This window comes from Nicotiana tabacum, chromosome 13 (genome assembly GCF_000715075.1).
Source record: "Nicotiana tabacum cultivar K326 chromosome 13, ASM71507v2, whole genome shotgun sequence".
NCBI lineage: Eukaryota > Viridiplantae > Streptophyta > Magnoliopsida > Solanales > Solanaceae > Nicotiana > Nicotiana tabacum.
Genome location: NC_134092.1, coordinates 128,094,908 through 128,166,996, shown reverse-complemented (window position 1 = coordinate 128,166,996; position 72,089 = coordinate 128,094,908). Strand labels below are relative to the sequence as shown.

General features: G+C 35.4%; 3 protein-coding genes across 3 annotated transcripts; 2 read left to right on the top strand and 1 right to left on the bottom strand.

The window, feature by feature from the left end:
* Nucleotides 1–16,800: 16,800 nt before the first annotated feature.
* LOC142168355 (uncharacterized) lies at nucleotides 16,801–18,084 on the bottom strand. The gene has a single exon (XM_075229033.1). The coding sequence runs from the start codon at nucleotides 18,082–18,084 to the stop codon at nucleotides 16,801–16,803; it is 1,284 nt and encodes a 427-aa protein (XP_075085134.1).
* A 17,373-nt stretch (nucleotides 18,085–35,457) lies between these two features.
* Nucleotides 35,458–38,917, top strand: LOC107782437 (cyclin-D4-1-like). Its single transcript, XM_016603321.2, has 6 exons — nucleotides 35,458–36,121; nucleotides 36,557–36,643; nucleotides 36,776–36,874; nucleotides 36,985–37,186; nucleotides 37,317–37,447; nucleotides 37,934–38,917. Exons 1-6 carry the CDS (start codon nucleotides 35,804–35,806, stop codon nucleotides 38,165–38,167), a joined length of 1,071 nt encoding a protein of 356 aa, XP_016458807.1. The 5' UTR covers nucleotides 35,458–35,803; the 3' UTR covers nucleotides 38,168–38,917.
* Nucleotides 38,918–50,866: 11,949 nt separating this feature from the next.
* On the top strand, nucleotides 50,867–52,031 carry LOC107782435 (uncharacterized). The gene is made up of 3 exons (XM_075229032.1): nucleotides 50,867–50,923; nucleotides 51,346–51,375; nucleotides 51,630–52,031. The coding sequence occupies exons 1-3, from the start codon at nucleotides 50,867–50,869 to the stop codon at nucleotides 52,029–52,031; spliced, it is 489 nt and encodes a 162-aa protein (XP_075085133.1).
* Nucleotides 52,032–72,089: the final 20,058 nt, after the last annotated feature.

Below are 72,089 nucleotides of genomic sequence, written 5' to 3'. Positions count from 1 at the left end.
GTTCTGTTAAATGGTTATAACTTGAGTTAGGGACCTCCAAATTAAATTTCGGACATACGCCCAAGTCCCAAATCACGATACGGAGCTACCGAAACTGTCAAAATACTGATCCGGGTTCGTTTGCTAAAAATATTGATCAAAGTCAACTCAGTTGAGTTTTAAAGCTATATTTCATATTTTAATCCATTTTTCACATGAAAACTTTCTGAAAATTTTTACGGACTGCGCACGCAAGTCGAGAAATAATAAATGGTACTTTTTGAGGTCTTAGAATACAAAATTATTTATTAAATTCAAAGATGGCATTTTGGGTCATCACATAAATAATGTATATGAACGAACAAAGTTAAACCGATTTTTACAGTTTTATTTTGAATTAAGGAGTAATCAAAATATCAAGGTATATTTTTTCTACTTCTAATGATAAATTCAAATAAAATTACTATGTTGTCAATTCAAACGAGAGAAATGAGTTTGAATATAATGATAAACAAGTAAACAAATAACGATAAAGTCTACAAGGAATAAGTAAGAACTATTTGTTACTAAAATTGATAATATTAGTTTGTGCTCCTTCTATATTCAATGATATTTTAGGTTCTAAAACTTTGTGTCTTTTGCTTTGTAAATATATACGACTTTTAAATCTCTAGATGTTACTGACATTAGTGCTAAAAATATCTCAAAATTCATAATTATATTAGTTAATAATCAAAAACACAAAAGGGATATTCCATTTTTAAAAGAAAAACACAACACTGTTTTTGATCCTTGATTTAAAGAAATACTTGAGGAAAAATTAAGTATGTATTGTATATTAAGATGAAGCAAGGAAAAATATATAATTATATTCTGACAAATAACACTTGTATATGATTATATAACAATTAACGATTGAAAAATGTCATTTTTCGAAGTTAAATTTTTAATTATTCTTCACTTTCACGCACCTAAAGGAGAGAATATATATATCCACGCTCTTTAACACATCGACATCCAGAGTTTATCAATTATCAAATAGTCAACTTCAGAGGGTAGCTAAGACTACAAATTGTTTAGAATTTTTTTTTAACATACGCTCCATATTTTTTGCTAAGTAGCATAGTCCTTTTAGAATCCATTAATAATAAGTAATTTCATTACAATCTTAACCTCCTACTTCTATATATAAAAAAATATATATGTATATATATATTGTTATAAAATATAAGATGACCTTTTGGGTCATCACAATTATGTGCCTGGATATAAAAAGAAAGCTCACTCCAAAACAAAAAAGAGTTAATAAAAATTATAGCGATTGAATAATATCTTTTGCGATAATAATTTAATATTTTGTTAGATTTAATTTTATAACTCAAACACAAATTTTAATATTTATGTAACTTTATAATTTTATATTCATTGAGATAAGGTACACGCGCAACGCGCGTATCCTAAAACTAGTTTAATTAAATGAACCAAAATAATACTTCTGAATCCATTTTTGGTACTTGTGAATAGATGATACTTGCTTTTATTTATTCTTCAACTGTAAATTCAATTATTATTATTATATATATTAACCCAAGGTCGTTGTTGGAATCATAAACTTCAAATTTTAAATCTACTAAAATTCTCGGGATGGGTGTGTATATAAAAAAGGGAGCCTCATCCCATTCCTTTGCAGCATTTTACGGACTTATGTTCAAAGTGTCACATGTACAAGTATGGAGGAATAACATAATGTGATAGTAAAAACTAAAAAATAAAAATAAAATTGTACCTGATGGTGCACATAAACAATAATCCCCCCTTTAATTTGATTCCTCTTAACAAAATAACTGACAACTATTCCTAATTTATAGATATCAAGGATTTTTAGAAACTACTAAACAACTTGGTCTTACCAAAAACATAGAGAATATACCGATAATATGCCAATGTAGATTTGCCACAGCACTGTAAATATAATTTGGCGAATTGATGATAAAATATAAAACTCGAAGGATTGGGTATCCTAAATTAGTGATGAATTTTAGCCTAAATGAGGCAATTAACACGAGATCGGTGTTGACGTGGTTATAGATTGATTGAAGAAAGTCGTACGAATTGCTCGAGGTGAAGCATTTGGTATTTCGGCACAAGTACTGTGAGTAGTAATCTTACTGCAATTTGTGTTTTCATAATGTCACGACCCAAAATCTAACTAGTCGTGATGGCACCTAACTCAACCCGCTAGGTAAGCCAATTATCAACTATCCAATTCCAATAACAATTATTAAAGAAAATATAAGAAACCAATACATTTTCCCAAGAACTGGTAGTACAAATCATGAGCTTCTAAGAATAGAATTTACAAAACTGGTATAAAATAATACATTATCTGTTCGAAATGTACATGAACAGATTGTTATAAATCTAAGGCTACCATGAACAAGAGGCAGCTACAACCGGAACGCAGGTACTTCTTCAGATCCAGCTCCCAACGAACACAACAACATCAGCAGCCAACATCTGCACGCAAGGTGCAGAAGTGTAGTATGAGTACAACCGACCCTATGTACTCAATAAGTAACAAACCTAACCTTAGGTTGAAAGTAATGCCGAGATTTTACCAAGGTCGGGTCCCAAACCAATAGTCCATAATAACATAAAGTAAATAATACAAGAAGTAACTCAGAGATAAAATGCTCAGCTAAATCATGATTTCTAAAAATAGTTCTTCCTTTCAAGTACATCAGTGAAAACCCAAATCGTTTACCGAAGTTGCCAAAAAATAAATATGAATAAGTTTAAAAATAATTATTTTCCCAAAATCCTTTCAATAATAAATGAGATGTTTCATTTTCTTTCCAGATAACCCGTGTAAAATAAATGCATCACTATGTCCATCTGTCAACATGTGCGAGAAATCATGAATGATGTGATACTGTACAGCATGAGAAAAATACATCTATATGCCTGTATGTCATGTGTGTATGTCAATGCGATACAACTCAGTGATAAAATTATATGCATACTCTCAGAGTATCATTTCACTCAGTCTTCCCAGTTACTCAGTCCTCTCAGTCACTCAGTCCTCCCAATGGCTCGGCACTAGCACTCGGCACTCGTACTCAGTAGGTACCTGCGCTCACTGGAGATGTGTACAGACTTCGGAGGGGCTCCTTCAACCCAAGCGCTATATCAAGCCAATCGTGGCATATAAAAATGAAACATGTTGCGGCGCGCAGCTCGATCCCATAATTATCCTCACAATTAGGCCCTCGGCCTCACTCAGTTATCAATTTCTCCAGTGTCTCGGGCTCAAGATGTCATGAAAATCATCCCAAAAATGATAATATGATGTATCAATAAATAGCAAAAGAGACTGAGATATGATATGATATGAAATGAATGAATATTACTGAGTATGAAATTACAATTTGAACATATAATTCAACCACAGAAATGACCCTAGTGGGTACCAATAATAACAGCATATATCTAAGCATGATTTTTAATACGAGTCTCAACTCAATTTTCTCTAACACGTAGAGAATGTATGGATATCAACAGATTATTCAACTACACAGTTCCATGAAATTTGACCAAGTCACAATTCCTACGGTGCACGCCCACACGCCCGTCACCTAGCATATGCGTTACCTCCAAAACCAATCATATAACACGTAATCCGGGGTTTCATACCCCCAGCTCTAAGATTAGAAGAGTTACTTACCTCGAACAAGACGAATCCAATGCCGAGCAAGCTAAACAATGCTCCAGAAATTCCATTATGCGTGTATCAACTTTCATACGGCTCGAATCTAGTCATAATTAATTTGATTCAGTCCACACAAATATATAAATTAATTCCATATCAAAATGCTAATATTTTTTCACAAAATCCGTAATTACACTCCAAAAATCGCATTTGGGGCCCACGTCTAGAAACCAGATAAAAGTTACAAAATCCGAACAACCATTCCGATACGAGTTCAACCATACCAATTTTATCAGATTCCGATAACAACTCAACCTCCAAATCTTAAATTTTCATTTTTGGAATATTTTGCAAAAATCTTAATTTCTTCCATTTAAATTCGAAATAAATGATTAATATAACCATATAATCATGAAGTATAATCACTTTCGGATATAGAACACTTACCCCAATTCATATGGTGAAATTTTCCTCAAAAATCACTCAATCCGAGCTCCATAGCTCCAAATATATTAAAAATGGCTGAAACCTCGAAATATAGCTACTGCCCAGGTATTTACTCTTCACGATCGCGAAAAATGCTTCGCGATCGCAAAGCACAAAAATTTCCAGCCCAAAATTTGCCCTTCGCGATCGCGGAAAACCACTCGCGATCGCGAAGAACAAACTCCCCAACTCTTCCAGACAGCCTCTAGTATAATGGTCATAACCTTTTGTACAAAACTCCAAATGACAAATGGTTTGACTTTCTAAAAACTAGACATCAAGGACTATAACTGTAATTTGTTGCTCACCTCCCAATTCCTTATAGATTGCGAGATATAAGCTTCCAAAGTCAGCCCGGTGCAACAAAGATTTCCAAACTCTTCCCAGACAGCCTATAGTGTATCTACCATAACGTTTTGTACACAACTCCAAATGACAAATGGTTTACCTTTCTGAAAACTAGACACAGGGCTACAACTTTTGTTTTTTGGATCATCTTCAAATTTCTTATAAATTGCGAGATATAATCTTCCAAATTCGAGTGAGTGCAGCAGGATTTTCCTCTACGCGATCGCGATTCACAGTGCCCAAACAACAAAATTGCTCTTCGCGATCGCGACCATTTGTCCGTTATCGCGATGCATCTGTGGCCAAAAACCAGCAACTAAGAATGGCCTAGAAATGATCTGAAACCACCACGAAACTCACCCGAGCCCTTCGGAACCTCAACCAAATATACCAACAAGTCCTAAAACATCATACGAACTTAGTCAAAGCCTCAAATCACATCAAACAATGCTAAAACCACGAATCATGCCCCAATTCAAGCTTAATGAAACTAAGAAATTCCAACTTCTAAATTCGATGCTGAAACCTGTCGAATAAAGTCCGATTGACCTCAAATTTTGCACACAAGTCATAAATGACATAACGGACCTATTCCAATTTCCAGAATTGAATTCCGACCCCGATATCAAAAAGTCAACCCCCGGTCAAACTTCCCAAAAATTTAACTTTCGCCATTTCAAGCCTAATTCTTCTACCAACCTCCAAATAATTTTTCGGACACGCTCCTAAGTCCAAAATTACCATACAGAGCTATTGGAATCATCAAAATTCAAATTCGAGGTCATTTACACATAAGTCCACATCCGATCAACTTTTCTAACTTAAAATTTTCAATTGTGAGACTAAGTATTTCATTTCACTCCGAATTCCCTCCGGACCCAAACCAACTAACCGGGTAAGTTTTAAAATGAGTGTAAAGCATAAATTGAGCAGTAAATGGGGGAATGGGGCTGTAATACTCAAAATGACCGGTAGGGTCGTTACATTCTCCCCATTAAACATACGTTCGTCCTCGAACGTGCCAAGAGTTGTTCTTAACCTTCAAATCTCTATGCCACCTTACCATGCACATACCCGGGGGTGATCTCACGTCATCCTATTCTATATAGGCCTGAACAAGCTGTATCCAGCCATAACCATAATCCCAGATATAATCGCATAACATACTACACAACTCGCATACTCATAACACCATTTCTAATCACAATAACTACTCAAAACCAATCAAGTACTAGTATAAAACCCTGCATTCAACAAAACCTCATTCCAAAACCTTCGTACACTGCCAATGATAAAAGAAACAATCAAAAACTCATAACCACTCATCAGATCAACTAGCCATGGAGCTCTCTCGCCCCAACCAGAACCATAATCCTCTCGAATATAACATAATCAAGCCTGATAGTACCCATTCTAGGTCTAATGACCTTATATTATTAAACACAACTATCCCATAGACACGCCACATCAATATAACTCCAGTCACCACTGCGCAATCCGTGTACCCAAATATGGGAGATGTCTCAAGGAAGAGAACCATATTGCAAGTTCAACAAGCACCACCACAACCACAATGTTACAACCAACTCCTCAAATTTCGTGAAGAGGATAACCGTAGGCGCATGTGCACAATTGTAGAGGAAGGAAATTAATGAATCAGATAAATTATCATAGAAATAAAATTCCCACACACGGCACGGACAACTCACATGCCAATAATATGAATCGCCCGGCATAGTCACAGACCTCTAGTTCCAGCATATCATACAAGAGCAATTAAACAAGTACAGTTGTATATGATAATGAAATAAGATTCTCATTCTCCTGGACTGGTATAATAAAACGCCATAGTGTAAGCATGTGCAAAACTTGCTATCACACTTCAAATATGCAATTTAACCCAGAAATAGTAACTACCCCATTTATTCAGGGAATTAGCCTCTTTGTAACCTCAAGTGTAATCTAGATAGTTCTCAACAAAGGAAAGAACACGAGAAATGTTATAACTTTACGCTTAACAGTCAACTCTAGGCACATCATAGCCTAAGCATTCTTTCGAGTATAAATACCTGCCTCAATGCCCGCACATTGTCTCAAACCTCACATATATGCACACTTATAGCATGTAGCTATCACAAATAATTAACGCAACTAGCGCCTCCACTGAGTTTTAAATAAAATACTCACCTCAAACAGGCCACAAACCGAAACAATATGCTTCTGAGAACTCCCAGTCTCCAAATTCATCGAACACATGAATCACCATAACTGATCCTAACTACAACACTAAAATAACTAACACATCTTACATTTACGATAATCCCATGACGAATACTTTCATAATTCTTCCGTGCCACATAGCAATAATTTGAATATCAGCAGTCTATCAACTAGGTGAGTACTGCAATACCGATGAACATCCGTAAGTCAAAACACAATGCGCCTTCTGAAATGCGCACCCTTCTCAGGAATTACCGAGCAGTCATAACATTCATCGAAATATCTGAAACTGACCATGCTGTCCAACTTCTCTTCAAGACTGAACTGTCTCCTTGTACATGTAAATCCTAATCCCGCACAACACAATATATCTATTATGCCATCATATGACAAGCACAAGAATCTCATTATTAACTCTGAGTCACCAGCAAATTACATACCCGGTTATTTACACAACACGTTTCCCACACCAGTAGAAAATATCTGGTTCAAACCATGGTAAAAACCATCAAGAACACTTTGAAATCCATCTGCACATAACCAAGCTATTAGAACTAAATTTCTCTAAATCGACCAAACCACGTAGGTCACCAAAACCCAAGAATATTGCCACCAAAACATCTTTAGAGTCTCACCACATCATAATTACCCCTATAAATACCACAACTGAAATACCCACTCTGAAAATACCTTATTTGAGTCTAAGGCCGTTTCATTCACCTTCCTAATACCGAAATATAAAATCCATAATGATATACAAAAATGCCACAAGTCTCGACACCATCCAACTTAAATCTCAAATTTTAGCCATAAACAAATCTGCCAAAAATTCTCAATTGTTACATTTTAATTTCGAATCCATTAGAACATTCTCGAGAGTCACCCCCTTTGTTCAAATCCACATTACACCGCCCAAATGGGCCAAAAGATACGTGCCCCATTAGCACAACACTCAAAGAAGTAACTCTACTTTAATACCACCTATCAAATTCATACTTCGTGCGCACTACATCATTCACAAAATACAACTCACTCATTCCACGATTTTTATATACTCATAAAGTGCAATATAACCCGTATCTAGAAATTTTCTTACTCGAGTCATTCTCGAACTCCGCCTTTGCAAGTCATCACTGATTCCCAAGTATACTTCAGACCAAAACAAAAATATTTGACACATAACCATGAATTGAATTGTCAATTGCGGGCTCCCCCACTTGGCTCAAAGTCATTAATTAAAACACTCAATAATTCGCAGTACCCATATTCTATTACTGCCATAATACCGTGGTCAGTTCAATGAAAATTCTTCTCAAGCTCATACCACGCCAACCATAAAAATACCTCAATCGTCCGCTAAGCTCGCATCCATTCCCTTAACACTCAAGTTAACTTTCTCAACCAGATTCAAATTCAAGTCTCAACACATATGCCCCGCTGGCCGAAAAGAAACTCTCTATTCACAACATAAGGAACACACCTACGTAGATTACTTCGCAGGAGATAACCCACCTGCTTAGTCTCAAATTGGCATCTTGTTATATCCTTTCGCAAGCACAATTACTATGAAATCACTTAATCTTTCTGAGTCCAAACTCATTAACCATACACGAGAATTTAATTTTCCCCAAAATTTAGCAACGTGAAAGATCTTTCAAAACATTCACACTCGAGACTGTACGTCACATCAAAATGAAAATCAAGCACCCAAAGGCCTTCCTTTACACTTCAAGGAAACACTTCTCGCCACATTCACATCGTCTTAACACATCCCGCAGTTACATCATACTCATCACAAAGCCATTTCACCGCTCATCGAGCCACAAATTCCACTCGTATGGATATTATCGGACATATGAGTCCAAATATACAAGTTACAACTGAAGCTACCGAGCTTAAGCTGCAGTTCAACCATGGCCTCAAGTCCTCCAGACTGGCCCATTACCAAAATACAGAATACACATCTCGCACATCATCCCTGAAATCACAAGCCGACGATACGCAGCTGATACCGAGTGCTCACATGCGCACACGAATGCGTGGAAGGAATTCAAAGAGTTATATTTCAAGCTGAATCAATTTCGCACGATAAGGAAAGAAAGATGGAAAATTATCCTAAATGCCCTGTAGCCTCTCGAAGATAAGTATGGACGTCATCATACCGATCCGCAAGACTCTACTAGACACTTGCTCATAACTTGTAGAACCTATGAACCTAGAGCTCCGATACCACCTTGTCACGACCCAAAATCCAACTAGTCGTGATGACACCTAACCCAACCCGCTAGGTAAGCGAATTATCAACTATCCAATTCCAATAACAATTATTAAAGAAAATATATGAAACCAATACATTTTCCCAAGAACTGGCAGTACAAATCATAAGCTTTTAATAATAGAATTTACAAAACTGGTATGAAATAATACACCATCTGTTCGAAATGTACATGAACAGATTGTTATAAATCTAAGACTACCATGAACAAGAGGCATCTACAACCGAAACGCAGGTACATCTTCAGATCCAGCTCCCAACAAATACAGCAACATCAGCAACCAACATCTGCACGCAAGGTGCAGATGTGTAGTATGAGTACAACCGACCCCATGTACTCAATAAGTAAAAAAACCTAACCTTAGGTTGAAAGTAGTGACGAGCTTTTACTAAGGTCGGGTCCAAAACCAATAGTCCACAACAATCCATAACAACGTAAAGCAAATAATACAAGAAGTAACTCACACATAAAATGCTCAGCTAAATCATGATTTCTAAAAATAGTTCTTTCTTTCAAGTACATCAGTGAAAACCCAAATCGTTTATCGAAGTTGCCAAAACACAATATGAATAAGTTTGAAAACAATTATTTTCCCAAAATCCTTTCAATAATAAATGAGATGTTTTATTTTCTTTTCACATAACCCGTGTAAAACAAATGCATCACTATGTCCATCTGTCAACATGTGCGAGAAATTATGAATGATGTGATATTGTACAGCATGAGAAAAATACATCTCTATGCATATATGTCGTGTGTGCATGTCAATGCGATGCATATCAGTGATAAAATCATATGCATATTCTCAGAGTATCATTTCACTCAGTCCTCCAAGTCACTCAGTCCTCCAAGTCACTCAGTCCTCACAGTTACTCAGTCCTCCCAATCGCTCGGCACTCACACTCAGTAGGTACATGCGCTCACTGGGGGTATGTACAGACTCTGGAGGGGCTCCTTTAGTCCAAGTGCTATATCAAGCCAATCATGGCATATAACAATGAAACATGTTGCGGCGTGCAGCCCGATCTCATAAAATATCCTCACAATTAGGCCCTCGGCCTCACTCAGTCATCAATCTCTCTAGTCTCTCGGGCTCAAGATGTCATGAAAATTAGCCCAAAAATGATAATATGATGTATCAATAAATAGCAATAGAGACTGAAATATGATATGAAATGAATGAATATGACTAGGTGTGAAATTACAATTTGAACATATAGTTCAACCACAGAAATGATCCCAGTGCATACCAATAATAACAGCATATGTCTAAGCATGATTTTTAATACGAGTCTCAACTCAATTTTCTCTAACACGTAGAGAATGTACGGATATCAACAGATTATTCAACATCACAGCTCCATAGAATTTGACCAAGTCACAATTCCTACGGTGCACGCCCGTACGCCCATCACCTAGCATGTGCACACCTCCAAAACCAATCACATAACATGTAATCCGGGGATTCATACACTCAGCTCCAAGATTAGAAGAGTTACTTACCTCGAATAAGATGAATTCAATGCCGAGCAAGCTAAACAATGCTCCAGAAATTCCATTCTGCGTGTATAAACTTCCATACGGCTCGAATCTAGTGATAATTAATTTGATTCAGCCCACACAATTATAGAAATTAATTCCATATCAAAATGCTAATATTTTCCCATAAAATCCGAAATTACACTCCAAATATCGCCTGTGGGGCCCACATATCGGAACCCAACAATACAAAATCCGAACACCCATTCCGATACGAGTTCAACCATACTAATTTTATCAAATTCCGATAACAACTCGACCTCCAAATCTTAAATTTTCGTTTTTGAAAGATTTTGCAAAAATCTTGATTTCTTCCATTTAAATCCGAAATAAATGATTAATATAATCATAGAATCATGAAGTATAATCACTTTCGGATATAGAACATTTACCCCAATCCATATGGTGAAAATCGCCTAAACGATCACTTCAATCCGAGCTTCATAGCTCCAAAAATATTAAAAATGGTTGAAACCTCAAAATATAGATACTACCCAGGAATTTACTTTTCGAGATTGCGAAGCACAAAAATTTCCAGCCCAAAATTTGCCCTTCGTGATCGCGGAAAACCACTCGCGATCATGAAGAACAAACTCCCCAACGCTTCCAGACAACCTCTAGTATAATGGTCATAGCGTTTTGTACAAAATTCCAAATGACAAATGGTTTGACTTTCAAACAACTAGACATCAAGGGCTATAACTTTCATTTGTTGCTCATCTCCCAATTCCTTATAGATTGCGAAATATAAGCTTCCAAAGTCAGCCTTGTGCAACTGAGATTTCCAAACTCTTCCCAAACATCCTATAGTGTATCCACCATACTCTTTGTACACAACTCCAAATGATAAATGGTTTATCTTTCTGAAAACTAGACACAAAGGCTATAACTTTTATTTTTGAATTATCTCCAAATTCTATATAGATTGCGAGATATAATCTTCCAAATTCGGGTGAGTGCAGCAGGATTTTCCTCTACGCGATCACAAAAAGGCTTCCGGGATCGCGATTCGCAGTGCCCAAACAACAAAATTGCTCTTCGCGATCGCGACCATTTGTCCGCGATCGCGATGCATACCTTTGTGGCCAAAAGCCAGCAACTAAGAATAGCGTAGAAATGGTCTGAAACCACCCCGAAACTCACCCGAGCCCCTCGGGACCTCAACCAAATATACCAACAAGTCCTAAAATATCATACGAACTTAGTCGAAGCCTCAAATCACATCAAACAACACTAAAACCATGAATCGTGCCCCAATTCAAGTTTAATGAAACTAAGAAATTCCAACTTCTACATTCGATGCCGAAACTTATCGAATCAACTCCGATTGACCTCAAATTTTGCACACAAGTCATAAATGACATAACGGACCTATTCCAATTTTCAGAATCGGATTTCGACCCCAATATCAAAAAGTCAACCTCCGATCAAACTTCCCAAAAATTTAACTTTCGCCATTTCAAGCCTAATTCCTCTACCGACCTCTAAATAATTTTCCAGACACGCTCCTAAGTCCAAAATCACCATACAGAGCTATTGAAATCATCAAAACTCAAATTCGAAGTCGTTTACATATAAATCCACATTTGATCAACTTTTCTAACTTATTATTTTTTAATTATGAGACTAAGTGTCTCATTTCACTCTGAATTCCCTCCGGACTCGAACCAACTAACCCGGTAAGTCTTAAAATGACTGTAAAGTATAAATTGAGTAGTAAATGGGGGAACGAGGTTGTAATACTCAAAACAACCGGTCGGGTCGTTACACATAACTAGCATGACTTACACATAATTTTTAATGTGAATATGTTACCGATTATTTTGAGTTGTATGTGGGACAAGTCTTTTACTCGATATGATACCGAAATAGTTATTTGAGATGATTACCATTATTTTAAATATTTTCGTTATCACTAGATATATTTTACCGTTACTTGAATTTACTGTTATCGAAACGAAATTTCATGATTTGATAAGAACTGATATGCCCTACATTATTTTAAATATTTTTCTACGAGTATATATGGATTACATAGACAAGTATAAATGGGTGTAGACTTTGAAGGATCCCGTATCTAACGGCAGGTTCGTTAGACCTAGTGCACCTTGAAATTTTCAATTACCGTTACAGCCATCGCTAGTGAGAAGGTAAAACTAGCATACCGTTACTAATTTTCCTCGAGTAGGGACTACCGTTATATTTGACTTCTTGCGAAGAAGTCCACAGTTATACTGATTACGTGATCCGTTCATTGAAACCTCCAAAACATGAATATTGATATTATGCAGTATTTACCGAGTTTATTACTGAATTGTCAATTAATTTATATTACATGAAAAACATGATGAGGCTCATTATTGTTTATTGTTTCTGAAAGGGCATTCTTAAAATATTTTCTGTTTAATATATATACTAGCATATTTTCTGACTTGTCCCCAATAAAAACGGTTGTGATTAAGTGTTATTACTCACTGAGCTAGCGACTCATTCAATGCTAATTATTTTATAGAGACAGCAGTTGACGCGGGCGAGAATTTTGTTAATTAGAGCGCACAGGTTGATAGTTCTTGGTGAGCCTCGCAGTTGTTCGCGTGGACGGAGATTTTATTTATTGTTGTGGTCTTTTTCTTGAACTCTTAGAGTCACTCCATAGTCATTATTTTAGTGTCATGAGTATTCTTTTGTTATTATAGACTAATGTTGAGTATCGCTCTTTATTATCAAAGTTGGAGATAAATTAGTATTTCTAGTTGTTAGTGGGTTAATGGTAGATATTTGTTTGGGTTAATTGATAAAGTTATTGTTGTTTGAATTGATATTAGGATGTTTGGTTGTTGATTTGAGACAGTAAAATTTTTGGGATAGTCCAAAAACAAGAGAAACTCTGTCCGATTTTCTGTAAAATACGGATGAGGCTTACTTGGGGGCACTTGCTCCAAAGTGTCGGTCATGATCCTAAATTGGGTCGTGATAACTTCTCTAATTAATGCACCGAAATTAAGTTAAGTATAATGTATTATATAAAGACTAAAATAAAAATATATATAAAACAAAGGAAAAAAAACAGAATCAACTCTTATTGTGGAATAGCAAAGCTACCCCACATGTTAGGGAAACTTTAATGTCGATATTAATGGCATTGTTTTAAAAGGCTTTTTCGGGGCTCGCCCCATCAAAAACGTTCCGGGGCGATGGTGTGGAGCGAAAGTCTCAAGAGGTGTATGCCCAACAATTCGGGGTATATTCTCGGGAGTTCGGAGCGTACGCCCGGGCGTTTGAGGCGCATTTTTTTAGTGAGCAGTAAGCCCTAGAGACTTTTTCAAATTAAAACAAAATTTGTTGAATAAGTCCTTTATATAATACCCAAATTCTCAAAAGTCAGTTTGTTAATTACTCAAAAGGTTTAAAAAGGAACTCAAAAGTATTAAATTTTAAAGTCAAGACCTTTTTTTATTGATTGAATCCCTAACTCATTGTCTTTCCCAATTCTTTATCTTGTCCGCTAGTCTGCTAATATCTCCCAAAAGCAAAGAATATTTTTTTTAAAACAAATACAAAGAGAACTCCATTCTCCTTCGTAGCCGCAAGTTCAAAGTTCAAATTGCAGGTTAATCATCCTTTTTGTTCATCCATGTGGAAAACTTTATTCTTTTAGACTCAAGTTACTTATGCTTGTAAGTAGCGTATAATAGATTATTTTGACTAGTTTTTTGTGGGGATGGAGCGCGTACGCGCGCGCGCACACACACACATATATATTTCACATATAGTTTTCTTCAAATTTTATGCAATTTTACTAGTTTATAAATATTTACTGTCATTATATTATTTTATAAAATATTATAAATTAAATACCTATGGGGCTTACGGCTCATGCCTTGGGGCTTACGCCTCGCTGAGGCATATGTAAAATGTTTCGCGTTACACTCACGCCTTTTAAAACACTGATTAATCGCATACTCAAAATTTTTAGATCATAAGTGTTCACCTACTTCTAATCTAAAGTTGCCACTGGTGCTCAGTCATCTATTTATATTATTACCAGCTTTCTCTATTAATAAATAGAACTTGAATACAAAGCTAATGGGTACTTGAGCGATAGGTTCGTGAGTTCAAAATAACCTAATGTTTTCATGTCGAACTTTATATATGTGCGAGCAAAAAATAAATGTAGATACAATTAAATAGACATATCAAGATCCATTCTCTTAAGTGTGTTAGGGGGCCGGGCCGGGCCAGAGGAATAGCAGACCAGCCGGTCTCGGTACCGATCCGGCTACCGATTTTAAAATACCGATCTTACCGGTACCGGGCTTAGCCAGTGTAAAAATGAACCAGAACGGTACCGAGCCGAGTTGTTTTTGTTGGTATTTTGTATAACAATCGTAATTTATATTAAGATAAACTAAAAATATAAAACACTAAAAACTAACTTATAAAAAGAATGTTTGAATAAAAACTTCAAAGGCTTTAAAATCCTTATATTTAAAATTTTATGAATAATAACTTCAAAAGCTTTAAAAGCTTTATATTTGAATATTTCGTTAAGAATTTAAGATAATACAATGAACAACAACATTAAACAACAAGAATAACAACAACAACAACAACAACCCAGTGAAATGCCACAAGTAGAGTCTGGGGAGGGTAGAATTTACGCAGCCTTACCCTACCCTGGGAGGGCAGAGAGACTGTTTCCGATAGACTCTCGGCTAAAGAAGATGGAAGAAATGTTGATAGCAATTCATAGCAAGACAATATATTAGGAAAATAAATTGAAGATAACAATAAAGAATATGAAAGAAGTACCTATAGCAAGTAATAGCAAGACAATCTATTTAGAGAAATAAAATCCGAGGTCTAATAGGAATAGAGAATATAAAAGGAGCAGTGATAGAAAACTAAGAAAGTACTGGTGACAAGTAATAACAGAACAAGATATGCGAAAAGAGCAAACTCAGTATAAAAGGGTATCATGCTAACACTAACACTAACGAACTACTGAAGATAAAGGGAAGCACGCGACTATCTACTAACCTTCTATCCAAATTCTCAACTTTTACACCCTCCTATCTGGGGTCATGACCTCGGTTAGCTCAAGCTGTGTCATGTCCTGCCTGATCACCACTCCCCAAGACTTCTTTGGCCTACTTCTACCTTTCGTCTTACCCCCCTAAGTCCAACCTCTCACACCTCCTAACTGCGGCATCTGTACTTCTCCTCTTAACATGCCCGAACCATATCAGCCTCACCTCTCGCATCTTTTCCTCCACAGGGGCCACTCCCATCTTGTCCCGAATAACTTCATTTTTAATTCTATCTAACCTAGTATGCCCACACATCCATCTCAACATCCTCATTTCAGCTACTTTTATCTGCTGGACGTGGGAGTTCTTGACTGGCCAGCACTATGTCCCATACAATATAGTCGGTCTAACCACTACCTTGTAGAACTTACCATTAAGTCTTAACAACACATTCTTAATACACAAGACATCGGAAGCAAGCCTCCATTTCATCTACCCTGCCCCGATATGATGTGTGACATCCTCATCAATCTCCCCATCATTCTGAATTATAGACCCCAGATACTTGAAACTCTCTACTGGGGATGACTTGCGTATCAAGCCTCACATCCTCATCCGCTTCCTGGGTAGCACCCTGAACTTACATTCTAAGTATTTTGTCTTGATCCTTCTCAACTTGAAACCCTTAGACTCTTGGGTATGTCTCCAGACCTCCAACCTCTCGTTAATAAAAATGGGCTAAGTGTTGATCCCTGATGCAACCCCATCTCAACCAGGAAGTACTCAGAGTCTCCTCCTGCTATCCTAACGCGTGCCTTAAATCCATCATACATGTCCTGTATGACCCTAATATACACTACAGACACTCTCTTAGCCTCCAAATATCTCCATAGGACTTCTCTCGGGACTTTGTCATAAGCTTTTTCTAGGTCAATGAACACCATATGAAAATCCTTCTTCACCGCCCTATACTGCTCCACCAATCTCCTCAGAATGTGGATGACTACAGTAGTCAACCGTCCTGGCATGAAACCAAACTGGTTATCGGAAATGGACACACTCTTCTTCATCCTCCCTTCAATCACCCTCTCCCAAACTTTTATCGTATGGCTTAATAACTTGATACCCCTATAGTTGTTGTAGTTATGGATATCCCTCTTGTTCTTGTACAATGGAATCATCGTACTCCGCCTTCACTCATCAAGCATCTTTTTCATCCTAAAAATGATGATAAACAACCTAGAGAGCCATTCCAGGCCCGCCTCTCCCACGCTCTTCCTAAATTCCACAGGAATCTTGTCTGGCCCGATCGCTCTGCCCCTACACATCCTGCACATATCCCCTTCAACCTCCCCCACTCGTATGAGCTACAGTACTCAAACTCGCGATGACGCTCCGAGTACTCCAACTCATCCAGGACAATGCTCATATCCCCCTCCTCATCCAAGAGTTTATGGAAGTAAGACAACCATCTCTGTCTAATTTGTGCCCCCTCCAACAAAAATCTATCATCCTCGTCTTTTATGCACCTTACTTGGTCCAGATCTCGGGCCTTCCTCTCTCTAACCTTCGTCATCATGTACAACTTCTTGTCCCCACCTTTATCCCCAATTTCCTCATATAAACAACCAAACGTCGTGGTCTTAGCTGCCGTAGCCGCTAACTTAGCCTCCTTCCTAGACTTCTTATACCCCTCCCTGTTATCTTTCTCATGCTCCTCGTCTATGCTCTCCACAAGATTCAAATACACCACTTTCTTAGCTTCCACTTTCTCTTGAACCTCTTCGTTCCACCACCAGTCCCCTTTGTGGCCATCAGAAAAACCCTTCGAGACCTCTAACACCTCTCTCGCCGCCTTTCTAATACAATTCGTTGTTGTAGTCCACATACAACTCACGTCCCCGCAACTCCTCCAGGCTCTTATAGCCAGCAACCTCTCCCCCAACTCCTGGTCTTTGTCCTTAGTTAATGCACCCCACCTGATCCTGGATTGACCAGGTATAGCCCTCTTCCTCCTCTTCCAGTTGATCTCTAAGTCCATAACCAAAATCCTATGCTGGGTCGTAAGATTCTCACTCGGGATTACCTTGCAGTCCCTGCATAAACCTCCATCACATTTTCTGAGAAGAAAATAATCATTTTGGGTCTTGGCCACCATACTCTGAAAGGTTATCAGGTGTTCTGCCTTCTTCGGGAAACACGAGTTAACAATCACCAGATCAAAAGCTTTAGCGTACTCCAGCAATGAAGTACCTCCTCCGTTTCTATCTCTAAGACCGAAGCAACCATGTGCACCGTCATATCCCTCAGACAACCTCCCAATGTGGCCGTTAAAATCTCCTTCTACAATAACCTTCTCGGTGGACGGTATACCCCGCACCAACCCATTCAAATCCTCCCAAAAGCGCATTTTAACCTCCTCGTCCAAACCCACCAGAGGCGCATAAGCATTAACTACGTTCAAAGTATGCCCTCCCACAACTATCTTAATGGCCATCAACCTGTCATTCACCCTCTTAACCTTAACCACTAACTCCCTTAGATCCCTATCAACCAAGATGCCTACCTCGTTCTTCCCTCTCACCCTCCCCGAATACCACAACTTATGGAGAATCTTGCTAACTCTATAGACTTTCTGTCACGACCCAAAATTTCTCACCGACGGGACCGTGATGGCGCCTAACATTTCACTTGCTAGGCAAGCCAACATTAGAGAATCATTAAATAAATTCCTTATTTCCATTCAGTAAATAACAATAATTAACTAAGGTGAAATATAATAAGTGCGGAATATTATAAAATTGTATTAATTACTACCACCCGGATCTGGAGTCACAATTCACGAGCATTCTAGAATTTACTACAAGTAATAGTCTGAAAGAAATACAATTGTCTGAATGAAAGAAAACAGTAGGACATAAAAGATAGACGGGGACATCAAGGTCTGTGAACGCCGACAGATCTACCTTGAGTCTCCGGACAGCGGACCAATAGCAAAATCTCGATCAACCTAAGCTGGTACCAAAATCTTCACAGAAAGTGCAGAGTGCAGCATCAGTACAATCGACCCCATATACTGGTAAGTGTCGAGACTAACCTCGGCGAAATAGTGACGAGGCTAGGACAAAACACCCACATATAACCTGAACAATATAATCATGCTAGTGGCAACAACAGTAAATAAAGGAATAATGTAGAAATAATGGGAAGGGGACATACAGTGGGGGAATACAATATAAAGAGTGAGAATAATGAAAAGACAGAATTAAACCGAAAATCCTTAAACGAATTGAGCAAATAAAACAACAAAGGAAAATTACACGGCATCACCCTTCGTGCTTTTACTATCAACCTCACCGAATAAATAAATAGAACGGCACGGCATCACCCTTCGTGCTTTTACTCTCAGCCTCGCCAAATAAATAAATAGAACGACACGGTATCACCCTTCGTGCTTTTACTCTCAACTTCACTAAATAAATAAATAGAACGGCACGGCATCACCCTTCGTGCATTAAACCTCTCATAATATACACGGCATCACCCTTCGTGCTTTTACACTCGTCCTCACAATATAAATAATGCATGCACGGCATCACCTTTCGTGCTTTACACTCCACCTTATAAATCAAAGAATCAATAACAACGGATAGATATGAGTATCACAAAGAAACCAATATTTTACCCATAATCACTAGCACAATGTAACCTCAACCTTGAATCAATATTCGAAAGTTACCAAACCTCAGTGAAACCAGATATAAGTCACCCAACATTTCAAATAACCCGCTAAGCATGGATAGTAGAATTTAAGGCTACAAAATAGACAAGAATAGAATTTCACTCGCATGCTATGACTTGACAACGACGCATAGATGCTCGTCACCTCACCTATACATCGTATTTAACAACCAAACACGTAGCAAATGAACACATAATACTTATTCCCTCAAGCCAGAGTTAGACACAATACTCACCTCGCTCTGAAGGCCACTTAATTCTCAATCAAAACTTTTCCTTTGGAATTCACCTCCAAACCACTCGTATCTATTCAAAAATGACTCAATAATATCAAATATTTCTAAAGAAATCCATTATATTGCATAAATTAAATTTTTCAAATTTTCCTCCAAAAAGTCGAAAAATCGACCCCGGGCCCGCTTGGTCATAATCCGAGGTTCAGACCAAAATCCATTTATCCATTCACCTCTGAGCCCGAATATGTAATTAGTTTTGGAATCCGACCTCAAATTGAGGTCTAAATCCCCAAATTTCCGAAATTCCTAGTTTCTACCCTAACCCCTAATTCTATCATGAAAACTCTAGATTTTAGGTTGATAATTCAAGAAATGTAATAGGTAATTGGAAGAAAATGGTTTAGAATCACTTACCAACACTTTGGGGAAGAAATGACTCTTGAAAAATCGCCTCACACCGTTTGGTTTTTGAGAAAAATGAATTTTTGGCTAAATCCCGTGTTTGGATTCTGTTAAGTGTTGGGCGACAGTGTTCATCACGTTCGCGAGAGCACTGTCGCGTTTGCGAAGAGTATAGGCTGCCAAGACTTGGCGTTCGCGAGACAGCACTCGCGTTCGCGTAGGCTACCCTTCCATGGTCTTCGCGTTCGCGAGACAGTGTTCGCATTCGCAAGACAGTGTTCGCGTTCGCGATGAAGAAAAGGCTAACTCCCCCTCCCCAGTGCCTAATACTACGCGTTCGCGATGGGCTTATCGCGTTCGCGAAGGGTAACGCCTCCATCGCTTCACGTTCGCGACCAAGCCTTTGCGTTCGCGAAGAAGAAATCCCTGCCTCATCAGTTTACTCTTCGCGTTCGAAAGAGGACCTTCGTGAACGCGAAGAAGGACATGCCAGGACCCAGACTCTGCAGAAAAAACCAGATTTCCAAAGTCCAAAACATCTCGTGGCCTATCCGAAACTTACCCGAACCCTCGGGGATCCAAACCAAACATGCACACAAGTCTAAAAATATCATACGGACCTGCTCGCGCGATCAAATCGCCAAAATAATACCTAGAACTCCGATTTTAGCACCAAATCAAATAAAATTTTCAAGAACACTTTAAAATTTTTATTTTCTCAACTGGACGTCCGAATCACGCCAAATCAACTCCGTTTCTCACCAAATTTTACAGACAAGTCTTAAATATCATAATGAACCTGTACCGGGCTCCAGAACCAAAATACGGACCCGATACTAACAATGCCAAACATCAATCTATTCTTAAAACAAATAATTTCCAAACTTTTAATTTTTCATCAAAATATCATAACTCAAGCTAGGGACTTTCGAATTCGATTCTGGGCATACGCCCAAGTCCCATAATTCGATACGGACCCACCGAAACCATCAAAATACGGATCCAGACCCGTTTACCAAAATTGTTGACCGAAGTCAACTAAAATCAAGTTTTAAGGAAAATTTTTTTATTTTTATTAGGTTTCAACATAAAATCTTTCCGAAAATATGCCCGGACTGTGCACACAAATCGAGGAGGATAAAAATGAGATTTTAAGGCTTATGAGCGAAGATTTGAGTTCTAAAACATAAGATGACCTTTTGGGTCATCACACTTTCCCGTTTAAGTCCCTATATTCCATGACCCCACTCTCAACCTATAAGGTCACTTACCCCCTGCCACCCCTACACTCTACACCTCGTTTCCCCGAGGACATGTACTCACTCTATCATAGCTCGTCACGGCCACTAGCCCAGCAAAGAAGTTACAAAAAGAACAGACTAAAAGAATAGACTAAAAAAATAACCTAAGGATACGCAAGGTGCTAACAAGGAATACAGCTAGGCATACACGAATTAAGTATTAGTTAACACTAAGGTCTTTGATATAAAACAGGAAAAACTAACTAAATACAATGTAGAGCACGCAACTGTAGATATAAAAGAGCACGCAACTGTAGATATAAAAGATATAGGCAAGCAAAATAAACAGATACCACAAATACCAAAGATGGAACGAAAGAACTTGGAGCGGGTTTTCCTGAAGTATGCTAGATCTGCTCAAGAATGTTGATCGTCCTGTTGCGTCCCACCAAAAATCTGTTCGAAAGTCGCCGGAATGAATGAAACTCGCCGGAAGTCTGTACACACTCCCGGAAGTAGCCTGTCCTCGCCGGGAACTCACTGCACCTGTCCAAAGAAAACATACACACCCACACACACAGAGAAAGGGAGAGGGAGAAAAAGAAAGAAATAGAGAGGGGACAAAGATACACTACAGGGATCGCCAAAAATATTTCCAAGCAAGATGAGTCGCCATAGATACACCACACGGGTCGCCGGAACTTGCAGCAATCACTGAAAAACACACTCGTCCCGACTGGTCGTCGCACCCACTCGACGGAGAAAGAAAACAGGAAGAAAAGCGACGCCGCCGCCGAGACCAGAAGACGCCGGAAAAAACAAAATGAAAGAGAGAAGAAAGGAGAGAGAGAGATAGATAGATAGAGAAAGTGAGAGCGGATGAAAAGATAAAAGGGGGGACTTACCTGTGACGGCACTTGCGGCAGCGACGACGACGGTGAGGCATCAGGTGCTGGGGTGATGCGGGGAGGGTTACCATTGGGGGGTCAGAGAGTTAGAGATTTAGAAAGTTAGAGAGAGACAAAGTCGAGATTTTTCCTTCAAGATTTTTTAGACGAAAGGAAATTATAAAGACATGAAAGTTAGAGAGAGAGTAGGCCACATTTGACTCTTTTAAGGATAATACAATGAAGATGAAAAAAAATTTAGCTTATAATTTGTAAGTTCTTTTTTTAATTTAAACTTGCAAATTAAAGTTTATATTTTATAACAATTAAATTAAAGAGAAAAGAGTAAATTCAAATTTGAATTATTAAATATAGTCTTCAAAATTCAAAGGTTTTGCATTGACCTAGTAAGTTCTTCATAGTCAATATGAACTTTTTGGCCATCTTCTGGAGTATTAAATTCAGATGGGTTACCATTATGTTGTATATTTCCAAGTTCCTCGTCTTCTGGTTTATCAACATCTTTACGTACTCGATTTCTTCGCTTCAATCTAATCCAATCTCTGAAACATACTAGACCTTCCAAAGCATTGCTTCCCAATGAGTGGCGGGTGTCACCTAGTTGTTGTCTTGCTTGACTAATGCGCTCTCTTGTGCAACGGTTGAGATTGGTACATTTAGCATGTGCCGAAAGAACAAAAAATTACTTTTCATTTTCATGCCACTATGCCAATGGTGAAAACTCCTTTGTGCGAGGCTCGGTTTGGTTTTGCAAGTAAAATTGAAGTTCATTAATGTTCCTGCTACTGGTTTGAGTGGAAGAAAATGTAGACCAAATATTATAACCATGAATGCCTTCATCTTCATCCATAGTAGCGGATGTTCAGGTAGAATTAGTACAATGAAAAATGGGATTAACATTTCCTACATCATTAACAGCATTGTCAATTAAATTTACATAATAATTATATAGTTGTTGTAAATAATCATTTTGCTTGTTCATAGAAGAATATATATCTCGGATTTCAGTTGGTCCATTCTCCATATAAGTGTATAAAGCATTGTTAATTGGTGACAATTAGACATCTTAATAGATAAATTTAAAACAACACAAATAAAGTAAATAGGAGGAATTAGAAAAAAATATTTTTTGAATTTTGCTTGTATTTTTTCAACAACATTCTTATATTTTTCTTTTTCTTTTTTAAATCAGAAAGTAGAAGAGAAATTTCAGCTATATGTACTGAAACCATAGTAACAGTGGGGTAATAAGCTCCAGAAAATACAATAGTAGCTATATAAAATTTATGTAAACATTTAACATTATTAATGGCCTCCCAAGTATTTGTTAGCATACGGTTTGGATCATACAATGCGCATTAGCAACTTCAATTATAGGCAATCTATATTTGTAGCAACATCTTAAAAATAAGTATGTATAATTTCAGCTAGTAACTATTTCATCTGGCATGAATCTGGGGTTAAGGTTAAGTTCGGTACACTTAGACTTAAATTCCCTAATACTAGATTGTCTATTATTTCCTTGAATAACACCAAATGCTCTTCTAACATGAGTAATCTCACTCGAAAATAAATCAAGGCTACTTTTAACAATTAAATTATAAACATGACATGCACACCTAACATAAAAGATATCATCAAATGGTGGTTGCAATTGCAGTTTAAATAGTGAAATAGAAGCATTATTATTAGTAGCATTATCAAAAGACATACACAATACCTTTTTTATTAAGATTGTAAAATGCAACAACTTCGCAAATAGCAGTACTTATAAAAATAATGTCACGACCCCAATTTTTCTCCGTAGGATGTCGTGATGGCACCTAATCTCTAAGACTAGGTAAGCCTAACATTCATACAGAAATAATTAAAATAATGATTAAAGTCTCAATAACTTAACAACTAATATAAAGGAAACTCCGAAACACAACATAAACAACTCCCCAAAATCTGGTGAATATAAGTCACAAGCTCTATAAGATGGTACTGGACATCCCTATACATCCGTATCTATAGAAGGATAAGAAATGAAATAAACTGGATAGAGGGTGATTACGAGGCTTGCGGACGTCGGTATGTATACCTTGAAGTCTCTGAAACTGGGCTCGCCTCACTGGTTCCTGGACTGGTAGGAGGTACCTGGATCTGCACAAAAAGATGTGCATAAGTGTAGCATGAGTACACCACAACAGTACCCAGTAAGTGTCAAGCCTAACCTCGATAGAGTAGTGACGAGGTCGGGTCAAGGCCCTAATGGAATAAATAAGGAATTGAACAGGTATATAACATCGTAATAATGATAACAATAGAAATGAGACAATAAAGAAATACAATGAGAATAGCTACACTGAACTAAGGTAAATAATGCATCACGGAAGAAAACAAGGAATGCTATGACATGGAACAAAACAACAAAACACAAGTAAAGTAATAGAAAAGTATCAACAAGGATCACTACTGAGGTACCGCATCGTAGTCTCAAATCACAAAATAATTCACAATCTTTCCTTATATCATCGCGGGAGCCTTGCATTCAGTTTTGAAAATCATTTTTCCAAAATAGCTTCCCGCATTTTAGCCCACCTTATCACACCGCATGCCTTCAAGTAGTTCCCCTACTAGCAACACGCGTATCAAGCCCACAATATCTGCCCAATATCACAACTTGCGAAGAAACCAATAACAATTATGTTTTCATAACAAATAGTCCATGGCTTAACCACAATAAGCACAAGAGTCATACAATAACATCGGAGATGAATAACTCAACAAGAATAGTATCTCACAACTTTACAACTTTGCTTCAATGTAAATCACGACCTCTATAACTCTATACCAATTTCAACAATAAGATATTCCACAATTAACAACTTCAAGTAAAGAACTCAATAATTAAATAATGATTAAGGAATAGAGGAAACAATACTTCAACTAAACATGTAAAAGCAACTAACAACTAAGAGATTAAACAAGTAGATCATATGAGGATATACTAATGATGATAAATATAACATGTTAAGATAACTCAATTAAGGCATGTAAAGAATCTACATAGCTAAAATCGGTCAATTTTCACATTTAGCCCGTATACCCACATCACCTTGCGTACACAGCTTCCACACGTCACAATTATCACAAAACAATATCAATCAAAAGGGGTAATTCTCCCACACAATGTTAGGCAAGACATTTACCTTAAAACTGTAACGACTCGGCCGATCGTTTTGAGTATTATAACCCCTTTCCCTCATTTATTGCTCAATTTGTGCTTTACAGTTATTTTATGACTTACCGAGTTAGTTGGTTCGGGTCCGGAAGAATTTCAGAGTGAAATGAGACACTTAGTCTCTTAGTTGAAAACTTAAGTTGGAAAAGTTGACCGGATATTGACTTATGTGTAAACGACCTGGGAATTGAATTCTGATGATTCCAATAGCTCCGTATGGTGATTTTTGGACTTAGGAGCATGTCCAAAAAATTATTTGGAGGTCTGTAGTGGAATTAGGCTTGAAATGGCGAAAGTCAAATTTTCGGAAAGTTTGACCAGGGGGTTGACTTTTTAATATCGGGGACAAAATTTGATTCTGAAAATTTTAATAGGCCCGTTATGTCATTTATGATTTGTATGCAAAATTTGAGATCAATTGGACTTGATTTGATAGGTTCCTGCGTCGTTTGTGGAAACTTGAAATTTCAAAGTTCATTAGGCTTGAATTGGGGTATGATTCGTGGTTTTAGCGTTATTTGAGGTGATTTGAGGGTTCGACTAAGTTCGTATGATATTTTGGGACTTGATAGTATGTTTGGTTGAGGTCCCGGGGAGGGGGGCTCGGGTGAGTTCCGGGATAGTTTCAGATCATTTTTTCTTCTTTTGCAATTGCTGGAACTGGTGTATGGTATTGTTCTTCGCGAACGCGAAAGGTCTCACGCATTCGCGAAGAATGATTTTGGGTTGCTGGGATTTTCCCATCGTGAACGCGATGAAGGAGACGCGAACACGAAGAAGAGGCTGGGGAATCCTACACGAACGCGAGTGGGCGGGCGCGAAGAGGAAAGGGAGTTAGGGCCTGCCTGGCGTTAAGCCTTCGCGAACGCGGCTCGTGTCTCGCGAACGCGAAGGGGCAGAGGTAGGAATTCATCGCAATGAGGAGATCGCGAATGCGAAGAAGGAATCTAGACAACACATTTTTGTGCTTTGCGAACGCGATGAAGGCATTTCTGGGCAGAATTAAAAGTCCCAAAACGGGGGTTTTGAGTTCATAACACAAAATCAAATTGGGAGCTCGGTGGAAAGCGATTTTTGGAGAGATTCTTGTGTGGGTGTTTGGGGTAAGTAATTATTATCCAGTTTTGGTTAATTTTTATGATTATGCCTTTGAATCCATCATTTAATGGGTGAATTAAGTTGAAATATTTTGAAAACCCTCTTGGTTTAAATTGAAGATTTGAGGGTCGAGTTGAGGTCGGAGTTTAGTAAAATTGGTATGGTTAGACTCGTGGTTGAATGGGTTTTCGGATTTTGTAACTTTTGTTGGGTTCCTAGATGTGGGCCCCACGGGCGATTTTTGAGCTAAAATTCGGATTTTGATGGAAAATTAGTATTTTCTTATGGAATTAATTTCAATAAATTTTATTGACTGAATTAAATTATTTGTGACTAGATTCGAGGCGTTTGGAGGCCAATTCACGAGGCAAAGGCATAGCGGAATAAAGAATTACACGGTTTGAGGTAAGTAACAATTTAAATTTGGTCCTGAGGGTATGAAACCCCAGATTATTGTATTATGTGAATATTTTGGAGGTGACGCACATGCTAGGTGACGGGCATGTGGGCGTGCACCGTGGGAATTGGGACTTGGTCCATTCCGTGAAACTAGAAAGTTGAATAAGCTTGTTGTTAGCTATGTGCCATTTCTGTGCTATAGAAATTTGACAGTGAATCATGCTTAGACTATGTGATAGTACTGTTGGGACCCACAGAGGTCGCGTACTTGTTGAATTATTTGCTAATTGATGTCTTGTACTCAGTCATGATTTTTACTTGCGTATCATACCTCAGGCTTTCTTGATTTTTGTTGATACACTATGTTATCTTTATTTGGGCTGATCTTTGTGATTTCCGAGATCCCGAGAGACTAGAGAGGTTGATGGCTGAGTGAGGCCGAGGGCCTGTCGGTGAGGTATGGATACTATAGCACGTGAGTTATCCGTGCGGATCCAGATATTGATACGATAGCACGTGAGTTATCCGTGCGGATTATAGCGCTTGGGCTGTAGGAGCCCCTCCGGAGTCTGTACACCCCCAGTGAGCGCATGTACCTATTGAGTGTGCGTGCTGAGGGCTGGGAGCCGAGTGATTGAGTTGTTGTGATAAGTTGAGTGATTGTTGCCCTGGGAGGCTTTACTTGCTTTTCATTTGTTGTTTCACTTAGTTGCTATCTGTCACTATTGTGAAATTTCTGAAAGATTTTATATCCGGATTGCCTGAACTTGAACTGTATAAAAAATTGATTTGACTTAAATGAACTATAACTGTGTAGCTCGTCACTATCTTTAGTTTCTTATTTATTATTGCTACTTGCTGAGTTGCTTGTACTCATACTACACCATGCACTTCATGTGCAGATCCAGGTGCTCCCGGTCATAGCGGGTGTTGATTCTCTCGCACAGTTGGTTTTTCGGAGATTCAGAGGTAGCTGTCGTATTTCGCAGACCTTGTCTCTTTGTCCCTATCTCCTTGTTTATTGTATTTGGTCTCAGATTAATATAGACCGTATTTTCCAGACTTGTATTCATATTAGATGCTCATGTACTCAATGACACCAGATTTTGGGAGTGTTTGTATCTGAAATTGTGAGGTCTTTTATTAAACTCAAATTATTATGTTTTTTTAAGCTTTAAGAAAATCGTGGGTTATTGATGTTATCGGCTTGCCTAGTATCGAGATAGGCGTCATCACGATATATGAGATTTTGGGTCGTGACAAAAACACGCTACTCAATCCACTACTAGGCCTTTCCTCCGATTATCCAACTTCGAACAACTCGAATCTAGCCAAAACAACTTCATACCATAAATATAAACTATAGGAAACTATTTCAAACAATAAAGTTACGATCTTTATAAAGAAATAAAAAGTCAACTCAAAACGTCAACCCAGGGCCCGCGTCTCGGAACCCGACAAAAATTATAAAATCCGAATACCTATTCGATAACGAGTCCAACCATATAAGCATTACTCAAATCGCCTTTCAAATCCCCAAAATTTAGCCTAAAAAGTTTCACAAATATTTTCCCAAATTTCCAACTCAAAACACTAATTAAATGATGAAAACAAAAATAAATTCGTGTAATATAACTAAAACCGAGTTAGAATCTCTTACTCTGATGAATTTCTTGAAAATCTCTCAAACAATCGTCACAAACATAGCTTTCTAGGTCCAAAAATAGATAATGAAATCAAACCCTCGAACTATGCCTTTTCTGCCAAGTGATTCCGCTTCTGCAACCAGGTGGTCCCCTTATGCGGAACCGCTCATGCGGAAAAATGAAGCCCACTTGTGCATACCACTCAAATCAGACCCTCCGATTCTGCGGGAAAACACCCACATTTGCCCACACGCGCTTGCGGAAGAAATGTCGCACCTACGACCAATGTCCGCTCATGCACTTCCTTCCATCGCAAAAGCGGCTTTGCTTCTGCGGAGACCTTCCCGCTTTTGCGATCCCAGCATCCCATGCTCACTACCGCACCTGTGCTCCTAAGTCCGCACCTGCGGCCATACCCATCGCAGGTGCGATCACACCAGAAGCTTAGAAGTTCTCAGCAATGCCCCAAGTCCAAACTTGATCCGGATTCAATCTGAATCCCACCCGGGGCCCCCAGGACCCCGTCTGAATATACCAACAAATTCCAAATACATAACAGACCTACTCGAGGCCAAAAATTACATCAAACAACATCGATTCTACGAATCACAACCCAATTCAAGCTTATTGAAATTATGAACTTTTGAATTCCAAAACTAATATCGATTCATACCAAAACAACTCCGATTGACTTCAAATTTTGCATGCAAGTAATAAATGACATGACGTACCTATTACAACTTTCGGAATCGGAATCCAACCCCAATATCAATAAATTCAACTCTCGGACAAACTTTTCAATCTTCCAAACCTTAAACTTTTCTAACTTTCGCCAATTCAAGCCGAAATAACCTACGGATCTCCAAATCAACGCCCAGACAGACTCCTAAGTTTAAAATTACCATACAGAGCTATTGAAACCGTTAAAACTCTATTCCGGAGTTGTCTACATAAAAGTCAAATTACGGTCAACGCTTTCAACTTAAGGCTCCAACTTAGGGACCATGTGTCCTATTTCACTCTGAAACTCACCCGAACCAAAACCAAACACCCCCGGTAAATCACATAATCATAATACAACATAGAGGAGGCAATAAATAGGGGATCAGAGCTAACATACTCAAAACGTCCGGCCGAGTCGTTACAAATAATAATATAACTCTGATCTTCATCATATTTAAAAGCAATAATACATTTGTGCATACAAAAATTATCATCTATCCAATAATATGTAATTGTCAAATAATCATCTCTATTAACAACATGGCCAATATCAAAAGTTAGAGAAATTCTACAAGGAAGGTGGTCAAACAAATAACGTATGTATGCCTCATATTGTCAATGAAGCCTAAAGATATCATATCTACAAGTACTTCTAGGGATACATTTAAATAAAGGATTATAAATCCTTTGAATATGCATAATAAGATATGATGAAGAAGCAAAAGAAAAGGAAAGACAACCCAAAGCAATCATTTTTGTTAACTCATCACGCTCCTTTATTTTATCATATTCAAAAGTCCTCAGTACTAGGGTTTAGAATTCCATGATTTTCATCTAAATGAGGGCCACATTCTATAGGATGAGTAATTCTCATATGTCTACTAAGTGTCTTAGTCCCCCCTAAATTTCCTCTTGTCTCATAATTAAAATCATCTTTACAAATTTGTATCTAACTCTATCAGAATTCTCTATTTCCTCAAAAACTAATTCCAAACTTTGTTTCTTCTTCTCCAATGACTAGTAGTCGGGGCTATAGGTTGTCTACTACTAGTGCCACGACAACCATCCTTGTTACCAACTCCAACACTGATTTCTAATTCATTATCTTCTATAGCGTAATCTTCCTGTAATTGTTCATAATCTATATAATTATCAAATAATATTTCAGAAACATGTGTAAAGTCATTTATATTACTACGAGAAGTTAAAGTAGCACCTCTTTTTCTATTTTTTCGATTATCCCGATTAGCAACTTATTACAAACTCGTTTTGCAACATTAAACTATTGTGAAAATTTAATTACCAATAAACATTAAATATGCAAAAATTAAATATACAAATAAAATATTAAATAAGAGAAAGAGTTGGAACGAGTGAACTAAATTCCGTAATAAATTGAACACTTGATAATTTTTGAAGTCTTAAATTGAATTTCTCAACTCCGATGTTACCAAGAATAAACTTCAATTGTTCAAACTTTAAATAATACCATAAATAAAATTCCAAAAAAATGAGAGCCAAATAGTTGATAGCAATTTAGTTGAAGAATAAAAGTATGACAATTGCGAATTTGGGTTTGAGAATTGAGAGATGAGTGGAGAAATGAAAAAGAGGAAGGGGGTCTATTTATAGTTTTTAAAGTGTTAAATTAATAAATAATAAAAGTGTTATTTTTTTAAAAAAAATGAGTTATTCTTGCAATTAAGGCCGTTGGGCAACAATCAAAATTGGAGTTGACCGTTGCCAACAGTCAAACGTACGTCATTAAAAAAAAATTAGTCGTTGAACCGGTTCGGTTAACCGATATCCAAAACACCATCGGCACATGCCAGTTCAATGGTCAGTCTACCTATGTCCGGCCCTTTTACCATCGGACTGGTCCAGTCCGGTCGAAAACTGGTCCGGTACGGTTCGAAATCGGGTAAGCCCGTCCTGATAGACGCCCTTACTTAAAACTCATAAAAGTCTAAATTCTGAATGTGTTACTTTATCTTCGGATGTTAACTAAGTGAGGGGTAGCGGGCCATCGCAGGGGTGGGGTGAGGAAGAGGTTCATCAATCTCCCTCCAATAGCTAGCTCGAATCTCAATTACTAGAGAAAATAGTGCTATAGTATATCAAAAGTAAAAGCAGAACAGAGTTAGGACCACTATTGACTAAGTCTTTGGCCATGCATGGCACGTAATGTTGCAAAATTGAACCATTTATAAAAAAACATCGTAAGCACGTTAAGAGATTACTCCTTTTAAATGTAAAAGTAGTACTAAGTTTTGAGTTTTGAAATCATTTTATTTAGTACTAACTTATCATTTTAAAAGACAAAGGCTTCACATAACTAAACTATAAGTCTAACGTTCTCCTTTTACTTCCACAAACGAAAGTAAAAGGCTGCAAATTAAACTAAGTTTGAATGCACCACTACACGTGATATGCTATGGCTTTGATTCTTGTACTAAAAGTTATGGAGGGTTAGAAAGTTAGTTTAGCAAATACAAAATGGTGAATGGAATAGAGAAAAAGGCTGATACTGCAGAGTATCTTTATATGCTTGGAGAGGAAAACTAAAGGGTTTAGAAATTTGTTTTTGTATAAAGTCTATAGGAGAAAAGAAATAAGCATTCATGCTATATTCTATCTCCTTTACATCTATTATTGTTTGTATAAACATCTGTCAAACAGGTTTGCCCGATTAATTTAGATTCGCTCCGTGTAGGCCATTAAGGAGGAAGCCCGACTAATTTATATTCGTTTCATGAAGGGTCATTAAGGAGGAAGTGCTTCCCACCATGAGTTTTTTTATTTTTCTAGCTCGAATCCTATATCTTTTTGAGTCAAAAGTTTATTAAAAACAGTCTTTCTATCCTACATAAAACAAGGGTAAAGTCTGTGTATAACCCACTCTCTCCAAACTTTTACCCGTGAGATTAATTATGATGTTGTTATTGTTGAACTCGGTATCTTTAATTAAAATTGGAGGGTTCCATTAAATTACATTTTTCTTATGTTTTTAACATATGACACATAAGGTGAAAGTTGTTATGTCTTTTGGGATTCTAATTCCTATAAGAGATATCTTGCACTCGGTACGTTTGTTTTATTCTACTTTAATTCAATTCTCTCCCCCCCACCCCCAAAAAAAAGAAAATAGTGAAAAAGAATTTGCTACGTCACTATTTGGTATAGTTATCATAATTTTCACTCCGTTTTGTCTAGTCCGGTAAACTACTAAAGATAAAGATTTTTAAAAAAATATAAAGATATACTCTATACACAAATAGAGAAACATTATATACTCTATTGTAACTTTGGTATTGTTTTCAGTGTGGCGTTTTAGTTATTTCCGTGTATATCATTTTCTGAAACCCAATGCTATTTTTAGCATTTGTGTAACAATCGAAAAATAAACAGAAAAAAGGATATGACGATGGAATATATTAAAATATTTAATGTTTATCACTACTTCGTCTTTTCTTTGACAACTTGAGAAGAATATATCGTCCACCTACTTCTATTTGCACCAAAAAAGACATTACCAAATTTACCAAAGTTATCATAGGAAACACATTGATTTTTTGAGTCATTGTACGAGATGTATTTAAAAGATTGCAATAACATTAAATATAAGTTTGCTTATTTGATTAGATACTCTCAGTTATTCTAAATTAAATGCAATATAACCTCATTGAACGGTAATCGTAGTAGTTACATTCATGTGCCAATCTAATTAATCACAGGAACAACTGTGGATAGACGATTAGTGCCTACGTAATATAGTGTCGGTCGTTCATTCAATATAGCGTTCGGACTCATGTACCTTCTAGAACTAGGGGTATTCGAGCCTCTACTGATTATACGTGATCGTTAGAAATGAGTATTTTATAGCATGAAACTAAAGCAAAGATAAGCATGACAAGAGGTAGAGCCATGCTTTTAACCTTATCAGTTTTGTGTTTTAGAACAAGTGCTAATGACTGAGTTCTAAATGTAATATTGATACATATTTAATAAATTTTTTAATACAAATATATTATTTTAATAAAAGATACTGAGTTCGGCCAACTTGTTCGACTTCTGGCTTCGCCCCTATTGACGAGTTTAAAGTTGTTGGAATGTAAAATATTTATTATATTTTCAAAGAAAAAAGTGGAAAAAAAAATCGACCCAACCTATGAATGTAAGTCATATGTGTTTAAGGTTAAATTAATTATTTTGATTTAAGTACCCAATGTTGATAAATTTTTTAGGATAAGACGATATATTCCAGAGAAATTTCAGTACAAGTTTTTCCTCTAGTTTCTAGGATTTAGGATAAAATCTCTACCTAGGTCGTTATAACCATAACTGCACACACAAATATATATAAAGGGAGTTCATACACTTTCTTATTTCTTTTTCCAAGTTCTAATATCGTTCAAGTTAAAGAAATGATATCAAATGAATATCCAGTAAGGAAAATGTTTCATATTTCTCGAAGAGCTCCCTAATTCCGAAAGAAATTTCAATAGCTTTTCAAGGAAAAATAAAAGTACCATTATTAATTGATGTAAGTGTATTATCCATCGTTTGAGAACGTTCGAAGTAGTTTCTAACTTAACTTATAGCATATTTGGTCAAACTTCTAAAATCAGCTTATTTTGAGAAATGTTTTTCTTAAAAGTGTTTTTCTCAAAAGTATTTTTGGTGAGGAACAGTTCATGTTTGACTAATTAATTTGAAAAGCACTTCTGAGCAGCAATTAGTGTTTGGTTAAACTTTTAAAAAGTACTTCTAAGCCTATTTTTCTCAAAAGTGCTTTTTAGAAAAAGTATTTATAGGGAGACGCTACTTTTTTTCTGGTCTCCAGCTTATGCTTCTACTCAAAAACACATTTACCTTATTCTAAAAACTTGGCTAAACATTTCAACTTTGAAAGATTTTTTTTTTTTTGCCTTGAAAAAGTTTGGCCAAACGGACTATAAAAATAAAAGGACTCTAAAGATTAGTATTAATACAAGCAGCAATGTTGCTTTGCAATTATGGATAAAAGAATATAAGATGCAAGGGTTACATATATTAAAAATTAGAAAATAAGTTACCCTATCCATTAATACTGTAGATTATAATATTAGAGACGGATTTAAACAGAGTATATGGACAAAGAATATTCATATAGTCAATTTGAGTTTTCCTTGAAACTGAACCATAATTGGTGTTACAACTATTATTTAATAGATTCAAAATCAATATGCTTTACCTTAAACTGAAAACAGAAAATAAATTCAAAAGGACATACTATATTATTCCATATAGAATTTATTTATTACATCATTACTTGCTCATTCAACTCTAGTCAATTCCCCTATGACTCACTATTTTGACTGCCCCACCTAAAAATGTGTTCCGAACATAAAATTAGGAGCCCTTTATCAATTCCCTCATTTCTTTTCTTTTTAAAACAATAATAATAACTACTCCGTCTGTTTTAATTTAGATGACATATTTTTTTATTAGTCTATTTTAAAAAAATAACATATTTTTATAATTAAGAATAATTAAACTTTAAACTTTTCATTTTACTCATTACCCTTAACAAAAAGCTTTTATAACAATACAAATATCATAGCTCCACAAAGCTTTTATCCATTCCGCTTTTAAGATCACAAATTTCAAAAGTCTTCCTCTTTTCTCCTAAATTCTGTGCCGAGTCAAACTATATCATCAAAATTGGAACGGTAGTACATCTCAGTCACAAATAAATTGAGAATTCCATCATAAAAACCAAAATATTAATTTGTGCTCTTATAGAAATTTGAAAAATACAACCTTCATTCTATAAATTTATTTTTTGTATAAATTTAAGTTCTATGCACCATTACAATTAAATCATTTATTAAATTATTATAAGTAAACCCCTGCATAAGTTGAAAAATAAATAGATTTTGCAGAAGCGCTAAGTAATATGATACAAAATATAAACTAAATATGCTATCATTGATTAGAATTAAAATTGTTTTCACACTACTCGTATATTATAATAGCCCCACCCGCTATTAATAGTGTCTGCTTTGAGGTTAGGACCGTACGGTTTTAAAATGCATCACTAGATTCTAAGACATGTTTACTTATATAACCAACATTGCTCCCGTATTTGTTGATATGAGATTCACCAAGGTATCACATTATAGTTAAAATTTGACATATATATATATATATATATATATATATATATATATATATATATATATATACATTACATTTTCTTTCCTTTTTGTGTTTATTTATGTTTATTGGTATAGAATCCACAATTCCATAGGTTTCTCTCCCCAAAATCTCTCCTTTACCCTAAACACAAATGTCCATTTCCTACATAAAACCTTCTTCTTCTCTTCTTCTGAATAGTCTCCAAACCCCACATTACTCTCTACACTCCCCTTCTTCCCCTTTTCTCTCTGTTTCTATTAAAGCCCCAAAATGAGAAAAATGCTAATGTTTACATGCAAAAAACTCTAGAAATCTTTTTCTCTTGAAAAAAATTCAATCTTGTAAAGATGGGATTTTGATTAAAGGGTTTTAATAGCAGAGGCTGTTATTGTTATTTTTTGCTTTATTTTCAATTAATGGCTGAAAACAGCAATAATGACTGTGTAGCCTCAAACCTACTTGTTTGTACAGAAACTAAGACTAGTCTTTACTTTGATAATCTTGATTTTGACCAAAAAAGAGTTCAAGAAAACAATAAAGTTTTGAGCTTTAATAACTATGGCAAATCAGAGGCATTAATGATTGATTTATTGCCAAGTTTAAGTGATGAAAGCTTTGGTTTTATGTTGAAAAGGGAAAAAGATTTTTGTCCTAAAGATGATTATCTTAAGAGATTGAGAACTGGTGACTTGGATTTGAATGTTAGAAGAGAAGCTCTTAATTGGATTTGGAAGGTTATTATTGGCAATTGCTTTTTTTTTTTCCCCTTCTTTTTGTTGATCATAATTTTATGTTAATTCATGATTGCTCATTAGGAAAAAGTTTGAAAAATTTAGGACTTTATTCCATTTTAATCAACTCTATGTTTGCATTAATACCATCTTATTGTTTTACCCTTTTTGGTTAAATGCTAGTTTTCTCATTGAGTTTCTAGTTCTTTACTGAAAATGGAGTTTTTTTCCTTATATCTGATGTCATTTTCTTCGTTTTTGTATTTTTTTAGGATTTTACTTGAAAATGACATTGATTAGTGGGACATAATTAGGCATACATTGAAAGATTTTAACAAAAAAGAGTAAAATGAAAGCATTTTGATGTTTATGTACACCTTTTATTGTGATTTTTCTGAATTATTATTATTAATTTTGTTTTTTGTTTGTGTGTTGCAGGCTCATGTGCATTATGGATTTGGAGAGCTGAGTTTTTGTTTGTCAATAAATTACCTTGATAGGTTTCTGTCTTTGTATGAATTGCCAGTAAGTTCACTTTATATAATTTGTCTTACACTTTGTTTCCTTATGTTTGAACTTTTCACTATTGGTTGGTTTTCTACATTCTGCTAAATTGCCTTTTTATTTTTTTTTTATTTTTTTACCTTGGATTTACAGAGAGGTAAAACTTGGACAATTCAATTGTTAGCTGTTGCTTGTTTATCCATTGCAGTTAAAATGGAAGAGATTAATGTTCCCTTTACTGTTGATTTACAGGTGAATAAAAATATACAATCAAGAACTTGTTTTGTTAATATTTATTTGAGTAGACATTCTTGAATTGGAGTGTTTGTAGTAAATCTTGAGTTTTTTTTTTTTTGGAACAGGTTGAGGAGCCTAAGTTTTTATTTGAAGGTAAAACAATACAAAGAATGGAACTTTTGGTATTGAGCACATTGAAATGGAGAATGCAGGCCTATACACCTTGCAAATTCATTGATTATTTTATGAGAAAGATGAATGCTGATGAAATCCAATCAAGGCAATTGATTTCTAGATCAATGCAACTAATATTAAGTACAATAAAAGGTTTTTATTCTCACTACTCTTTTGAGTCTTTTTGGATATGGATGGAATTGAATTCAAATTGTGCCATTTTTTGGTCCTTAAAATCATTTAAGTGTTTGATCCAGTCCTTGGTTGGGAAAATTGAATGCAGGTATTGACTTCTTGGAATTCAGGCCTTCTGAAATTGCTGCAGCAGTAGCAATGTCTGTTTCTTTAGGGGAAAGGCCACAAGCAAAAGACATTGATAAGGCAATGCCTTGCTTCTCCAAACAAGTAGAAAAGGTGAAAGATTTTGTGCGGTGCCCCCATGATATAAAATTTTTGATTCTTGTCCCCTACCCCGGCTTTGATCTAGTAGGAAAAGCGCAACCCCCGGCTTTCGTCTAGTAGGAAAAGCACAACGCACGATGCATAGGCTAGGACGTCAAAGATTCACGGTTTCGAACTGTGCACCTTAGGTCCCTCGGGATTTCTTAATTAAAAAAAGACCAGCTTGGTGCACTAAGCTCCTGCTATGCGCGGAGTCCGAGGAGGGCCGGACCGCAGGGTTTATTGTACGCATCCTCTTTATTTCTGCAAAAGGTTGTTCACAGGCTCGAACCCGTGACCTCGTGCTTACATGTCAACAACTTCCCGGGATTTCTTGATTATCACAACAAATAAAATAAAAAAGCCTCTTGATTCTTGATGCATTAAAAATCATCAACTTGTTTTTATTTATTTATTTTAAGTGGGGTTTCATTTTTTAAATTTTCTGTGATTTTACAGGACAGAGTGATGAAGTGTCTTGAGTTGATTCAAGATTTGACATTGGTTAGTGGGACTAGTGCTACCACTACTGCAGCAGGTACATCAGTACCTCAAAGTCCCAATGGGGTGTTAGAAGCTGCATGTTTGAGCTATAGAAGTGGTGAAGGAACAGTTGGCTCATGTCCAAATTCATCACACAGTAATAGTCCAGATGCTAAAAGGAGGAAACTTGACACAACATCATCTCTTTGAAGTCATGAAACCTTAATTTTTTAATCTTTCTTTTAGTTTTTAGAGCTTCACACCCCTTAAGTCCAATCAGTTTTGGCTAAATGGAAGATTTATTGTGGCTTTTAAAAGTCACTTGCAGACAAAAGCAATTGAGAAAAAGAGAGGAAAGGGTGAAAAAATGGGAGGGAGTTGGGAGTGAGGAGAAAGAAGAGGCCCCATGCTTTTAGCATGAAAAGAATTGTCACCAGCTTTTAATAATAATCCTGAGTTGTCAACAACCATAGTAATAGGAGGTTGAGGAGAAGGGTTGAGTTTTATTTTACTTGACGACGAGGTCAAGGTTTCAGAGTGTTGGAAATAGCTTCTTCCAGAATTATAGGGTAAAGTTGCGTACAATAGACCCTTGTGGTTCGGCTCTTTCGGATTCCGCGCATAGCGGTAGCTTAGTGAACCAGACTTTTCTTTATTTTATTTTACTATTTTTTGGGTTATTATTTTAATTTCAAATGAAAAAAAAATATAGAATTAAAAAGGTTTGGGAGGAGGGAGGGAGGCAGGAAAAAAAAGGATAGAGGATTAAGTGGTATAATTAATAGAGGATATTAGATGGTGGTATTGTTTTATTATTTCTATTTTGTAGTGAAATTAAGATGTATCTTCATAGCACTCCATATGCTTATTTCTTGGAGTAACCATGTAGATGAGGTGTTATGGAATAAAACTTCCAAAAAAAGGCTTTGTGCTCTTCATATTTGTTAATAATGGTGCATTGTGTTAGTGCAAAATGGATCTCCATTACTACTTGTTTATTTCGCTTCGGTCATCTTATTATTTAATTTTATTATTGCTTCTTTTTTCATTGTTTTTACACTACCGTATATCGTTTTTATTACTGCTATGCTTATGCTTTTTTTGAGCCGAGAGTTTATTGAAAATAGTCTCTATGTCTCCATAAGTTAGGAGAAGGTCTGTGTATACACTTTTTTCAATCATAGCTTCTAAGCTAATCGTATTTACCTAAGGTTCATTTGATAATTAATCCAGCATGATATACTGCTTAAGATAATATGATATTTGGTTGATCGTATAAGAAAAATTATCGTCATAGACTAGTGTAGCATTTGGGTTAGTAGCTGTATTAATTTATGCATGAATTATATATTAATTTATGCGTTATAGTACAGAATGAATATATGTATTGGCAATGTAGCAATTAAACTATTTAAAGATATAATGTTCTTTTAGAGTAAGTAATTCATGTATAACAATATCTTCATTATTAATTATTAGATAACAATCACTTAGTTATTAATCAAATGATAAACAAACTCTACATTATAAAAACTATGCAGTGAATCAAACGATCCTTTATTGTAAATAATAGGGGGGGGATAAGGAAAGAACAAAATTGGATAAACTTGATATCTTATTCATTTAGTATTTGCAATTTGCTGGCTTGATTAATTTTTATTTGTGTTCGATGGGGTAAAACACTCCCCACTAAAGGATTTATTATTGGCAAACTCAAATTCGAAATCTCCGATTAATAGAGGAAGAATCTCAATCATCCCACATATATCTCTCGATTAATTTTCTATCAAATGTCAATCAAACACATCATAAATTATTACCAAATTTTGTAATAAAAAAGTATATTTTATTTCAAGGACGCATAAACGACGCCGTAACACCGATTTCGTAGAAGAAAATGCGACGTCGTTCACCTGTTTTCTGGTAATGATTACCTTTTTTGTACTTTTTGGGATCTGAATTGGCAATATTGGGCCATGAGCTCTGGCCCCCATCCGTTTAGTTTGACCATATAGCTACGTGTCATCATTGTAACTCACAATCAATAAAATATTATTTTCATTTTTTCTACTTTTCTTTTGGCCAATTACTCTTTACTACTACTTTAATTTTCTTCCACTTTTAAAATCATAAGGCGTTCTAGAAAATTTTCTTATACCCCTTTGAGTTTAAAGAAGAACAAAAATAAAGCAGAGAATTTTACATCCTATCTCACATAACCGACAAATGACATGATCGGTAAAAACTTACCCGTATTATAAATTTATACAAATTTAATAAATTTTCTTATTTGATAATAGATTACGAGTCTTAATCACCTATGCGTTAAATAGAAGAAAACGGAATAAAGGAAATATTAATCTTTTCTTTGTGTTTTTTGTTTTGACTTAATCCGGTTCGTAATTTCTTTCTGTTTGTAAATAACACAAGTAATCGATCTGAAAATTATTGATAAATCAAATCAAAGCATTATCAACTTACCACTATTAAGAATTAAGAACATAAAGGGTGTGTTTGGTATAACGAAAAATATTTTTCAAGAAAATATTTTTTTGAAAAATAAGTAGTAATTTTACTCATTTTTTGGTATTTGGTACGTAAATTAAGGAAAATAACTTGTCAACAATATTCATAAATAGTTTAGATACAATAAACATAAAGCCATAAACTTTCGAACCAACAACCTTCCTAACCCATAAATTTGATAAACTTCTAAACCGCTAAACTTTCAAACCTGCAAACTTTCGAATTCGTAAATTCTATAATTTTTAAACCCGCAAACTTCAAAACACATAAACCTCTGAATTCATAACTTAGAAACTCGTAAAAATTTTGAACCCGTAAATCGAAAAAATGAAAAAACCAGCACCGAAAATATTTGTGTGGTGGGGATGGGTGAATGGTGCAGAAAAACAAAAAAATAGAAAACAAAAAATTGAAAATACAATTTTTTATTTGCAGGGTGGGGTGGGGCAAAAAAACGAAAAAAAAGAAAATTGAAAAATACTGAAAAAAGGTTTTAAAAAATTGGGGGGGGGGGGGGGGGGATAACAGAAAAGAAAAGACTGAAATCTTAAAAAAAAAAACTTTTTGGAGAAGGGAGCGGGGTAGGCGAGAGAAGGGAGAGGAGGTTGGGGTTAGATGTGAGAATATGTGGAGTTTTTGGAAAATGTTTTCCTACCTTTTTTTAGGGAAGTCATTTTTTTTTAATTTAAGAAAAATATAATATCTAGGAAAATATTTTTCAAACTATTTTGTACAGCCAAACAGTAAAAAATGAGAAAATATTTTCCGCCGTCGTACCAAACACACCCAAAATGTATTATTGTTTCTTCATAATTTTTAATTTTCAAATTAAAGGTCATAACTTGAACATTGTTTCATTCCCCCTATATATCCCCTTTGGTTACCCCAGATTTGTTGGGGGAAGAGAGAACACTACAACTGAGATCAATGTAATCTATTTTTGTTTAAGGTTTTATTTTATCTTTAGATTGTCGGTTGTGTCATAAACTAATAAGAGAATAAATATTAAAAATAATAGGAATTTGGTAATCGCTCATGATATATGTGCATTGATAATGTAAAATATATTCACATTATCGAACTAAGTTGATTACTCTAACAAATAACTCACCATATTAAACCAGATTAAATCCGTGTGATACACCTTTTGACCACAAAAATTATTGTACACATTAAATTTTTTCGGATTGTATCTAACTCACACCACTTTTATAGTAATTTGGAAAGTGATGCAATAACATTTTAATTATAATCAGTTCAATTATAATAACTTAAACTCATTGATTATTTATAACCTATTAAAATGTCTAAGAGTAATGTTTAAAAAGGATAGTTCGGTGCATAAAGTATTTCGCGTTCAAGTAAAATTTGGAGAATGAGGTGTGATGTAGACAGTCTAATCTAATACAAGCATTAGTGACTACTTTTACGACTTAGAACCTGTAATCTATATGTTACACATAGATAATTTTACATAGAATAATGCTTATTTTATAAAAAAAATAAAAAAAATATGTAATAAATATTATGGAAAATAGGAGATGGAAGAGAGTGAGTATGATGACTGGTCAACATCTTGGTTTGCTCATTTACAACACTGACGAGTGTATATAATATAATATAATATAATAAAGAAAAGGAAAGGATATCTGAAGTATTAGAAACCTTGGGAATGTAATGTGAATGAAATTTTTATAGGTGTTATTGGCAAGTGGCATTATAATGCCTTGGATTGTTCCTTTCCTTCTGTTCATGTTCTCAGATCAATGTATTCATCACACGTGTTGCCTTATACCAAAAACTTTAGTATTGACACAAAATTCATCGAATTTAAATCTATAGATATTTGGCTCGAGAATTTATGGTCAAACCTAAATCCTCCCCTCTTGATTTTGCAGACTTTACTTAGGCTAAACAAACATAAAAGAATTAAGGAGAAATTGGAGAAAATGATCAAGAATTTGTTTTCTTTGATTGAGTTTCAATTCTCACTCCACCTATCCAACTTGTTTGAGATTAAAATATAATTATTGTTAGTGTTATTAATTAAGTCTTGGATCTACAGTCTCTTGCTATATGTTTTCAAGGGGCTGATAAAAACTAATACGTTGCATATCTAATTTGGTGTCCATGGATCTAATACGATCACACTTATTCTGAATGCACTACCCCTAGCCCCTGAAGTCGCAATTTAGCAAAGATAACAAAATTTGAGAGGTGATATGTAATACCTTAACATAACATAGTTCATATACATGACAATTAGACTAGTTCAAGTAGACATTTTACAAAGCGTTTAATATGAACCAATACCCATTAGATTAAATGGAAAACATCTCGTAAACGTAAAAGATTGACGACCTGTCCATCTAAAATAATCTAACAAAGAAGGTATTACTACTTTATTATCCCGGCATATTATTTGTCTTTTAAATCTTTGTACTTTTTAAAAAAACATTTAACTATTTAAATTATAAGAGTATTTATCTAATTTATTTTTTATCTTTCTTAAATGATTTAATTAATTAACATTCCATTAATTGAAACATTTAAAATGAATCATTAGAACTCCTAATGTATGACCGAAAGCATCGTATTGTCAGATTGCACACTCACTCACAAAGACCACAGGTGAGATAATGTTATCTATATTAAGCAAAACATAGGAATACCTTTAGCATAGATAAAGACAAAGATGAGTAAAATTAATTAATACTATAGTACAATGCAAGAGTTTTGACTGAGCAAAAACAGCTAAGCATGGTCAAGATACTCAAAATGGATTATTTAACAAAAAAGAAACACTTTTGTACACAATGATGAGTTTTAACCACTTCTGCTGTAGGATCACGTAAATATTTAGCAAACAAATATTTATATGACAATGGTCATCCAAAACTGTGGTCGGAAACTCGAGAAGTATAAGGTCTCATGTACAGATTTTACCAACAACAATAATAACATATTCATTGTATTTTAATAAATGAGTTCTGAGAAAAATAATGTGTACGCAATGTTATCCCAGTGGCGAAATCAGAATTTTCATAAAGGAATGTCAAAATATAAATAATTAGATATATCGAAAAGTCAAAGAGAATCAACATATACTTAGATATATCAAAATAGTGTAATTTTTCAGCGAAGGGGTTTCGCTTGACATCCCTTGCTTCAATGCGGCTCCGTCACTTACCCCTACCTCGAACAGATAAAGAGACTGTTTCTGATAGGCCCTCAACTCAAGTTCAGATTTTATTAGAGTAAAAATATTACTCTTAGGTGATCTCTTCTTATTTATTTAAATTTTGATGGACAAAGATTTCCGATACGTATGTTGGTTGAAAATATTAGGTATTTACATAATTAGTCGAGATGTGCGTAAGTTGGCCGAGATAACATAATTATTAAAGGGGTTCCTAGGAAGAACCCAAAGACAAGTACCTTGAAATCGCAAATATCCCCTTCTTTCCATATGCCTCCCATCTTGTTGAGTGTTGAAAGGAGAAAAATACTTCTTGTTGAATGGTCAGTTTGAATGTCAAACTAACTTCAATCTTGTTATGATTACTACAAGCTTAGAATTGCTAACTTTTTGTATTTCGTTGAAGGAAATAGTTTTTAAATGGATATATTCATTAATGTGAAGAATATAATATCAAAAAAATGCCATGTCAACTTCATGGATTGGTAATGGAGTTGATCAACTAATTAGTAAGAAATTATAACTTTGAATCTCGGTTTCATTTATGGTCGGTACATAAAATGTGAGTTGAGGTTATAATTTAAAGCATAAGTAACGAATTGACTAAGTATTTATTATATAACAGTTTAAGAGAAAACATTGAAGATGGATAAAATCAATGTTAATTGTGAAAATATTGCAGATGAGAAAATAATATGTGGAAATATAGGTAAATTTAGTGATTTTGGGTAATTTACTAACGATTAAATAATGAACATAAGGCAAACTCTGTAGGAAAATTTGATCAATCAATGAGACCTTGCCTATAACAACAACTATGCTTGATTTCTGAATATTAAGTTAAGGTCGACTAAATCTGGCTATTTTTGAATTTCATCCCTTTTAGCCGCGTTCAAAATCATTTATATTTAGTAGCCACAAAAAATATATAAAATTTATATATTTTTTATATATAACATACAGAATGTATATATATACAAAATATATATTGCATTTTTATTTTTAGAACGGTTATATAATGTCATTTCCCTTTTCAATTAAACCATCTTAGGCAAATTACGATACTATGTGTTTTGACTTTTGAGGATTCATCATATATCGAGTAATTTTATTATATACGTCAATCTACTGCAATCATTTTTCTTTATCTGAACTTGAAATCGGAATCTTGACATTGTCTAGCAGATAAAAGAAAAAATACAGTCGGATTTCGTTATAAAAATATCAATATATGACAATCATTCACTAAAAAAGTTAATTTTTTTATGGAATCGATTTTATTTTATGTTATAAAATATGTTCCCTATAATCATCTAATATTTTGCTATAACAACAAAAAAAAATTTGTTATAAAGGAGACGGTTATAAAAAGGTTTGATTGTATTTTGTCGTTCTATTGGTGGTCCCTCTCTCATTTATTGGATCAAAAATCTCAACAACAAATTCCATCACTGCAAAGTCTTGGTTAGGTTGTTGGAAAATTTAACAACTGCTATACATACAGATATAGATAGGACATAGTCCTTAGTCCTTTTTCTCTTCGCTGTAGCAACTCAGCCATCACCTCAATTTTGTACTATCAATATGATTTTTTGATGACAATTATCACTTTTTTAACACATTATCCAAGAACAAGGACTTTTCTATGAGATGGGTTAAAGGTTTTGTTCAGATATTCAGAAGCTCTTTTAGTATTATTTTGGATTTATTTGTGTATATGCATATTCTGAGTCTAATAAAAGATGGTTTTTTTTGTTTAAATGTATGGATTTGAGGACAGAGTTTTAAAAAGAAAGTAAGTACTTATATGTTTAATAATATAACTGCACAAGAAGTTTAACTTTATGTTAGTGGGAATATGGCAGGATTTGTAACAATTGGGAATTTAGTTTGGTTTTCTATTATGGAAAGTTTTAAGTGCCTTGTAACAAAAGTACAAATGAGTATCTAAAAAATATATTAATTAGTTGTCAGGGTAACATATGCTGGTTTTTGACCAGTCCTATTATTTATTTATTTATTTATTTATTTTTAAACCTTGGTTGCTAAATGGGGGGAGACTTAGGACCAGTAAAAAGTAACATCTCGGGGACTTGACGAATGTCCATCTCCATGGTGATGTTTGTGAATTTAAAATTTAGTTCCTTCGGGAACATTCGATAAAAAAAATTATTTAAAATTTGAATTCCGTTGAATTATTGTGTGTTTAATTAGTAATTTTTACGTACAATAATAATTATGTCTTAATCCCAAACAAATTGAGGTAGATTATATGGATCTTCACTTTTTTCTTTAGATTGATGATTGATACATAATATTAAACGAGATCAAATACATAATTTATATCAACGTTACTAGATTCGGTCGAATTTATAATTGACACCGGTAACAAGAACTTCACTCTTCTACGGCTTATTAGGACCAGTACAAAGTAACATCTTGAGACTTGAATGCCCATCTCAATCGCAAGAACAATTGTACTCTCTTCTTGTCCTTCAACTACCCTATTTCTTTCTTTTTTTCCTCCGGAGAAAGTAGCGGTTGGTATGTTGCGGGAGAACTCATATGAAAAAGTAAAAATTTATATAACCAAATTCAATTTATTTGGGACTAAAATGTAATTGTTATTTATATGTGGCGAGAGAGGGGAAGAAGGAGAAAGGAAACATAAAAACATATCCAAACATGGTGCATGCACCAAGTCATGCTAAGTTTATGTTAGTTAAGTTATAAATTGTGATCAAAGTGCATTGTTAAGTAACCAATAAAGTGGTAAAATCATATATCACATATTTATTATTTTGGTCTAAACTGGTGTATTCAACGAGCTATTATAATTTTTTAATCAATCCCCTTCAAGATTGATTTATGAGACATGAGAGAGGGCCAAAATACTTTAATCTCTTATGTTTTGCAAATGCGAAATGAGATTCTCTCTTGACGAGAATGAAACATCTCTCATATAAAAGGTAAAATTTAGGAGGTGGTAATTTGAGCTCAACCCCATTTAATCCGCCCAACCCGTTCAAGGTTGGCTCGTCATTAACTTGCCAATTTGTTAAATTTAGCCCATCTTGATGTGACGACCCGATAGGTCATTTATATTTTTAACCTTAAATTTTATATTTGAAAATCTCGATTATCTACGTTTAACCTTACTCGATTTACGTGCGCGGACCGTATCCTTTTTCCAGAAGGGTTTTATGTGAAAAATTGACGAAAATGTGAAATTGTGCCTTAAAACTCATTTGAGTTGATTTCGGTCAACATTTTGAGCAAACGAATCCGGATTAGTGTTTTGACAGTCCCGGTGGGTCCGTATTGTAATTTAGGACATGAGCGTATGCCCGAAAACGAATTCAAAAGTCCCTAACTCGAATTATCGCAATTTATTGAAAACTAGAGGTTAAAAGTTTAAAGAATTAATAAGTTTGATCGAAGTTTGACTTGTTGCTACCGGGTTTGAATTTTTTGTTCTGAAACTTGGTATACGTTCATTACTGTATTTATGACTTGTCTAAAAAATTTGGCACAAAACGAAGTTGATTTGACGTGATTCGGACGTCCAGTTGTCAAGATGAAAATTCTTAAGTTCTTTGGAAAATTAATTCGCTTTGGTATTCAATTAGTAGTTCTAGGTGTTATTTTGGTGTTTTGATCGTGCGAGCGAGATCGTATGATATTTTTGGACTTGCGTGCATGTTTGGTTTGGTGCCCCAAGGGCTCGGGTGAGTTTCAGATTGGTTTCGGAGTGGTTTGGACTTAGGAAAAATAGCTGGTGAAAATCTGATTCTGGTGCAGTCTTTGATCTCGCAATTGCGAGGTCAATGTTCGCATTTGCGAAATTTCAAATCTCTGTGAGGTTTGCATTTGCGAACCACTTCCTCGCATTTGGGAAGAATGACTAGGTCAGCAAGGGATCGCATTTGGTATCAAAAAGTCGCATTTGCGGAGGGCCAAAGTTCGCATTTGCGAACAAATCATCGCAAATGCGATGATAGCAGAGATGGAGCTCCTTCACATTTGCGAAGTATGTCTCGCATCTGCGGGGTTCGGAATTGCGAACTCTAGGTCGCAATTACGACATATGTGCATGGTAAAAAGCTGAGATAGACGGGATTTTAGCTCATTCTCTCAAATTCTCAACCCTAAACACCCTAAAGGCGATTTTTCCAAGAGATTTTCTTTCTCAATTCGTTGGTACGTGACTCTAACCTGCTTTTTTTTTAATTACCCACAACATTTCATAAGATTTCAACCTTAAATCTAAGATTTTCATGTTTGAAATTGGGGATTTGGGTAGAATTAGGAATTTTTGTAAAATTAGAATTTAGACCTCGAATTAAGGTCGGATTTCGAAACAAATCGCATAATCGGGCTCGAGGGTGAATGGGTGATCGGGTTTTGGTCCGAACCTCGGGTTTTGACCAAGCGCGCCCGAGGTTGACTTTTTCAATAATGATCTAAATTGAACCTCTTTCATTAGTGAGTAGTTTCTAAAGCTTAATTTGAATCGTTTGGTTTGGAGGCTTGTTCGAAAGGCAAGGCCGTGATTAAATTTTGAGTGGATTGCGGGGCGAGGTAAGTATTGGGTTTAACCTTGATTTGAGAAAATTAAGAACCTTTGAGCTACGTGTTATGTGAATTTCATGTGTAGTGGCGTATATGCGAGGTGGCGAGTGTATATACGCCGCCAAAATACTCGTTCCATGTTTTCTGTATTTCATTAAAATTTTCATTCCATGTCTTAATTGTTACATGCTTTAAATGCTTCCCGTGCCTTTACTTGTTACTTGTCAATTATTATTCTAGTGTTAAAAATGTTAGATTCTCCCATGCTTTCATGATTGACTGTTACTTGCCTTAATTGACTTGCGCCCTTTAATTGTCATTTACTTGACTTGTCTTGCTGCTTAATATTAATTATAGTGAATTCCCAATTTGGCACGAGACTTCCTTTCTCGTTCTACTCCATATTCGTTAATCGTAGAGATTCTTGTGATTTAAGTTGTTAAATTGCTTGCATTTATTGATTTATTTATATTAATATGGTGGGATCGTATTGCGCACCGCAACATGTGAAATAAGGGTGGGTTGATATGGTAAAATAAGAGTGAATTTATATCACTACAAAAAAAACAGCGTTTAGCGACGGAATTTTGCGACAAGAGATATTCCATAGCTAAATAACGATGGATTAGCGACGAAATTTGTAGTTTGTCGCCAAATAAGCTACAAGATAATTCGTATCAAATATAGCGGCGGATTAGCGATAAAAATTTATATTTGTCGCTAAAATTGGCGCTAAATATTAGCGCCTTTATTTTACCTATAAAATTAGCGACGAAAGTTGGGCGACAAAAATTATTAAAACTTAGCGACGAATTTAACGTCAAAAAATCCGTCGCAAAATTCATTTTACTTATCAAGGCATTCGAAAGTTATCTGCGACAAAATATTATGTCGCTAATTTCCTAAAATAAAATTTTATTAATTATTATTAGCGACATAATTTCGGTCCGTCACTATTCCGTTTCTAAATTTCCGTCCCAAAAATGAAATTACCCTAGGTAAAAGACATTCCAACCATTAGGGCACAAACACCCTAATTTCTTCCGTCTTTTCTTGCTCTTTCTTCTCTTCCTCTTCTTCGAAGGCAGAAATGCTTGGTCCTTAATATTTTTCAGTCACGGTCCTCAACAAACGCTGAGGACCGTTTTTTTTATCTAGTGGCGGGCTGTTTTTTCATTTTTTTCAAAGGGGTTTTGTTTTCAGAGGTATGGGCTTGTTTTCTTCTGATCTTTGACAAATTAAGTGTTCACATTAAGTGTCAAATCTTTGACAATTTCGTTACTTTTCTTGTGTTAAAAAGTGATTTTTTATACCTATCTTACCGTGGTAGGAAGTTATTACTTACATATCTGAAAAATAGAAGAAAACTTTTGAAATTGCAATTTTTTTGCTGCGGAAATCTGAAATTCGAAGTCGTGTGTTTGTAGAATTCTGAAATTTGGAGTCGTGCGTTGATTTTAGGGATTGTATGTCCTTGATAAGGTAAGCTTCTTTGTTATTTCATCCTGTCTTGTGCTTTATTTTGGTGTTTTCTTTTCAAAGTTTCTCCATCTTTATTCTAGATTTTCTCTATTCTTTGTTATTATTTTTTCCCCTTAGAACACTATTTTTCTTATTAAAGAGAACTGTTGGTAATTTTATTTGCTTTCAATGAGCTTAAAATTCTGCAGAAATAGCCATGTCTGCCTGTAATTTTGTGCGTTGGAAAAATTTGTTGCGTTGGAAAAATTTTGTGCACCAATGTCAAGTACATGGGTTTTTTCTTATGTATTCTTGAGTGTTAATGGTCCAATTAATGGTCTTTTTAGTCCATAACTCTCAATATTTTCAAGAATAAATCATGTTAGAATTAGTAGAATTTTGTCAACTAGCCAAAGTGTTAATTGATTATTTCCATGATTGTTCCAAGCTCAAAATTTATGAACTAGAGGTTCACAGTTCTTCTCTAATTTTTGGACCATGTTCTCTAGAATGTTTAAGCTTCTCTGGATTGTTAGTGCTTCGTTTGGTCTACATTGCCATCTCACTAGGATGTAGGACCTCACAATCTTCTCCCATGTAGCAATGATATCTGCAAATCTGTAGTGCTGGATGCGTAAGTTCACTGCAAACTTTATAAAGAACAAGATCATTTTTTTAATTTGAGATAGTTAAGAAGGATAAAATTTCTAACTTGATTGTCTTGCCCATATGAGACCAACTATTGTTAGATTTCCCTCCCCAAAATGTATTCCCCTTTCCTAGGAGAACTGCTTTTGAGCTCCTCTGACTTTGACCTTGGTGTTTGTTATTGTTAGAAAAAATTGGGATGGAATTATTAGTAGGATGCATAGGACTTTCTGAAGTGGGATTACTGTAGTCATGGCGAGTTATATTTATGTAACCGTTTTTTAAATAGAAATCCTATACTCTTCCTCTTTATACATTCTGAAATCTGCTTCTCCCCATATATAAGTTTCAGGCAAATGTTTCACACTTGTTTAGCTTCATGTGCTAGGCTACCCTTTATAGTAAGTATGCAACATTGGAACTTATTATTTTTATAAGTCTATGGGATGCAATGCTAGGTGAATATATTGTTCAGTCTTCATATAATCTTTATCTTTTTGAATATGTTGTTCTCTGGATTTGTATTCTCTGAAATGATCATTAAGGTTCCCTTTATTGAGGTTCAAAGGTAATACTTACTAGCCTTTTTCTAAGGTTCCCTTTATTGAGGTTCAAAGGTAATACTTACTAGCCTTTTTCTTTCAGCAGTATACTGATGGTATACTGTATTGTTATTTTTGAATCTTTACCTTTTTGAATATGTTGTTCTACTGGAATGTGCTTGAGGCAATCTAGTTTGAACTCTCCTTGAGCCACATCTACTTCATCTTCTGAATCTAGCTGTAGAATTGAACTAATAAATCAGAATACTACTCTAATTAGTCACAATCTGATTATGATGAATCAGAATCTAGCTCTGTAGACTAGCATGAGCTGTGCGTTTTAAAGGGGTTGATTTTCTTAGTGTTTTAACAGTATGCATATCAGTTTTGAGCATTTGCTTTTGTTGCTCTATCTTCTTAATTGAATAACTTTTGTATAGGCTGTTAAAAAGGGTCGAGATCCACACCAAGTGAGTTGCATTTGCACGTCCATACACATGGTAATGATAGAAAATTTTTTATTTTTGAGAAATCCCGAATCGTACATGTAAGATAACTTTTTGAATAATTTTATTGCCTTTACTTTCATATATTTTTTTCATTTTATAAATTGAATGCTCAATATTATTTAGTCTTTTTATTTCACTAATTATTAACTCTTCTACAGAAAAAATATTAGGAGATATTATAACAACAAACATAAACTCAATCTGATATTGATCAGTGTAAAACATATTATCAAGCCGCGGGAGGAGAAAAGAAAAGAAGAGTATATGGTCTTGGATCTCAAGCAAAATGCTACTACGAGCCAAATCTTCATGGCTCTTTTGGATCTGATGCTACATCATCAGCAATACCTCCAAATTCTCAATCAACACCGACAGGGAATCTGGATGAGTTAGTGATGCTTTTGATTCCTGCATTGACAGATCATATAGTTCCAGTAATCATTGAGCGGGTACGCGAATTAGTTTCCTTACCCTCACATCAGCCAAATACTGATCTTACCAACCACCCATTAGATGTGGCACCTACAGTTCCTACATCTTCTACTGCTGCTAACATTGATGAGGTTCATGCATTGGGTTCTGATGATGACCGTAACTCTCCAGCCTCACATACTTAGCCTACTTTGTTTGGACTTTATTGTTGGTCCTTATGAATTTTTTGTACTTAACGATACTATTATATGCATTATGCTATATATTTTGGACCTTGTTGAATATATTGTTAATTTATATTAATATCAGTGACTTTTTATTAAGTGTATTTAATAGCTTTTATGTAATATGCTTGAACATAGTACATTTAAAATAATAAATAAAAAGAATTTTAAAAAATCAGCAATATATTAAAATAAATTAGCGACAGATACTTTCCGTAACTAAAATCATCGCGTAAAATTAAATCTTGCGACGAATTGGGGACAAAAGATTTTTGTTACAAAAAGCAGGGAGAATTAGCTATAGCACGTCTAGCGATGGACGATTTCATCACTATAAGAACAAACGACGAATTTTGTTATGTATTGCAGCGACGAAAGGCGTCAAAATAGCGACAAAAACAAACAATATAGCGACGGTTATTTCCCTCGCTAATTTTTGCTACAGATATATGTCGTCGCTAATCCGTCGCTAATTCTGCGACGGTTGGTATTTTTCGTCGCTATAAGCCTAGCTACGAGCATTTTAGGGACAAACTTGAATCCGTCGCTAAATAACTGTAGAGATGAAAAATATTGATTTAGCGACGGAAAGCGGCCGTCGCTAAATGCTTTTTTTTTCGGTAGTGTATTGATATGGTGGGATCGGGTTGCACGTCGCAACAGGTGAAATAAGGAGAATTATGATATTTACTCTGATTATATGGTGGGATTGGGTTGTGCACCGCAACATATATTTACTTATTATTATTGATATTTATATGGTGGAATAAGGGAGGATATGTGTTGTACGGTGGGATCGGGTTGCGCGCCGCAACAGTTTATGTGTTTCTATTCCTTATTGTTTTGTGTTGGCTTTGGTACTTTCATATGAGAATCTAACGATTTGTATTTCTGGCATTTACTGGTTTTCTTCGAAGATTGAGTTATTTTCATGAGTTAACTGCTTTATTTTGTTTCCGTATTTTCCGTTTCTGTCATTATTTTATATTGCGTACAAGTTATATTGTAAGTGACCCGTCTTAGCCTCGTCACTAATTCGCCGAGGTTAGCCTCGACACTTACAGAGTACATGAGGTCGGTTGTACTCATACTACACTCTACACTTCTTGTGCAAATTTTGAAGTCGGTCCCAGCGGCGGTTAGTAGATTGCTCGGGTTGACTGTTAGTGTGGAGTCTTGAGGTACATTTGCTCGGCGCTCGTTGCCCTGAAGTCCCCTTCTCCTTTATCTTAGCTGTGTATTTTTCTTTTAGACAACTTTACTTTTATTCATACCTTTATCTGTAGTATTCTAGTAGCTCGTGCACTTGTGACACCAGATCCGGGGTTGTATTAGATATTTCAGTTATGTTTTTTCGTACTTTACTTCAGAATTTATTTCAATTATTTCGGTTTATTTATTATTATTTAATTTGAACTATTAAAAATGGATAAACTATACTAACGTTAGCTTGCCTAACAAGTGAAATATTATGCGCCATCACGGTCCCGAGGGTGGAATTTTCGGGTCGTGACACTTGACCCAGCCTATCTCAGCCTATTTAAAGTTAGGCTTATTTTTAGCCCATGATCCATGGGTGACTTTGCTAAAATATCTTAAAGATAATTTTTTGGTTTGATATGTTATATATGGCTGTAACAAAAGAAAAAAAAAAGTCTTATTTGATACTTAAATAATTCATAAGAAAATAACACACATTAATTAAAACTTAAAAAAAAAAAGTTGGGCGAGTTGGGCTATGACCCAAATTTTAGATAAAAATAGTACGTGCTAGTCAGTTTTTGGACTGATAATTCAAAATAGCCACCGTTTGCAAAGTCATTGAAAAATAGTCACTATTTTGCTGCAACACGGACCGGTCCAGCATAATATACTGGAGATTGGTACACCTATGTATGAACTTCCAGCATATTATGCTGGAACTCTAACACGCTGAAAATTCCAACATAATATACTGGAGATTGGAGCACCTGTGTATAAACTTCCAGCATATTATGCTGGAGTTCCATTTTAAACAGTGTTTTCGTTCAGATTTATCTTTACATGAAAAGTGGCTAAATTTCGATTTGTTTTGAAACTGTGACTATTTTTCAATTACCACTTGTAAATCTGGCTATTTTTGAATTTCTCCCAAATTTTAGCCCATTTTGAACAAGTCCAAGTAACTTTTGAATGGGTCAATGACCTGTCCATCTATTATCTCGCCCAAAATCAGTTCAACCAATGAAATTGAATATCATGGTTTTGAACCGAACAAAACTTTTAAGGGCTTAAAATAACCGTAAACCTAAATGGTGGTAATATATTTTTAACTGAAGAAGTGAGAATTGTTTACCACGAAGAGAGAGTGGTAGTCTACAATGCACTTGCTAGTGGTAACACACTCATATTTTATATTTTAATTTTTTAATCAGTACATACTACTCTTTACTTTGATCTTTTATGAAGCATAGTAGAATTAGGTGGGAAGAACAATATCTAAAGGTGGCTTTATTATTTGAATTTTTCTTCTGTAACTGAGATATTGACAATGAATGCTTCCAACAATGCACAATTAAAACAAGAACATGCTCTTTTCACTTACTCAAAGGGCAATCAGTGACCAAAAGGACCACAAACAGCCGCGCGATATTAAACATAGAGCTGAGATTCACCTACAAGAATCCAAACTCAAAAATCATCTGCAAACACTAGATATCATAATCTGCAAAATGATAAAGATACTTGACAAAATATAAATAAACTCAGGCATGTTATATAGCAGGATAATTTATCTGCTACATTTCCTTTGTTGTCACCAGTATCTTAAATGTACCTCATACATACTTCAATCAATTATGCATAATTTATTATAATATACGTCGATGTAACACTCGTATTAACGAAATCTACTGAATGGAGAAAGTGGTGGATTTCTTAGGTGTAGAATGAACTTCAAATGGTTCAGAGGGCCGAATTTCTTCAATCAGAAGAAAAATGACATTGTTTGTTTTGAAGCAGCATTTAAACTGCCAAATAATGATTCACAACAAAGTATTTATAGCTTGTTCTATCAACACAAATTCACTCCAATTTGGTGGCATACTATGCGACGCACTGGCGGAGCCACCTTATGTTATGGGGGTGTCAATTGACATTCCTTCGCCGGAAAACTTCATTATTTAACAAGGTCAAAAATTTATTTTTATGTATATATACTATATATTGACTCTTCTTATTTTCTCAATTTGTTTTACTTTTTTTATATTTTGACACTACTTAATAAAAAATTTGGCTGCACCAGCGCCTTCGTCCTGCATATGTCTTAGAAAGACCTTCACCGCAATATGTGCATCGTGGCACTTTTTCTAGATTAATTGAAACACACATTCTTCGAAAATTATATTTGAATTTGTTACTTAGAAAAAAAATATTTTTGATTTTGTTACTTATAAAAATATTATATTTGAATTTCTAGTCACACTATCTGTTGTGACATGTCAAACGTTCAGCTTGCTGTGAAAGAGAAATGGTAATAATAAACAATTTACCCCTTCTCTTGTACTTTCAATTGGTATCATAGTAGGTCTCACATATTTACTCTTTTGCTTAACAACTAGTGAGAATAGATCATGTCAAACTAAGCAACTGTTGGGACACTATTTCAAGAAAGGACATCTTACGTAAGGGCGCCATATTTCAATGGACAATACTTCTCTTATTGGAAAGTTCGCATGGAAATATATGCGAAGTTCTATGACGTCAAAGTGTGACATGTTATCAAAAATGGAAACTACCCACTTCCAACAGCAAAATCTGACAAGAAGGCTGAAGGACAATCATCCACTGATCTAGAAGATATAAATGACTACTCTAATGAGCAAACAACAGTTATTCAAGGTAATGCCAAGGCACAAAATTTGTTATATAATGCCATAAGTGGAGAAGAATATGAGAAAATTTTAAGCTGGACACAACCAAGAAAATGTGGGACAATCTGGAAGTTACCTATGAAGGAACAAGCAAAGTAAAAGAAACAAGGATAAATCTATTGGTTCATGACTTTGAACTCTTTCAGATGAAAGAGGGTGAATCTATTGAGGAAATATTTGCACGATTCAACAAAATCATTGGGAATCTAAAAGCTTTTAGTAGACCATACTCCAGTGGTGAACAAGTTCGAAAAATCCTAAGAAGTCTGCCTACTACATGGCAAACAAAAATAGTTGCACTTGAATCTCACGACCTGGACAAACTATCATATGATGAATTGTGTGTAGACCTTATAGCTTTTGAGAAAACACATCTAAAAAAATGTGGTTAGGAAGAAAAGAAGAAAAATGTTGCTTTCAAAGCCACAACTGAAAGATCTAAGAATGACAATGATGATGACGCAGAGACACTTGAAGAAGAAATTGCCATGATCTCGAGAAATACGTGGATTGATGAGAAGATATAGAAACACAAAAAGGGGAAGAATGTCATCCATAAGAACCAGACAATACAATGAACAAGACAAAAATAATAAAAAATATTTTGAATATGGAAGGTATGACCATGTTCAAGCTGAATGCCCGGATCTCAAAAGAAAAGTCTCTAGAGGTTTCAATTAAAATAAATCCTCCGGAAGCTGGAGCGATGAAGACAACTCAGGACATGAATAAATAGAAAATTTGTGTTTCATGACTATTTTGGAAAATGAAACGAACAAATACTCTGGTTGCTGGACTGATGAAGATATATCATACGATGACAGTAAGGAAGAAATTGAAAGTTGCGTCATGACACGAGGTGAAACAAGTGAGGTAAGATCCTATAACTCTGATAGATGTAATGAATTGTAGGATATTCTTGATCTTACCCTAAAAGAGTCTCAAAAGAATGCTAAATGAATTATAGAGACTCAATAGGGAAAAGAAAGACTGGGAACTCAAAGTTGCAGTCTGTAAAATCGAAAGAGATATTTTTATACTGCGAACCAATATAAAAATCCGGGATGTCATTTAATTTATGCACTTTTCATTCTATCTTTAATTTCATCTTGCCTCTATTTTCGATCGACTACTTGATAAACTAGTCAACTACTCAATTATAAAAAGGAAAAACGACAATTCTCACCCTCCTCGTGTACTTTCAATTACAACATGCAACTATTTGTCATTTGGTGGATGTTTTTTCACATTTCTTAAGAAGAGCTCATGCGCATAACAGATATTGCAAGTAATAACGAGGATATATTCTATTGCAACATAGAAACACAAATAAATAGAATATTATGTGCGTGAAAATGTGTTTTGTACTTCATAACCTACTACATTTTATCTTAAAGCTTAAAAAAGAAGAAGAGATGCCGTAGATTCAAGTCTCATCGCTCCCCTTTATCTTTCACATACTAAACCCATGTAAAGAAATCATATATACTCACATATGAGAAGGGGCGTAAGCACCTTATCTCAAGCTGTGTCACATTACACCGTTTCGTCAATTTTTTTTTTTTTTATATATATATATATATAGATAATAAGAAAAATAAAAATATTGGGTATAAACCGCCATTACTTGCCTTAAAAAATTGTCACAAGTTAAAATTTTAAATTATGGCGGTCGTCATAGCGGTTTTAAAATACCGTCGCAAAATAGTTCATGGCAAATATAACTGTGGCATTTTTAAAACCGTCACAATTCATTTTGTGGGAGTCAAAAATTGCCACAAATTTACAAAAAAAAAAAAAAAAAAAAATCACAAAATAAGCAATTTCTTGTAATGTATATGTTGATCCCAATTACAAAATTTTTTGCGTACGCCGGTGCACGCGAGATGTGTTGATATACTTTCAAAAACTTATGTTGTTACATTAAGTGGTCACACACAATTCAAAGATGCTATTTTGCTACTTCTTTGGTAGATGTTACCAGAATATAGCAGAACTAAAAGATTCATATAGCCAACATAACTAGTTTAGAGTTGAGAGGGCATAGTTGATTGATTTTTGCTTTTAATCAAAAAATTACTAGAAGTGTTACCGTCAACATTTTGAATAGTCATGAACTTATTCCACTAAGCTAGTGTCCTAGCAAACATCTCAGCTCGGCTCAACTAAATATAGTTGATTGAGTTTTGCTTTTATCAAATTGTATTTCAAACCATATATATGATCTCAAACATATTTTGTCACATTAAAGGGCGGGAATTTTCTAATCCAATTGGGCCTATAAATTCTATTCTTTCGTCTCTAGCTTGATTGTCTGAAAAATCAAACATCTCCTTCACATTTAACTTGTAGACATTCTTCCTCATCTTTAACATTTTCCACCAATTGTCAAAATATTATCTTATAGTTATTAGATAAAATAGAGTGTAAATTGTCGTGTTTACTTGTGAACAACCCATAATCAACAAAGAAAACGCCGAAAATAAAAAATATTTGAGATTTAATTCATACTATTAAATTATTTCAATACACCCAAGCACTGTTTCAAGGTTGCTATCATCTGCAAAGATAAATAAAGGTATAATCAAGTTTTGTTCTATTAAACTATTTCAAATTTGGTTCATGTAATTAATTAGCAAGTCAAAGTCTAAAACAAGCAAATGATTCTTCCTATATTATACTCTATTTTTTGCTCACATTATCCATAAGAAAATGCATTGGAAGCGGACCTAGAATTTTAACGCGATAGGAGTACTATAGTGTCTTCTTTTTTGGGACTTTATACAAATAGCCGGTCATATCCACTGTTTACTTTTTTTAGACATAACATAGATTATAAATTTATTATACATAATTACACATATATAATACATAAATTATGTATACATTATACCTCCACCGGCTATTTTTAGTTTAAGTTGTTAGGTGGGCGGATATTTGGGTTAATTCTTCTAAATATATTTTCTAGGAAATTTGAGCAAACTGCTCAACCACTACTTCTTAAAGACTTTTAGTGTTCAAGGTGCCAAGTTATTAATACAATTATTTTCAAGATATTCACACATATATACTGTTAGAAAAATAATGGGATGAAATAATCTGGCTTCGGTGGTGTAATCACTGTCCTTAAGTAATTTAAGCTTCTCACTTTGTTATTGTAGGGATAATAGCAGAATTCCTCTAGAATTTTACAAAGCCTCTGAAATTCGAGTTTCAACCGTTAACTCGAATTTTCCACAAGAATAGAATATATGTGAGTTGTAGAAAATAAGTAGAAGAGAAAGAGATGGAAATTTTCAGATGATTTCGTTTTGTAGATAATATGAGTATTTATAATACCTCTAGGAGTCTGTTGGAATAAACATACTCATCTTTTCATAACATGCACCTTTAAAAACCAATAGTCACCTTTTTAAATTTAAAAAAGAAAGCTGTTAAAAAACGTTTTCTAAATTTAATTTAAAATGTTTTCAATTAATTAATAAATAATAGGTGACTAAAATATTAAGGGGAAAGTGCACATTTAGCTAGTTATAAGACATGTATTTATTTTTAAGCAACTGTTTAAAATATCTTTAGTCTTTAGCCACTGTTTTAATAAACTTTTATCCGTCCGAACGAAAATACCCTTCTGCTCATAAAGTTCAGGACCAAGTGTCCTTAACTTATGAGCTTGTTACTGTAAGTTTAGGACTAGCTATCCTTAATTTATGAATTTGTAAGTCTAAGTTAAGGATTACCCCGTGTTTTGATCTTAATTCCCCCTTTAATTATCTTTGCGTATTTTCTACCTGAAAATTTCTTTTTTGTTTGTATGATTTCCCTCATTCCCAGCTATTGAGCTTCATCTCCATTAGCGTTCAACTTGCAAATTTATTTGAGCTCAAGATGTTACCTACCACAATTGAGTTGTCAGCACAGTCAATGCTGGGCATTGAAAAAGAGGAACAAGTGGCAATGGAATATTGGCATATCAGGACTTGACAGAGGGTCTGGGAAGGAAAAGAGATAGAAGAAAGGGTAACATCGCATTTTCATATTAATTTTAATATATTAGTAGCTATATGCCGGATAAAAAGTAAATATCATTTTAAAAAATGACTATCACACATAATTTTTACAAATATTAATTCCGGACTACTTAATAGGCCCAAAGCCCAATTAGCCCAAGTATAGTGCTCAATCTTTACTATTAATAAAATAGTCAAATTTCTAATTTTCCTCTTAAACATCTTTTAAAATAGTAAAATTATATAAGACAAAAAAGTGGGAACAAAACAACATCTTCTCTAATACTCCCATTAAATACTAACTAATCTAATATATATAAAATTTTTGCCGAAGTTTAATATCTGAAATTACAAGTAGGTCCGCCTAAATTTGAAGCCAACGGTGGTACCCCATATGATAAGAAACTTTATCTCTGGAACTTTTGTTAGAGCCACTCTTTCCCTTTGCATGCCTAGGATTGCTACCTAAAACTGCCTCCAATTTTCCCCCACCAAAATATTTTGGAACAAAAAGAAGAAAGAAGAAAAAAAGATAAGGACAAAACATCAGAAGAAGAAAAACAAGTTATACTTTGGCTAGCATGTTGAAGCATAGAATAACATGCAATTCACAATGCTTACCTTATCTTTTGCCTTACTTTCCCAGCCATAATAACATCTCAATTAGAACTGCTGTCAGCTTTCACTCTTCCTCCTCCACCACTGCTCGGAAATCGAGAGCCGGACGGTCACTGGCAGCCGTATTTAGCCGTGCAAGGAGGAGAGTTATATACGATAATGATGACGACGAAGAAGAAGATGATCAAGAATATGGACACAATACAGAAATAGCAATGTTAGAGTTTTATAGTCAATCGGTGAGAAATGAAGCTCTTCTTGTGAAAGCTGTTGTGAATGAGGAAGAAGTGGAAGTTTTAATATTCAAAGGTTTTTCTTCTTGTTTGAGTTATGGGACTTGTCCAGATCCATCAAAGAGTGTGCTTCCAGCTAGGGCAGTGATAAAATGTATAGACAGAATAAAAGGACCTTTTGATCCTTCTAACATTGAATATTTCGAGAAAGGATTAACTGTGGAGGACATCAAGGCTAGGGTTCTCCCAATGGCAAATTAGGTATATTCGTAAAAGCGGATCCAGAATTTGAATTTTACGGGTTCAATATTTAAAGTTTTTAGCATTGAATTCATTATATTATAAAGTTATGGGGTTTATATCTGAGTTAGTACTATTTATTATAATTTTCGTAGTTTTTTACCTATACTATTATGTTCCGCGTCGAAAATACTGTACTGAATTCAGATGAACCCCGGACCATTACATTAGCTTGCCCCCTGCTGCCTAGGGAAAGTTCAAATTCAATTTGCAGTTTTTGTATGCCTAAATTTGACACTAACATATACTATATATTTTAAAGTAACCTTATTGCATTTTGGATATATGTAGTTTATCATACCTTTAGAGATTTTATCTTTGTTCTATTAGGATTTTCTTTTTCTTGTTGCACTCTGTTGTCTACACTTATGAAAAGTTGCATCATGTTGCCATCTAGGCACTTTCTCATCTAAAAATTCTAAGAAATATGCTAGTTGATTGTATATAAACTAGCTGTTATAAGATAAAATTAACATTTATGTACTCGAGGCATTTTTCAAAGCTGTAAAACTCTGTGAAATCCTACAAAGTATACTAAAATTGAATAATGTCAGGGATGCAGTAGATGTGCCCTATATCCATTCTCATATTTGATGATTTGTACATATTTTTGTGAACGTTATTTGATATAAAAATATATGGCATTTGATATTCTTTTATCATAGTTATTATTAATTGCTTGATTAATTGAATAAGGTCCTTGATTAAATTTCGAGACTTCTCATCGTGATAGAGATCATGATAATATGAGTAAAGTCTCTTACAATTTAATCTAAATTTTATTCTTGATAGTAGGATTATTAATTTGGACATTAGTAATCCGGTTAGATCAATATTTATGTGATCGTCTTTATGGGATAAATATTAGTTGATTTCATTTACTAAATTGCATAGATAGATGATGCATATAGAGATATGATCATTGAACCAACTCATTGGATAATTCCTAATGGTTAGAATTACCATAAACTGTCAATAGGATATTCTCTTGAAGAATGTGATGTAAGAGTTTCCTTTGACATGAGATCGTCATAGTAATTGACAAGTTATTTATTGTGCTTTGATACTAGACACCTATGGCCCTAGGGCGATAGTTGAAAGGATATTGGGTATGATTAAATGCTTGTAGAATTAGTGATTGATCAAGATGGAATCTGTCAACTCTTGGTAATGAGTTTAAGCTCCATGTTATCATGAATTATAAATGACAAAACTAAGACCTTGGCTAGGGAAATTGAATGAAAGAAGAAAAGAGTTTCGTAGGTCATTCAATGGTCGATTATATTTAACATGAACACATAGTTGGTTGTCATGACCCAAAATCCAACTAGCTGTGATGACACCTAACCTCACCCGCTAGGTAAGCCAAATAATAACAATTCGATTCAATTAATATTTAACTGACTCTAATACACTCCCCAAGGTCTGATAGTACAAATCATGAGCTTCTAAGATTAGAATTTTAAAAAATTGGTGTGAAATAAAAATACGTTATCTGTCTAAAATATACATGAACAGATTAAAAAAATTCTCAAGCTACCATGAACAAGAGGCAGCAATGACTGAAATACAGGTACATCTTCAGATCCAGCTCCCGCCGTACGCGGCAACATCAGCATCAGAAATCTGCACGCAAGGTGCATAATTATAGTATGAGTACATCCGACCCCATCTACTCAATAAATAATAAACCTAACCTTAGGTTGAAAGTAGTGACGAGCTTATACCAAGGTCAGAGTCCACACCAATAACCAATAACATCTCATAACAATAAAATTTAAAGCAGCACAAGTAATAATTCAATAATAACATGCTCAGCTCGTATACAGTTATGGAAAATAAAGATTTTCTTTTCAAGTTTAATAGTAAAACTCAAATCTTTTACCGAAAGTCACTAAAATATAAGTAAGTCTGAGATCTGTGATTTTTCTCAAAAGCTTTAACGACAGATAAGAAATTTCATTATCAGATGACATGAGAAAAAATACTTCTCTATGCTCACATATCAAGTATGCATGTCTAATGCAATGCATCACAGTGATAAACTCGTGTACTCACACTCTCAGAGTACTCAATCACTCAGTACTGTATATGGCCAATCTAGCCCAGGGAAGATCCATCCCATATATATACATAATAGGTGACATTCAGTCACTCAGTACTGTACAGGGCCAATCCAGCCCAGGAAACTTCATCCCAAATATAATGATTCAGGCAAGATCCATGTCCAGGGAAAGTATAAATAAATAAGTCAACTCTATGCCTTGGGAAGTCCATCCCAAATATAAAGAAATAAGTGAATATATATGGTAACTGCATCCCAAATATAATATCCACTACGCTCACTGTGGGGGGGGTGCAGACTCCGAAGGGGCTCCTTCAGCCCAAGCGCTATAATAAGCCAATCTGGCCTGCTGCGGCGTGCAACCCGATCCCATAATAATAAATTATATAAAATCAATATGGCCTGCTGCGCCGTGCTGCCCGATCCCATAAATATCCTCATAATATCCATATAATAATAACATATATAAAGCCAATATGGCATGATGCAGCGTGCAACTCGACCCCATAAATATCCTCACAAGTGGATGAATATGACTGAGTATGAAATTAAGATTTAAACAAATAATTTAACAGTAACACGACCTCTGTGGGTCTCAATAATACCGGCATATAGGCCTCAGCATGATTCTCAGCTCAATTTCCTTAACACATGAAAGTGCATGGATAATGCCAAGATTATTTGACTATAAAATTCCACGAAATCAATTACGTCACAATTTATAAGATGCATGCCCATACGCCCGTCACCTAGCATGTACCTCACCTCTAAATAAATAACATAACATGTATATTCGGGGTTTATACCCTCAACTCCAAGTTTAGAAATGTTACTTACCTCGAACAAGCTGAATCCAATACCGAGAGAGCTAAACAATGCTCCAAAAATTTTAGTCCGCGCGTATCAACCTCCAAACACCTTCCTATCTCCTCAATTCAAGCCAAACGATTCGTATCTATTCAAACCACGTACAAATTAATCACAATATACTCCAATGCTTACAATTTATAATTTATAAAAATTCTCAACTCCACTTGAAAAGTCGACAGTGGGGTCCACGTCTTAGAATCTGATAAAACTCACAAAATTCGACAACCCATTCAACTACGAGTGCAACCATACTAATTTTACTCAAATCCGACTTTGAATCGGTATTTAAAACACGAAAATTCATTTTGTGGAATTATAGAAATTTTCTCCGATTTCTCTTGAAGATTCAATAATCATATGCCAAAAATGAAGATTAATTCATGAAATATAATCACAAGTGAGCCAAGAAAACTTACCCCAAGTTGTGTGGTAAAATTCCTCTCAAAAGTCGCACAAATCAAGCTTCGAAATTCGAAAAATGAGTGAAAATATCGAACTCTCGAACTTAAAGGGTTCTGCCTAGCATTTCCGCATTTGCGGTCGCATTGTCGCACCTGCGACCTCCGCTTCTGCGGACGAATTGTGCTTCTGTGCACGCCCCTGAAGGCTAGCCCTTTCGCTTCTCCGATCAAAACCACCGTATCTGCGGTCACGCTTCTGCGCGTTTTTCCGCATCTGCGTCTCCTGCCCAAAAGTGCCCAGTCCGCTTCTGCGATGAGCTGCTCTCTTCTGCGGAGTCGCTTCTGCGACCAAGCTTCCGCAGAAGTTGTTGCACCAGCAACTCAAAAACTCCAGCAGCTTTAACAAGGCTTCAATCGATCCGAACCCTGTCCGAAATTCATCCGAGCCACTCGGGACCTTGTCCGAATATACCAGTAAGTCCCGTAACATAACACGGACTTACTCGAGGTCTCAAATTACATCAAACAACGTCGAAATTACAAATTGCACCTCGAATCAAACTTATATATTTTCCAAATTTTCAAATTCTATATCTTGTGCAGAAACGTATCAAATCCATCCGGAATGACTTTGAATTTTGCACACGAGTCATAAATGATATAATGGAGCTATTAAAATTTTTAGAACTGGATTCCAACCCCGATATCAATAAAGTCAACTCCCGGTCAAACTTTCAAATCTTAAATTTCCAACTTTCGCCATTTCAAGCCAAAATCGACTACGGACTTCCAAATAAATATTCGGTCATACTCTTAAGTCCAAAATCACCATACGGAGATATTGAAACCATGAAAACTTTATTACGGAGTTGTTTGCACAAAAGTCAAACTCCGGTCAACCCTTTTCATTTAAGCTTCCAACATAAAATTTATTCTTTCAAACTAATCCCGTAATACCTGAAACATCAAAACCGATGATTCACACAAGTCATAATACATCATATGAAGCTATTCAAGACTTCAAATAGTTGAAAGGAGCGTAAATATTCAAAATGACAAGTCGGGTCGTTATATTCTCCCCCACTTAAACATACTTTCGTCTTCGAACGTGCCAAGATTTGTTCCTAAGCCTTCAAATCACTGTGCCACCTTACCATGAACCTACCCGGGGGTGATACCACATCACCCTTTTCCATATAGGCCTAACAACACAATATAATTGAAAATCATTAATTTATCTTTAGCCCATAAACCTTGGACCCCAATTTCTAACATCTGAAATTTTTTTCAAGACCTGAATCTCATATCTACACATTGTATAAGTCTGAACAATCTATATTAAGCCCTAACTATAACCCCAGATGTAATCACATAACATACTATACAACTCGCATACTCGCAGCACCATTTTCGATCACAGTAACTACTCAAAACCAACCCGGTACTAGTATTAAATCCCATATCAAACAAAACCTCATTCCCAAAACAATCGTACACTGCCGATAATGAAAGAAACACGCGGAATCTCATAATCACTTATCAGATCAACAAGTCATGGAGCTCTCTCACCCCAACCAGAACCATAATCACTTTCTAAGCCGATTTTTGATATTATCCTCCCAAATATACCGTAATCAAACCAAATAGTACCCATTCTAGGTCCAATGACCTTATATTATCAAACATAACTATTCCACAGATATGCCATACCAATATAACTCAAGCCACAAACTATGCAATCCGTGCACCCAAAAATAGGAAATGTCTCAAAGAAGAGAATCGTTTCGCAAGTTCAACAAGCACCACTACAACCACAATGATATGAGCTCATCATACATAGTAGCACCAAGACACATGAATTTAATAACGGTAACCGGCTCTTAGAGAGATCATATTAACATCAATCACACGGACAACTCACGTGCTATAGTATCAATATCTGGATCCGCACGGACAACTCACTTGTCAAAAATATAAATGTTTGGATCCGCACGGATAACCCACTAGTGGGATTCTACTGGGTTGTTGTTATTTCCTGGCATAGTCACATGCCTCCAATTCAAGCATATCATACAGGAGCAATCAAACAAGTACACATGTATATGATAATTGAAATAAGACTCTTATGCTCCTGGACTAGTATAAATAACACGCCATAGAGTAGGTATGTGCAAAGTGTGCTATCACAATTCAAATCGGCAAGTTAACGCATAAATAGTAACTACCAATTTTATTCAGGGAATTAGCCTCTTTGTAACCTCAAGTATAGCCCAGATAGTTCTCAACAAAGGTATGAATACGAGAAACATTATAACTTTATGCTTAACAGTCAACTTTAGGCATATCATAGCCTAAGCATTCTTCCGAGTATGAATACTTGCCCTGATGCCCGCATATGGGCTCAAACCTCACATATATACGCACTCATAGCACGCAGCTATCCCAAATAATTAACGCAACTAGTGCCTCCACTGAGTTTAAATAAAATAATCACCTCAAACAGGCCTCAACCGTGAACCAATATGCTCTTGAGAACCCCCAGTCTCCAAATTCATAGAACACATGAACCACCGTAACTGGTCCTAACTCCAGCACTCAAATGACTATCACGTATTTCATGCACGATCATCCCCCGAGGAATACTTCTATAATTCTTCCGTGCCCCATAGCAAAAATTCGAATATCAACAGTCGATCAACCAGGTGAGTACCGCAATACCAACAAAATATCCGTAAGTCAAAACAGATTGCACCTTCTGAAATGCGCACCCATCTCAGGAAATATCAAGTAGTAATAGTATTCATCTAATCATATGAAACCGCCCATGTTGTCTAAGAACTCATGACCATCCCTTCAAAACTGAACAGTCACCTTGTACATGCAAATCTCAATCTCACTCTATGCGCCGCCTATATTAGGCCATTACATGAAAACATAAAAATCTCATTACCAACTTTAAGTCACAAGCACACTACATACCCAATTGGACATGAACCTTTCACATGATCCCATCCAATAGAAATCACAATACACCACATGCGCCTCACACCAGTAGGAAATATCCATCTCAATCTGTGGTAGAAACTGTAAAAAATACTTTGAAATCCGTTTGCACATAACCAAGCTATCAGAACTGAATTTCTCTAACTCGACCAAGCCACACAGGTTGCCAAATCCGAGAGTATTGCTACAAAACACCCGTAAAGCCTCACCTCATCATAAGAACCAAAAGAATCGAGCATACCATTACCATACTGATCCAGCTTGTTGCCTATTTGTCCTATTTTCTCCGAGTTTCTTTTGATTTACCCTCAAGTTGACACTTCTCCTTGTCAGAACACCACGATTCTTACTCAAAGCTCACCACCAGAGATCCTAGCATAAACCACACTGCCCTAAGGCCCACAAGCTGTTGTATTCCCTCTTAAGCACCACAGAAGTACCCTAACCGAGACACCCACTCTAAAAGGACCTTATGTGAATTTAAAATTATTCTTTTTACCTTTATTATACTGAAATATAGAATCTATAGTCATACAGAATTACCACAAGTCCCGGCATCGTCCAGTATAAATAATCGATTCTAGCGATATACAAATTCTGAAAAAATTTCAATTGACACATATACATTTTGAATCCATTAGAACCCTTTCGAAAGTTACTCACTCTACTCAAATCTAAATTGCACCGCCCAAACGGGCCAAAAGACACATGCCTAATTAGCGCAACACTCAAAGAAGTAACCCTGATTTAACACCACCGATCAAGTTCATACCCCGTGCGCACTACATCCTTCACAAATAACATCCTTACTCGAGTCATCCACGATCTCAACCTCTGCAATTCATAACTAATCCACAAGTATGCCTCGAGCCAAAACCAATACAACACATAATCGTGCAATCAAATCGTAGATAGCATACTCCCTCACTTGGCTCAAAGCCATAAATCAAAATACTCGGTAACTCACAATACCCCTACTCTATTACTTTCATAATATTACAGTGAGATTCAACTAAATTCTTCACAAGCTCATGTAACACAACCCGTATAGTACCTCAATTCATTTGCTAAGCCCGTCTTCATTCTCGTGACAGTTAGGTCGACTTCCTCGACCATTTTAAATTCAAATCTCAACACATAGAACATGCTAGTAGAAATGAAATTCTCCACACTTATAAGGATCACACATTTGTAAATTACCCTGCAGGAGATAATCCACCTGCTTAGCCTCAAATTGGTATCTTGTTATACCCTTTCGCAGCCACCATTACTACGCAATCACTTAATCTTCCTGAGTCCGAACTCATTAACGAGACATGAGAATTTAGTTTGTCCCACAATTTAACAACGTGAAAGATCCTTCAACACACTCATAACTCGAGACTTATACATCAAATCAATACGGAAATCAAGCACCCATTGGACCTTTTTTACATCTCGAGAAACTCTTCTCGTCACATTCAAATCATCTGAACACATATCGTACTCATCATTTAGTTAATCCACCGCTCGTCGAGCCACAATTTTCACTCATAGGGACACTACCGGACATATGAGTCCGAATGTATAAGTTCTCACAACTAAAACTACCGAGTCTAAGTTGCGGTCTAAACCTGGCCTCAAGTCTTCCAGACTGGCCCTTCACCAAAATTCAGAAAACACATCTCGTACCTCGTTCATAGAATCACAAGTTGTCAATGCACAACTGATACCGAGCGTTCACATACGCGTACGAGTGAGTGGAATGAATTCAAAGAGGTACGCTTCAAGTCGAATCAATGTCGCATGATAAGGAAAGAACGATGGGAAGTTTACCCTAAAATGTCCTGTAGCATTTCGAAGATAAGTATGGACGTCATCATACCAATTCGCAAGACTCTACTTGACACTTGCTCATGAATTGTAGAACTTATGAACCTGTCACGACCCAAAATACCCACCTTCAGACCATGATGGCGCCTAACATTTTACTTGCTAGGCAAGCCAACGTTAGAATAATATTATCCATTTTAAAACAATTTTTAAATTTATTAATAACAAAGAATTAAATGCGGAAGTAAAGTCTGAAATGTAGTGAATAATCCATAAAATAACGATGTTTAAATAGCATCCCAGAATTGGTGTCACAAGTGCACGAGCTTCTAGAATAATACAAATAAAGATTTGAATAAAATAACGTTGTCTGGAAATAAACACACAACTAAAGAAAAGAAGACGGGGACTTCAGAACTACGGACGCCGTGCAGCTATACCTCAAGTCTCCTCTGGTAGCTAAAATCCGAGAAAGTCTATGGTACGCCGCTGGGACCAACTTCGAAATCTGCACAAGAAGTGCAGAGAGTAGTATCAGTACAACCGACCCCATGTACTGGTAAGTGCTGAGCCTAACCTCGACGAAGTAGTGACGAGGCTAAGGCAGGTCACTCATATTAACCTGTACGCAATAATAGTAACAACAACAATAATAGAAATAAATCAAGTAACTCATTTTTAATAGTTGAAGCCAACTCAGCAGTCATAACCAATTATTCTTTCAACCAATTTCCGTTGCAGCGTGCAACCCGTTCCCACAATATATTCATTTTCAACCCTCCAATATATTTATTTTAATCAAGTATATATATAGACTTTTAAATAAGTCTATTGCGGCATGCAATCCGATCCCCCAATATAGACTTTTAAATAAGTCTGTTGCGGCGCGCAATCCGATCCCCCAATATGGACTTTTAAATAAGTCTGTTGCGGCGTGCAATCCGATCCCCCAATATAGACTTTTAAATAAGTCTGCTGCGGTGTGCAATTTGATTCCCCAATATAGACTTTTAAATAAGTCTATTTTGGCGTGCAATCCGATCCCCCAATATAGACTTTTAAATAAGTCTGTTGCGGCGTACAATCAGATCCCCAATATACATATATTCCTTTTCATTTCCGTTGCGGCGTGCAACCTGTTCCCCCAATATAACTTTAAACAACTCATAAATATAATAAAAATTACTCCAATAAATACCATGTCCAATGAGAAACTATTAATCATCAAGGTACACAATAACTATACTTTATTTATGAACAAACAATGGCAATTAACAATTAATTATGAAAATCTTGGAGAAAATAAGCAATTTATTATTTAATATGTTAAATGTCAAGTAACAATTAAGACACATAATTCAAGTAGTATGTAGCAATTATTGTAGGAATTTCAGAATTTATATTTGACAAAGAATAGGAGAGAAACAATTATGTTAACAATTAGTTCGTGTATTAAAACAAATTTATGATTTTCAAATAATTATGCAAACAATTAATTTGACGACGTATAGACAATAGTCACCTCGCCTATATGTCGTTCACATGCATTTCACATAACAATAATTTAAGGGTTCCATTCCCTCAAGTCAAGGTTAACCACGACACTTACCTCGCTTTGCAAATTCCAATAAATTATTCGACCACAGCTTTTCCTTTTGAATTTGTCTCCAAAAGCGTCAAATCTATTCACAAACAATTCGATATACTCAATACGAATTATAAAAATTAATTCTATATGAATTTACTAATTTTCCGGATAAAAATCTAAAATTTATTTTAATATTCGACAGTGGGACCTACATCTCAAATTCCGGAAAAACTCACGAAATTCGAACATCTTTTCTGCTACGAGTTCAACCATAAAAAAATTATCCAATTCCGATGTCAAATGGACCTTCAAATCTTAAATTTTTATTTTTGGAAGATTTTATAAAAATCTGATTTTTCTTCCATAAATTCACGGATTCATGATGTAAATGAGTATGGAATCATAAAATATAATCAATATAGGATAAGGAACACTTACCCCAATTTTTCTCGTGAAAATCGCCCAAGAATTGCCTTACCCGAGCTCAAAAATGAAAAATGGTTGAAAATGGAGCGAATCCCATTTTCCAGAACTTAAGTTCTGTTTCTCGAACTTTTACCCTTCACGAATGCTACCAGTGCCTCGCGTTCGCGAAGCACAATTTTGTGCTGTTCAATTTTACCCTTCGCGAACGCGAGGGCTACCTCACGAACGCGAAGCTTGCCTGGCTTGGCCTTCGCGAACGCAAAGGCAAATTTTCCTGACCAGCCCTTTTCCCTTCGCGAACGCGAAGCTTTTCACCTCGACCCTTCGCGAACGCGTGTCCTTAGTCGCGAACGTGAAGCACAAAATGTGCCTGTCTAAGTTTCCTCTTCGCGAACGCGGGACACCCCTCGCGAACGCGAAGAAGGAAACCAAAAGCAGATTTCTGCAATTTTCTCAAGTCCAACAATGATCCGTTAACCACCCGAAATCAACCCGAGCCCTTGGGTTTCCAAACCAAACATGCACCTAAGTCCTAAAACATCATACGAACTTACTCGCGCAATCAAATCACCAAAATAACACCTAGAACTACGAATCGGACACCAAATCAAAGAAAATTTTCAAGAAAACTTTAAAACTTATATTTTCACAATCGAACGTCCGAATCATGTCAAATCAACTCCGTTTCTCACCAAATTCGACAGACAAGTCATAAATATTATAGTTGACCTGTACCGGGCTTCGGAACCAAAATACGGACCCGGTGTCAACAAGACCAAACA

What these genes read in the sequence shown, in the direction of transcription:
- LOC142168355 (XM_075229033.1), bottom strand. Translation starts at nt 18,084, where the DNA reads ATGGCCATTAAGATAGTTGTGGGAGGGCATACTTTGAACGTAGTTAAT.
- LOC107782437 (XM_016603321.2), top strand. Translation starts at nt 35,804, where the DNA reads ATGGCTGAAAACAGCAATAATGACTGTGTAGCCTCAAACCTACTTGTT. An exon ending in TGTCTTTGTATGAATTGCCA is followed by an intron (nt 36,644 to 36,775) that starts GTAAGTTCACTT and finishes TTGGATTTACAG; the next exon opens with AGAGGTAAAACTTGGACAAT. An exon ending in CCTTTACTGTTGATTTACAG is followed by an intron (nt 36,875 to 36,984) that starts GTGAATAAAAAT and finishes TTTTTGGAACAG; the next exon opens with GTTGAGGAGCCTAAGTTTTT.
- LOC107782435 (XM_075229032.1), top strand. Translation starts at nt 50,867, where the DNA reads ATGTTGTTCTCTGGATTTGTATTCTCTGAAATGATCATTAAGGTTCCC. An exon ending in TTAAGGTTCCCTTTATTGAG is followed by an intron (nt 50,924 to 51,345) that starts GTTCAAAGGTAA and finishes ACTTTTGTATAG; the next exon opens with GCTGTTAAAAAGGGTCGAGA. An exon ending in AGGGTCGAGATCCACACCAA is followed by an intron (nt 51,376 to 51,629) that starts GTGAGTTGCATT and finishes GATATTGATCAG; the next exon opens with TGTAAAACATATTATCAAGC.